Raw genomic sequence first — 72089 nt, 5'->3', positions numbered from 1 at the left:
TAGCCTAGTGGTAGGGAGGCCCGGTTCGATTCTCGTTCGCCGCGCCGCGTCAAACCTAAGACGTAAACATAGGTAGTGACTGTTCCTTCGCCAAGCGCCCGGCATTAGAAAAGTAGAAAGAACTAAAATACTGTACAAGCATAAAAAACATGCTATTTTCTCCAAATGCCTGGACACCTATATTTTTCTATCCTAAATTATATTGTTGATCAATTTTCAATTAGAAAATGCATAACTGGTGTTTTTATTCGCATTTCCTGAAAGTATATTTGAGATTTGTTAATTTTCCCTATAAAATATGATTAACTATAATGATGAACTTTGAAGAAATTCCATGGGTAAATTCACGTTACTATGTGAAATCAGAGACAGTTTTGTGAGCATTTTCAATTACTTAAAAGCTGATTTTCAGAACCTGATATTCGGACTACCGTAAGCAAATTTGTTTTAGGAGGTTTTTTATCTTATTTTTGGAGTGATTTTATATGATGGTGAAATTTAGATCGAACTTTACTTTCAACACATTGAGTTTTTATCATTGTCTTTGAAATGTTTTATTTTTCTTGGCAAGAAAAACATCCTTCTCATTCTATTGAGTATTTTTCATTCTGCAAATAATCATGTGCCAAACTGTACCAAAATGTGCTGTTGATTCAAATACTATATCTATTTTAAATTTTTGTAGGGTGGAATTTCCTTCAGTGCCTCTTATTCCTCTGACAGATCAACACTACTAGTTGTCGATCAAAAAGTATGTTTTCATTAATAAAACCATAATGTGTATTATTTTGCATGCATAAAGAGAAACTTTTCCAGTTTGCTTTTAAACATATAGAAGGGCAATAATGGTTGCCCGCTTAGATTCTTAAAAAAAAAACTTTAATTCATTTCTTATATATATTTTTTTGTATCAGGAGACAAGCTTCACAGAATTTGCTTACGGGAATGTAAAGGTTTAAGTATCTCTTTTGATATAATTGTTAGTTCTGGTTTGATTTTGTTTTAAATGAGAAAATAAACATTTTTTCATCATATCTTAGGAACGAGAGAAATTCATTGATTACTTTGCAACTTTTCTTCTTTTCTTTTCTTAAGAAAGAGTATCGAGCAGATCATTTTTCAAAAACACAGGGTGTGAGTAATGTTTTATACATTTAATCATGATTCCTAAATTTTTAATGCATGAAAAACTTTGTTTTCTTGGTTTCTCTTTCTCTTATATTCCTTCTAAAATAATTTTAAAAATTCAACGTACGAAACACAACGTACTTTAATAGCTTTGCTTGATGCAAATTTTTTTAATATGTAATTTTTCTTCTTTATTATCAGCAAACGTTTCCAGTAGATCAACATTTAAAAAGACGTATAGTGAGTAATCATATACATATATATGAGCAATATTTCAGGGACACATATACACACAATAGTGTTAATATATATATATATATATATATATATATATATATATATAGAAAGCACAAAGAAATTCACTTTTATAAGGATACCCACTTCCACCCCAGCCCGGGGTTGAACTCTCGACCTACGGAATCTGTCTCCTAGCAGTACAGGAACAGCGCGCTAGACCGCTCGGCTATCTAGGCAAGTCAAAAAACTTGCGTTCGATGCCGATGGAATTCTCGCGGCGCTGCCCTACACTACACGGTCATTGAGAATGGAAGTGAGATACAGTTATTTGGACATTAGTTTTATTAGAGGATCGTTACCAATACACGTTGTAATGAAATTAATTTTTATTTATAAAGCACATTTTACACCAAGTCTTAAACTAACATAACTGCCCTAAGTGAAGAAATATTAATATAGAAAGCACAAAGAAATTCACTTTTATAAGGATACCCACTTCCGCCCCAGCCCGGGGTTGAACTCTCGACCTACGGAATCTGTCTCCTAGCAGTACAGGAACAGCGATATATATATATATATATATATATATATATATATATATATATATATATATATATATATATATATATATATATATATATATATAATCTATTTATTATTATTCATCCGACATCGGATTGAAAATTGAAATTTGGTTTAACAAGCTCTGTCGTATAGTTTAGCGCTCTGTAAATAAATTATATTTCTCAGATATTTTTGTAGGTATACCCATTGTATATATATATCTTTAAAGCAAGATACAATGAATGAAAACGATAATACATACCTACAGCTTTTTAATAAATTTCAGAACAGTTTTTCGCCTTTTATTCCAAAACCGGATTATCCTGGAGCAGAAGTAAGTGCAATTGAATGCTGTCTAACTTATTAAGCATTAGATAATTAGATAAACCCAACAGCAAGTCAATTAATATGTTTCATTTAAAACTTATTGGCTTCTTTATAAAAAAAAAAAAAAAACATTGTCTATTGTTTTTGTCGACAAAAACACATTTTGTGAACTGAATGATATTTTTTTTTAAAAAAAATATCACATTTCAATTTACAATTTGTAAACACCAAGATTTACACTTAACTTTTAAAGATTAAAAATATTCATACAATTTGAAATATAAATGCATTCTATTGAAAAATCTCAACAGATGACAGATTTTATTTTTATCTTATGCCAGTGTCCATTTTTCAACTCACTGTCAATATTATATCCTTAAATACTTCTAATTAATAACAATTATTTTCTTTTACTTTTCCATAATGATTGAAGGAATTTTATGAAGTCCAAATCTGTGCAACACCAAGGGACAAACATATTGTAAGTTCATACATGTACCTCTTCTATGACTACATGGAATATGAAGATAACGAACAGTAATCAAGCTCAAATGTCCAGTGAAATAATACAATATATAAGGAGAGCAAACTCGGACATTAAAGAACATTAGAGGTGAGATCAGGTGCCATTGAGGAGTAAGTATCCCCCTGTCGACGGGTCACACCAGTTTTCTCCTTGTAATTCCTCTTGTATGGATTTTTATATCCTTTAAATTGATCTCACTGATAGTAAGTTTAATATTGCACACACATGTTTAACTTTTCCTACTATATTATTTACCTACTTTGGAAAATAAAAAAGGTTATTTTCATTTTTTTCAAACATTACATACAGACCATACTTTCTTCATGGGAGCCAGATCCTGATTATTCAGATATGGAAGTAAGTATATTTTTATATACAACCAGTATTATTAGTTTACGTCTTTGAATATGCACGTCAATTTTCCTGTAAAATTACCTAATCCTGCTGTGGTTTGGATATTTTATATCATTTGAAATAAATGAGTTTTAAAAATATATTTGATATTTTATTGAAGTGAATGTTAACAACTTGAAATGGCAAATACTGAAAATAAATTTAAAGAAATGATTTTATTTTCTTTCGTAGGATGACACAGAATATGTTAATCTCAGGGAATACCACAGTATAGACAACAAGTTTCGAGGTAATTGTATCGACTTATAATACAGAATATAAATTACATATAAAAGAAATGATTTTTTTTATGAATCAATTACCCTAGACCATAACCTTACAACGGATTAAAAGAAGATTGCTATTGACATGTTTAAGCAAGAATGAAAGAGAAGTCTGATATTTGTCATAATTCCAGTTATTATTATTTTATTATTACCAAAGAATAATAATTATCAAGCACAGCGTATTTTTTTTATAAATAGAACTTTACCATGTGTGCAGTCATTTGTTTTAATTTATTAGAGGAAAATAATACATTTTTGATGTTGCTACGCAGCATCAATCAAGAGATATTTACACGTATATCAAAGGAAACAATGTTTAAAATATAATGTTTATATGCTGTTTATAGAAACCTTTATCAACATATATTGCACACATACAGTGATCCTTTCTATGGATAAATACTTGCTGAATAAGTATATATGTTGTTCCGATTTCAATGTGTAAAAGAGTTTTTCAAAAACGTTATTTTTTACTTTGATTATCTATCATGATTTATCTATTTATTCTTTTTTTTAATCGTCGTTCTCAAACACATGCCACGAGTTTTTATTTCATTCTACTTTTTTTCAAGTTTTAAATGCACACAGTTGTTTGCCTCGGTATGGATACCACAAATGGCTTGTAGACTGGTGTTTAGAGGGACTGGACATGATATATGGTTTTACATTGGACCCATTAAAGAAATGCATTGTAGTAGTCGGAGGTGATTTTAGTGAGGAGAGCAAGTCACTTCTTTATTCAAAAAATGCAGACGGAAAGTGCTACTTAGAATTTAGTAAAGGTTAAGCATACTACAATTTTATTTCATTCAATCTCCTGTATATATTAGATGTACTCTAAATCATGTTTAATCCCATGGGCTTAAAATGTAAATTCATCATAATATTTTAACTGGGAGAGGCGTGTCTAAACAGGGCTCTAATTGGCGACTAATTTAGTCCCCATGGCGCCTAAAATTTTTGATTGGCGACTAAAATTTTTCCATAAGTCGCCAAATTGGCGCCCATTTTAAATTGACTTGGCGATCTAAAAGAAGAGGAAATTATTTTTAGCAATGGACATGTCATGTTTTCCTAGGCACGTTTGGGTCCCTATATTCTAATAACTTTTAAGATTGGCGCCTTCGAAAAATGCCTGGCGACTAAAAATTTGCATTGGCGACTAAATATTTTTGATTAGCCGCCAGCTGGCGCCTAAATTTTAGAGGCCACTTAGAGGCATGCGAGATACTTAGTGAACAATAAGTGGAAGCTAAAGAGTTATAAGGTAAAAATTTAGAATTATGCCGATGATAAACTACAAAAATTACAATGGAATCGAAAACCTGATTATCAGTTTTAATTAAATTTAGGTATTTATCGGATAGTAAATGAAAAGGTGACAAATATAAAGTTGAAAGTTTATTCTGTATTCGTGACCTACTTCAGTTCAATATACTAGTATTTCATACCTGCGTAAAATTTAAAGGATACAAATCTCATCAAACAATTTACATGCACATTTGTCAATGGATAGGCATACTTTAGTAGTCGAATATACGGCTTCAAAGTCATACATGAAAAATTTTGAAAGGAAAGTTATGATCTAAAAATGTTATTCCATAAGGATAACGCAATTTAATAGTTATCTATTCTACAGCTTATGCGTGAGTAGCACATGGCATTAAGATATGTACGGAAAATTATTGAGAGGGAAAATTCAACAAAATGTGTTTAATTTCACCTTTTCAAACAATTTCGTGTGTGATTTTTTGGATTTATTGGATGTCATTTTTTTCCGAATTCGAACAGCTGGAGGTCTTCCTGTTAATGGGTGAACACAGAATATTAAAATATAGAGAAGACTCTAAAAAAAATGAAGCTATTGTCCAAAAAAAAAAAAATTCTGGATACGTTTTAATAATAATGTTCAGAAATTTAAAATAATTTATTATCTTAAAAAGCTGGACAAAACTATTAACAAACCTAATAAGTGCAAAATACAAAGTGATTTGGGTTTTATTTACCAGAACATTGTCATCGAAAAAAATTCTTTATTTGATTTTTTTTTCAATTAATGAAAACTGGAAAGCTGTGAGATATCCTTTGAAGAATAACACCAGAAAATACATTTCAAGGCTTAAAAAACACACACACAATCTTCATAAATTTGAATTCAACGAGTTGTTTTTTTTTTTAATTTCACATACAAAAAGTTAACAGTTAACAGTATTCTTTTTCATCAAAATTTAAAAATATAAAAACATTAATTAGTTATTTGAACATATCATCTACTAAATGACTGATATTTCTAATTTTAATTCTCATATTTTTCTTTTATTTCAACAGGAATGGTTGTCGACGCAGAGATCATTTTTCTCTATTTTTTGACTCAAGATGAAAAAATAGAAAATCTTCTGTCGTTTTTAAATGCGGTAATTTTGTTGAAATACATGTACTATTGTGTAAAGAGTCAACAAAAGGGCTGACTTTCCTCGGGCATGCATATCTTTATTACTATAAATACTCCTAGACAAGGTTTCTAATTTACTAAACACATCTTCCTATGTTGTTTTAGACACATAATTCATGAAAGATAATCAGGTTAAGAAGGAAAATCACAAAATTTAATCTTTCACTAGAAAAAATAGAAATACTTTTCCTGGTTTAAAAAGTATAAACTTTTACAGGATAAAACATATTTGTACTTGTAAAGCACTGATACCTCTGTATGGCAGGTCAAGGCCAGGGTTATGGTTTTTCGAATGTAGGGCAAACTCAAAGGTCAAGGTTCTGTGGTTAAAAATTCTAGTATACCAAGGTCTTGTCACAAGAAATACATGTACATGTGACATTTGAAAGCCTTAGCACCAACCGTTTACAAGTTTTTCAAAAGTTGGTTAAATGCTAAGGTCAAGATCAAAAGGTCAAAGATGAAGGTAGCCAAAGAAATGAAATGTTAAAGCCCTAGCACTAACAAAAGTTATGGCCAAGGTAAATGTTTGGAAAAATTTTGCAAAAGTAGATCATACTCCAAGGAAAAGTTCAAGAGGCCTTAAATTTGATACAAAAATAAAGGTCTTGTCACAAGGAATATGAGAAATATGAAAGCGTAAAGCCTATGTCACATTTAAGTCGATGGTCCGAGACTAAATTTTTCCCGTACCGTCGACTGAAAAAAATAATCGGCCGACACTAGTACCGGGCGACGTAGAGTAGTCACATTATAATTCCTAGGAACACCAATGCCTTTTAAAAGTAAAAATATTTATGTGTTATTGTTCGCTGGTCCGCAGTTTAATTTTCACCGTCGGTCGATATTTACGAAAACCCAATTCCTAAAAGTCGAACGACCAACGACCGACTTTAAAAACTGTCTGCCGGTGGTCGGACGGTGATCGAAGGTTGGTCGACGGACTATTCAACGACTGTTTCAACTCAAGGAATCGGCCACCGACGCAGAAAAAATTATAATTTGGCTGGACTGACACAAAATTGGTCAGCAGACAAAAAAGAGGTAAAAATCGGGCAAGACAACGGCCGATGAACTGCCGATTGTCGCCCGAAAAATCCTATTTTTTCCTTAAAATACCGTCGGCCGTCGATCGCTTTTGGAAAAGTTTTTGCGGACAACAGATTAACAGGCAAACAGATTAACAGCTAGACACATACACTGTACAAGGACTGAAAAAAGCTAATAATATTTGCCCCCGAATATTCGATTACGGGGGTATAAAATAAAGATGGATGTAGGCTTAATACATTTGAAAACAATGTTTTTCTACATATCAAATTTTGAAACATTTTAACATTGGAAATTACTTTTTTTTTCTTGCAATATTGGCTTTCGGTTTTCAAAACAAGGCACATATTAAATTTGCATTGATTACTAAATACATTCATCATATCACTTGTTAAAATGTTGCATTTTTGTATTAAATTTGATTTAGATTTCCGAAGATTTGCAATATAAAGAAGCTGAATTACATCTTGTTATGCAAATGGATACCAAACCAGAATCAGCGAAAGATATTTCAACTATAATACAAAAAACAAAACAATTTAGAATTCCAAAAGTTGTTCCAATCGCCAAACATAGCATAGCAATTAAACACCATCTAACAATATCACTTGAATTGAAACTGAATGAATATCTTTGTGACATTGAAAGACAGTTATCTGCTTTGCCGTCGGTGGATGGTGTAGCAGAAAGTTTGAAGAAAATAAGGGCGGTACTTGAAAGGCTTAGAAAAGCACAATATTTTCCAGAACAACATGTGGTTGAAAGGCCATACAATAAAGAACAAGTAATGAAAATTATTGAACGGTACGTCTCTCTCTCTCTCTCTCTCTCTCTCTCTCTCTCATAGTAGACTCAAGCAGTATAATGTCAATTATATTTTTTTCGACGGATGGTAATAGAATACTTTCAAATATCTACTAGTTAATTGTATCAAAAGCACATTTATGCTCAGAGGTAAATGAACTTTTTCAAATTCCAGTTACCGAGAAAAGATTCTATATCATGGCTTTAATAAAAAAGGAGTCAGAATAGTCACTAATGATGAAACGGTGAAAGAAGATTTGCTAAAAAATTTCTCCAGTGTTGGAAATTTAGAGGTCAATATAACTGTGCAATCTGATTTGGAGATGACACCATTTGCTGACACAGGGATACCATTACATGGGGCAAAATGCGTATATAGACAACAAACTTCTGATTCTTTCTATTTTGATAACGATTATGCAACAACAGGTAGTCTAGTCAACATAAATGCTTCTAGAATGGCCGCATTAACCTGCCAACATGCCTTTTTTAACCGAGAAAACCAGAGTGTTTTTGTAAACATTAATGGATCGGTTGTTAAACTTGGCAGTAATATGTTTTATCTTCGACAAATGAGTTGCATTCATGACGACATCGCCCTTATAGACGTAAACGGACCAACAATTCATATTATTGATTCTAATTGTGAGAAACTTTTACTTGATGTGCAAAATGAACCAGCTCCAGCTGACATCTCTCGAAGAGATTTGGATGATTTGGTTGGGGAAATAGTTCACAAACGTGGTGCATGCACTGATTTAACTACAGGAATTGTTATTGAAACTGGCGAAATCCGACATCGAAACTTCCCAGAACGAGCTTCAGCAATTATTGTCGAACCTACTCGGCGACGAAGAGGGCAAGTTCGGTTGTTTGGAGCACCAGGAGATTCGGGTGCGCTTTTATTTCAGCCTTCTTTGTCTCTTGAAAATAAATTAGAGGTTGTCGGTATGTTGTACGGTAGAGCCCCAAAAGATATTTTCCAAGATCCTTGTACTGTAATATGCATTCCCCTGGGAGCAGCTGTGAACAGGTTGATGCGTAGAATCCCTGGACTTCATGAAATTGACTTTTACAAACAATGATATACAAGTGTTGTCGGAAAAATGTTTTTCCAACCCATTTTTCTTTTTGAATTTATAATGCATAAAGATAAAAACATTTTTTCAACTTTCTTTACCCAACTTTGTTTCTTTTATTACGTTATGATAAAGTTTATAATTATTGAGACTTTTCAAATAATCTCGAATTAAATGCGTTTACAAAAATTACTATTTTTCCTAAATGTTTTTATTTTAAACTTACAAGTATACCCATTTTCAAAATGAAGACAAAATGATTTGAATTCAGAATAATTATGTATTTATCAGTTATAGCCGTTGTTGTATACCATTATTTACGTATAAGTTCAAATCAAGAACCTAAAACTTTTCAGTGAATGTTTTGTAGAACATACAAGTTTAACTGCGTTTGAATTAATCTTAATTTCATATAGAATATGTTCGAGGACAAATTCTTATCTATTGATAATTTACTGTGCAGATGTGGTATAATAATCGGATCAAGAAATTATTTTTAAAAAATACCATTCAATTATTGGATATCTTTACCTCAATCATCTCAATTTAAAGCTATAAATGGCTCATCTGAGCTTGAAAAATAATAATACGAGATTGAGTGTAAATATACATAATATATGTTATTTACATTCAAATTAAAATTTTCACCGATTTTGAGCTTGAATAAACTCACGTTTCTATAGTTAAATTGACTTTAAATTTGTCTGTTATTTAAATGTGGAGTCGGTAAATAAATCGGTATTGTTTTAAATTTTTGATATCTTTGAAACGCGATTGATTTAAATTGTGTAATTTACAGGAAAGTCCTATCTTTATATAAAGTAATAAAACAAATAGAAAGATCTTTTTAATTTTGGTTACCTGAACTTATCAAAAATACGCCATATATGACTTTAAGTTTAAAATTAACACTATTTTAGTGTTATTCTAATTTTCTTTTCTGAATATATAAGATAATTTTAACCATTCTACTTAAATTCAGAAAAATGTCATTATTACTTTCAATTGATTTTATTGCTTGTTAAATTTTCAATGCCAGAAAAATGGCATTTTTTGAGTGCAGAAAGGACAAATGATTGAATTGATCAAGATGAATAAAGAATGTTTTTGTTCCTACAATTTATTTGGATAGAAAATATTAGAGAAAAAACTTGAAAAATTGATTTTAATTATATGTTAGACGTAATTACAGTGCAAAAAGATCATATTAAATGCTCCATAACGCCAAAAGAAGTGCATTGACCCCCATTTTTTGTTTTGATTTTTTTGTTAAGCTAGATGTGGGTAGATTCTAAAAATATACTTGATAAAAAATTCTCAATACTTTTGATAACAGGATCCAACCTCCTGAAAATAATGAGCCTTAGCTGATAACAACATAGTCTTTGTTTGTAAGGCTCATTATTTGAATTGTATTTTAGAGGAATTGGGATTTAATTCTACGGGTAGAAATCCAACTTACACCCATACTTCCCTTCCTAAGGAGGAAATTTTTCAAAATCATATGTCCGTGTTAGATAATTTTAATATCCCCAACAATCAAAATGAATTTGAATTACATTGTACCATACCTTTACTGGATTCCTAAACTTCATAAAAATCCTTACAAACAAATATACATAGCGGGTTCCAGTAAATGTTCTACCAAGCCTCTTTCTTTACTCCTCACTAAAATATTTACTGTAATGAAGGATAAACTTCAAGAGTACTGTTCAACAGTATATTCGAGAAGTGGTGTAAATCAGATGTGGATACTTAAAAACTCCAAAGAACTTTTGGAAAATTTGAAATCAAAATTTTTTACTAAAATCAATAGCATCAAAACGTACGACTTTTCAACGCTTTATACAACCATTCCTCACGATAATTTGAAGTCAAGGCTTTTTGACATCATAGACAGCTGCTTTTTCAATAAAAATGGAACTCGTAAATATACTTACCTTACCATTGGTCATTTACAAAATTACTTTGTTAAAAAGCACTCTGATTGTACACACAGGTATTCTGAAGTTGATATTAAACAGATGCTTGAGTTTCTGATTGACAATATCTATGTAGTTTTTGGAGATCAGGTCTTCCAACAATCTGTTGGAATTTCCATGGGTACCAATTGCGCCCCCTTATTAGCAGACCTATTTTTGCATTCATATGAAGCAGAATTTATTCAAAAACTTCTACATCAGAAGAAGAAAACACTTGCTGTGGCCTTCAACTCGACATTTCGATATATCGACGACGTATTATCAATTAACAATAGTTACTTTCATTCATATGTCGACTCGATATATCCCAGTGAGCTTGAAATAAAAGATACTACAGATTCCGACACATTTGTTTCATATTTAGAAATTTTACTAGAAAAGGACGTTAATGGTAACCTAACAACTAAGCTTTATGATAAACGTGATGACTTCAACTTTTCAATCGTCAACTTCCCTTACTTATGTAGCAATATACCCATTTCACCTGCATATGGGGTTTATATCTCTCAGTTGACTCGATACGCAAGAGCATGCTCTACGTATGAACAATTTTTAAAACGAGGCAAGCTATTGGCAAACAAGTTGACGAAATAAGAATTTCAACAGACTCGTCTGAAATCATCTTTTAGCAAGTTTTTCGGCCGATACAATGACCTTGTAAGCAAATACAGTACAACCTGTCATTGAGTCAAATGCTGACTGACGTTTTTCATACTGACTTTTAGGCCATTATTTATACACTGAACTGTCTACGGTTTTTTTCCGCTTTTTGTTTCCAGATCATGACAAGGAGCACACGGCGGGTGTGACCGGTCGGCAGGAGATGCTCACTCCTCCATGGCACCTGATCCCACCTCTAAATTTTGAGGTCCGTGTTTGCTCTGCTCCAAATTTGTATCGTTTTGGACTTTTGAGATTGAATACTGTTCGTTATCTTCATATTTCATTATAAACAGTTACAAAGCAGTTACAAACAAAGACAATGTTGTTACCTGCTTTGTCAACTGGGACACGTAAAACTGATCGTGTTATCTATGTAATTCTTTTTTCACTTAACAGAAGGATAGATGGTTCTCATATTTCCATTCAATCGCTTAGTGCGAGATTTTAACATCCGTCTGATACATTTAATCCATTCTGACAAAGTGCCAATGTCTTCTTTTTCATGTTTGGCTCATGGCCTGGTGTAATCTTCCACATGATTTATAACATTTACGAAATTATGACACCAGTTGAAAAATCGGGGTTCCCTAAATTTTGGCCCTTTTAAAATAAGTGATTTAAGTTCCTCATTTTTACTATATGTACGTCACCAGTAATGATGTGTCCAGCAGGACTATAGTTGTAGGGTGAAGAAGAGCATGAACACGTTGGAGGATTATGATTAAGATGTTCGATATCTAGGCCTTATAGAGTTTTCTTAGTAGAGTTTTCAATAGTCGATGTATATTTGTAAGAAATACAAGGTGTTGACTTCAACTTGAAATATGGTGGAATACAAGACTGGGCCTTTTTGTGATTTAGACTGGACCCTTTTGTGATTAAGAACATTACTTTTATTTACCGCGTCACTTCCATTGTTGGCATATTGAAGTTTAAGGAAAAAACGGGTTGTTTTAGCAGTATTTTCTTTCGCAAAACATGGCAGTTTAAATAGCCTATGATTTGCAAAATCCATAATCACAGATCCGAGCCTGTATTCTGGTGTCGAAGAATACAAATATGGACTTTCCTTGACTTTTTCAAATACACTATTTAAAAGTTTCAAAGGGATAGAGTAAAGTTTGGTGCGAATGTGATGAAGATCTAACTGTTTATTTACATAAAGTAGTAGTGAATCAAATGAGACATCGACTATAATAGATTTATTGTAAGACCGATGTCCATGACTACAAGTATGCTTACGTCTCTGTGAATTGAAATACTGTTTTAATATATGATAATAAATAATGCTTTAACACTATTTACATAGGTAACAGAGCTATTCTACAGACCTATACTCTATCATCCTCAATAACACTAGAGGAGTGGAGGATGATCGGGTTACCTCGTACACAGATTTAACTTTTTATGAGATATATCTACCAGAAAACAAGTGAAAGAATTCCACAGGCTACAAAATTGAGACCCGGATAAATTACGTCATTGCTACCCGAACGAATGTTGAAATCGCCAAAGCTATCGAGGAAATCTTCTTGTTTTACGAGGCGTTCCAACGGTAGGTGCTGAGCCTAGAAAGCATTGAAGTGTTTCAGGGAGCCAGATATGTACTGCATGAATACAGCCCCTCTATCTGGCAGTCACATGTACTTTAGTAGACCCACTGACCTGTTATTTTTAAGTTGCCGTTTTCAAATTTTATTTACCGTATGTTTCTAATGTATACTTGTATACTTCGACCACATGTTATTTTCGACAACCGGTTTTAAACGTTTTCCTGAGACTGAAAGTATGCCATCGAAAATTTCTCCTGTTAAATGATGTATTGAGAAATTTAAAAAAAAATGACCTTTGGGGGAGAACAATTTTCCGGAAAAGGTCACATGTAAAAATCAATATTCATTAGTTATTTTCTACCGTAATATATATCAACACTTTCCAAATTTGCATTTCGAACCAATCTGATTAAAATCAGATCTTTGTTACGCTCCGAAATTCTGATAGTCTTTGTACAGCAACTATCAGAATTTCGGAGCGTAACAAAGATCTGATTAAATCAGATTGCATTTTGAACCTAAAATTTATAAAGTAAATTTAAAATTTATTATCTGCAACTTTAAAATAAACCTTGGCTAAAATAGCATTTGTTCCATTAAAACACCGATTTTTACATGAATTTTGGTCTAGAAGTCCTTTAGGGCAGACCTGCCCCTAAATAAATCATACTTTAGTGCTGGTATTACTGTCTTATGACAGCATCTAGTTTACTTTTATCTATTTTTTTTTCGACTTTTCTGGAACAGTTAGGCAATGGTAAGAAAAGATTACACAAGGCTTTCTTGGACTAACAGACGTCAGGTTCGTTAATATTTGTATGCAATTGTTTTTTTTTTTTTTTTTTGGGGGGGGGGGGGGTTTGGCACAACTTTTCTCAACTATGAAAGAGGAAGAGGTAAAATTTGACTTTTACTCTGCTTCGGAGAATCAATGATTAGAAGCTGCATGAGTAGAAGAAAGAGAGACAGTTATTGTCGTTATTACATTGATTAGCCCTTTATCAGTTACGAGGGGTGATCAAAAAGTTCGCGAACTATCTCTATATTTACAAAACCACAATTCAGATCAAAATGAAATTTGGCACACATATAGTCATACACACGTTCTATAAATAGCACGTGATATGTAATGTTTTGCTCCATGTTTGTGACGTCAAAATGTGAAAATGACGTCAATATGTAGGTGACTTGTTCACGAAAAAAATGGTTGACTCAGTCGTACTCAAGCAACGAAGGTCTGTAAAGTTTAACGTATATCTTGGAAATCCCTTTGCAGTAGCATATAATAATCTGTACAAGGTTTATGAAGTCAAAAGACTTGCCAGAAGTTCAATCATTATTTGGATTGATTGTTTTAGTGAAGGAAGGGAGATGGTTAAAAATAATGTTTGTTATAAATAACGTTTATTGATAGTTTAAACATATCAAATATGATAAAAAGAAGGGGGCCATATTTTATCCACATTTAAAAAACGCTACGGAGCATGTCACGTAACTGTCTGGATCACGTGATTCGCGCATGGGCAGAACGGTGGCAGAAGTGCATTAAAATCGGAGAGGACTATTTTAAAAAGTAATGAACACTTAAACCTAATTTTATTTCTTTTATGGAAATAATTCAATTAGTTCGCGAACTTTTTGATCACACATCGTACATGAATGTAAGATGAAAGATTCATAACTTAATGTATACCAGTGGCCGCAATAACTGATATCATAAAAAATATAACCTTTTCATAGCGAAATATACCCAAGTGTTTGAGAAAATTACTGTGTCCATTCATCCAAATACTGAGCATACTGACATAATTTTAAATTACAAGGGTTACCAAAATACTAGTTAATTATTAGATAGGTTGAAATAAAAATGATGAATATATCACATTCATTAAGAAAATTGCTTGATTATTTACTTTGATATTTCGTCTCACAATGACATTATTTTAATTTTTTCATTGTATCATGATTTGTATGAATACTACATGGTAGAAGGCATTTATTGATTTCAGCGTTATTAATTCAACTGAAATATAACAGTCTTGATACATATCAAGCAGGCTATAATATGCAATTATTCATTATGTTTGGTATGAAAATGAGGGATAATAACGATACACGGGTAACCCTACACTTTCGCATTCCATTCAAAGACATGCACAAGTGCAGGTCTATTTAAACATTAAGAATGACATGCATTCAGGTATTCCTCTTTCCCTAAGAGACACAGTGTGCTTATTGGAGTATGTTCTTATAAAGGAAGTAAGTGAAAATTTCTTTATATTTAATATCGTATGAAGTAATCAAAAAGAGAAAAAATTACGATCGAGACTTATTAATTTAATATTTCTTTCTTCATCATATAATTAGATGTACATAGAGAACTTAAGAGGGAAATATTCTTTTGATATTTTCGTTTTGCAAGAAATTCGAAGAAAATGAAAAAAAAATCTTCTGGGACCTATTTGGATAGTTTGAGCATAAAATGAACTTATTCTGCAAAATTGTTTAACAGCATAGAGCAAGAAACAAATTACAAAATTGCAACTTACGTGTTTATACATGTTCATACGAAGGACATGTATTCAGGTATTCCTCTCTCCCTATATTTTTTTCTACCATTAGCAGTAAAAGTATTACAATGTGTTATTCAACAGATCATAATAGCAATTGCTGTTTGGATCGATAGAGTCTAATAATAAATAAAATCAATCAGAGAGAGAAAGTCGGTCAGATGTCTGCAAAATTTTTCTGCTCCGTTTTCTCTTTGCGTGCATTTTTTAAATAAGGAATGCAAACATACAGCTATGTACAAATAATCTCGATGTTAAAAAACAAATATACTCTGGATCTATTGCACTATTTTTTTTTCCAGATACTCCTGTAATGTGTTTTCAAATTTTGACGGCTTTTGTATTGCGAATCAATCGACCAAAGTAAAGTTTAAAGTCAATGAATATCTTCCGCAGCACTTTAAAAATCCCATTACGTAATCGGAATTTTCTTCAAGTGCAGCGAGGCGTAGTCTCAACTCAAAGAACCAAAATATAGACCTTGATTATATCAACAACAATTGAATACCTGACATATAAAAAACACCACTCCATTTAATATCAAATACGTACTTGCCTGTTATACAGGTAAAATATCTCAAATTTCATTTAAAATGTTGTCAACGAGGAAGAGGAAGAGTCAAAAAGTAGGTAATAGAGATATATAGAGAATATAATTTAGGTGTCATTTTATTCCACCCGAAGGGGTTTCACTATAATAGATGTTTAAGCTATGTTTCCACACAAGGACACCTTTGTTTGCTTGCAAGTCCAAACCACCAGCTACATGTAAGGATATTTAAAAAAAAAAATGTGCAAATCTTTGTAGTCACACGGTGTAAGAAATGTATGTAGTGTTAATAAGAACATACTAGTATGATTTTTATCGGACGTTGCAATTTTCCACAGCAACCCCCGATTTAAGATGCATCAATACACCATGTTGTCTTTCACAAGTATGTACACGGCAACGGAACGAAATGTTAAGGTAACGAACAGTGATCAAGCTTAAAAGTCCATTTAAACAATACAAATTGTGAGTAGAACCAACACGGGTCTCTGAAAACAGAGGTGCGGTCAGGTGCCATGGAAGAGTCTCAAGAGTCCTTTAAACAATACAAGTTTTTAGCAGAGCCAACAACTGGCACAAGAGGTTGGGTCAGGTGTCATAGAGGAGTGAGCTTCCCTTGTCGTCCGGTTATACCCGCCGTGTGGCCCCTTAGCATGATCGGGCAATCGGAAAAAGCTGTAGGCAATTTAGTTTGAACATCATCACCAAGCAATTGACATGTATATGAAAAATATCAGTCGACATTTCGAGACAAGTAGAGCAAAAGAGACGAAAATGAGACAGGGGCGAAAAAATCCCTATTTGCAGTTTTTTTTTCACGAAGGAAGCTGTGAAAGATTTAAATGTTGATTGACTTAACTAGAATTTTGCTTTTGTATTAAAATTAATTCAAAGGCGTTACATTTGTAGAAAAATGCTGTATACACACTGTTTCCTTTTCATTAACATTTTCAAAGAATTTTTATGTTTATATTTTGTTAAATGTTTAAAAAAATAAATCTGGGTTCCTCCAGAATTCAACTGAATTTTTTATTTTGTCGATTTTGAAACCATGGTAGTCCGATAAAATATAATAGTTCTTCTGATATTGTGCTTCAAACACAATGCAAATCAGAATACAATGTAAGAAAAACATGGATGATATATTTAATATAGCCTTAAAAGCTTATAGATCCCTTCTTAATTAAAATCCTTAAATTCCTTGTATTTATGATATGGTTATGAAACAAGCAGTTCCAGACTGTTTTGTTTTATTCCGCCTTGTCTCACAGTCTAACCCTGATCGAATACTGGTTTTTGGTAGAATTTTCATTGTCTGTCTGGTGTTTCAAACTTCCAATTAATGAATGATGTATTATTACAAATAGGAGGAAACCGAATTCAGCAAAAGATCCTTCTTGGAGAAAGACGCCAGAATCGGAACCTTGTTAGAAGACGCACCTTAAAAACTCCTTGATCTATAGAAAGAAGTACATATAATTTTCATTTTTTTTTTTTTTTAATTTTGAAAAATAACATTCAAGAATTTCCTACCCATTGATATGTGTACTTTTTCCCTAATGATTTAAAAACTCTATATTACAGGTTGTCTTCAAGGCTGAGTAATTCAGTCAATGTTTCTTCAACTATGAGCGTAAGAATACTTTGACAATCAAAAGCTTTTTTGACAATAAAACATAGCAACCAAAAAAAGTACTCTCATACCTTGTCATCGAGGCATTTTTTCAATGACTCTAACATCTTTAGAATATAAAATTGAAATTTGCCTTCAAATAAACATTATTTATTTAATTGTTCATTATGCTTTTGGGCATTTGAAAAAAAAAGACAAATCTTCTGTATATAAATAGCTGTAAAAAGAAACAAAGTTAAATGATAATTTTTATTTTATTTTGGTAAAATGATTGAAAACATGTGTCGTTATTGGAACCATTTTGTCGTGGTCTGAGATAAAAATTTCAAAGATACTGTTTCTACATGTATGGAATTATTAAATTCTCAATTTATTCAGTCAATAATTTGCACGACAAAATATCAAAAATTTAATTTTTTACTTAAATTTTTTTTTTACTTATATTTACAATAAGTATTTTACCTCAACAAAATGCTAGACATGAAGCAGATTGATTTTTAACGAAATGATATGAACTTTTGATTCGTAGATATCTACGAAATTATATTCATTCTAGAAGACCTATGCTTTTTTGCCTGAACTGAAAAAAGTTGTGAAAGGTAGAATCAACCTGGACGAAGGCGTATGTATATAATTTTATGTTTAATAAGGTTATATTTTATAATTGTATTTACTTATGTATTCAGTCAATAACCATTGATTAAAATACATTTCTTACAAAGTAGAAAGATTTTTTTTCATATCAGATATGCGTGTTGTTGCTATTAAATGAGTTTTTTTTTTTATTTTAATAAAAAAAATACATCTAATATTACACAGTGTTGATCCTTTGGTGCCTTTAAAAACTCAAAAGAAATTTGCTGTTTTTCTTTCTTTCTTTGACATTCTGAGTTCGTTTCAACACACCTTGAATAATACATTTCTCGGTTATTTCAAGAAATTGAGAAAGTGATTCTATTATCCAAATAGTCTTTACAGAAAAAAGATGCCATCAGTGCCTCTGATGCCTCTCATGAATCAACACATAAAACGGACGGTCAAAAAGTTAGTATATATATATATATATATATATATATATATATATATATACTTTTTGGAGCATTAAAAGAATTTAGACATCAGGCATAAGATCTCGTGAGCTACATGTATCTTTGGTAAGAAATTTCTAATATGGAACTGGAATTTTATTTTTAGCCAACAGTGTCAGCAAATCCAAATTTTAAAGCAACTAATGTAAGTAGTGATATATTATACATCGATACTCAGTGTTCGAAATTTAATACATCCCAGCAAAATGTGTTCATACAAATCATGACACTATCAGTGAATTATTTTTTGAACATTCTTGGAAGGAGTGTTGTTTATTGTGCCAGCACCTATACTTTGGTGCAGACTCCTTGCACTTATCGTAGATTCTCATCCAAAAGATTCAAGGCATGTAAATCTAATGTGATGTATTTATTTGGGCAAATAAAAATGGCGTCAAGGACTTATCTCTAAGTCTACTGCCCGTCCTAACTTTAGGCTAAATCTCCTCCATTGAATCTATACGTACAGGTCTGTCAAAACCATAAAATTTCTTGGAAGTCGCTACTTGCTTGGATATTTAAATGGAATTTGTTTAGATTATCTAGAGGATTCTGGATGTGCAGGTACACTCTCATTTGGCATTCCATTGTTCCTTTTAGTAGGCGAAGGCAACTAACACCCAAAATTTATTATAAGATAGTCCTAAAATACCATGTGATTTGACCTTAATTTCATATAATACTTAAAATATGTCCTAATGTTCGATCAGTTAATTAAATTGAATGCCTTAGGATTAGATGTCAAAAAGAGTAGTTTGATAGATTAGTCCTTAGAGCTCTTCGTATGCATCTCAAACTTTCCTGACTATTCACAGATTTTTTAAAGCAAGTTGTATAATGAATTACAAAGATAAATCAAAGTATTAAAGATATACAAGTGTATCTAAAAAAGAGTATTTTATTATTTTAGATCAGTTACGAGCCTTACGTTCCAGATCCGGATTATCCTGGAGCTAGAGTGAGTAAAATTAATCATTCTTCTTATTTAACATAAAATTAAAGATTGGAATTCATATAACAAACGTCTTATAATTAGTATGCTGACATGCGCAGATTACTGTATTCTGCAAAAAGAAAAATCAGAATTCAAATTTCTCAGCTAATACATTTATTGTATTTATTAATTAACATTCTTGACTATAAAAATATTTCATTCAACTTTTAAAATTCGTTGTAGGAATTTTATAAAAAAGATCAATTACGTGAAAAATCAAGGGCCATCGGAAGAAATAAAAACTTTGTAAGTTTATATCGATTTGACTTTTTTGGTATTTATATTCTTTAAATGGAGTTTGCAGATAAACATTTGCAAACAGAGCATGACAAACTTTTCCCATAATCAATATTGACATTATGAAAAATAATGTGATTTCATCCTTTATATGCATTTTGTTTTTTTCACATTAGACCAGAATTCCTTCCTCTGAATCGCCGGAGCCAGATCCAGATTATTAAGGTATGGAAGCAAGATTGCATGATAGTTTTCAAGAAAAATAAAAATATGCTATCTATATTGTAACGTTGATGTCACAAAATATAAAATTACCTTATTTTGCCATTCTTCATCAGTTGATAGAAAAAAAGAATATTAGTTAGAAATATTTAAAAAATTTAAACAACGCAAGTGACTCAAATTGAAAATTTCCTATTATTTATGGCAAATCTGTATAAATGCTCTTATTTGGTCAACTTAAAAATTCGAGGAATAATTGCATAAAACAGAATATAAAGTAATTATTAGCAGTTGATCAGTTAAAAAAAATATTTTGTTTAAAAAAAACTGAACCAAATACATCAAAACCTGCAAAATCAATGTAACTAGAGACGATTTAAATTATTAAATTATATTAGTCGTAGTCGTTTTAATAACTTGTAGATTTATTGGGTTGCTTTAGGCTACAATTTTTCTACAGACTTCCCATTCAGAGTAATGGTGTTGTCAATGTAGAACTAGTTTTTACGTCACCTGAGTCACTCAGGTGACCTATATTGCTATCTGATTTTCTCCGTCGTCATCCGTCGTAAACTTTTGAACATTTTCAGCTTCTTCTCTTGAACTGCTGAACCAATTTCAACCAATTTTGGCATATAGCATCAGTTGGTGAAGGGGTACAGAAATTGTGAGTTTCATGGTCACTGCCCCCTAGGACCTGACGGGAGGGTGGATAAAACCATCAAAATTAGTGTCATCTTTAAAAATCTTCTTGTTTAGTCCCGGACATCAAGAAATAAGAATGTTAGTATGATGTAATTAGCAATAAGCCTTTACCAAAATGTTGAATTCATGGCCCCAGGGTCAGGGGTTCTGAAATTAGAGCGGGGCTCTATTGATCGTATAGCGAAAGTGCATAAATTCTTTAAAAATCTCCTCTCCCCCTGAATATTTGGCAGATATATTACATGTGTGTGCATGGTTATGATAAGCAAGGGTACCTCTTCCAAACTTGTGAAATTTGTGGCCCCAGAGTCAGGAGTTCTGGAGTTAGGGTGAGGTTCTTATGATCATATTGTGAAAATTCAAATTTTTTTAAAAAGATCTTCTTCTCTCCCCCTGTATATTTAGAAGATAAACTAGGTGCCTTGTTATGATGAGCAAGGATGCCTCTTCCAAAATTGTGAAATCTGTGACCACAGGGTCGTAAGGGCGGGCTCTAATGATTATATAGTGAAAATGCATAAATTCTTTAGCAATATTCTTATTTAGAAGATAAACTAGGTGCCTTGTTATGATGAGCAAGAATGCCTCTTCCAAAATTGTGAAATCTGTGGCCCCAGGCTCTGGCGTAATGATCATATAGTGAAACTGTATAAATTCTTTGAAAATCTTCTGTTCCTGGGTATTAGGCAAACAATCAAACTAAATGTGCCTCTTCAAAAATTGAGAGATCAATTTGAGAGGGAATGCAATTGGTATTCTAACAGTGTTGAAGCATTTTTGTTAATTTAAGTCAGGATGGTGATAGTGATAAATGGGGGGGGGGGGGTAAATAAAGTAAAATAGATCCGTTTTAACATGTGCTACTGAGTAATAGACGAATTATTTTGTTGATACCTGATCATCTGATTTCTCTTCCTTTTTGGTAATATAGCTTCGATCATCTATCAGTTTATTTTTGTTTTATTTTATACTTCTGTAGATCCTTAACAATGTTGTATTATACTCAGGTGACTGTTAAGGCCCTTGGGCCTGTTATTTTTCGTTGAAATATAACCTTAGGAAATCATTTGTATTTTTTTAGCGCAATTTTGCTAATAAACCAAATTAGTATATATTTTTAAGGACAAAAAAATGCTCGGAAGCTATTACCAGGCAAAATAATCTATTTTTTCTTTCAAACACCCAAACTAAAATACTCTAAAATAAAATGGAGTGATTATCATAATGATAGCATAGCAATAAAGCATTATCTAACTACAGCAATTGAATTAAAACTTAACTCTCTCTCTCTCTCTCTCTCTCTCTCTCTCTCTCTCTCGTTTTGTAAAATATAAAGACTAGGCTATCCATCTAACCGACCTGAAAATATCTTTATTTCCAACACTAACATGTACATATTCTTTAATCACATTTCATTTATATCGTTTCGATCAATTTCACCCACTAAGACTAGATTTATGGTAGGAATTAATTTTTTTTAAAGGGACTTCTGATAATTACTACAGACACAATGGTGAAATGGTGAAAAAAAAGACACCAGATCGCTTTGTACCTTCAGAAAATTGCTGATGGCAATGGTAGATAGTGGACAGAAATTAACTTGTGATTCTTTTGTTTCTGATGCTAATTAAACAACAAATATCTAGTCGAGATATTTCATTGAACGTGCCAACATACTCTCTCTCTCTCTAATATAGAGAAAAACCAGTGTTTCGTTAACGTGTAAGACATCGTAGTCACGTGCTAAATGACGATTAATCAGGGTGACATCACCCTTGTTGACATGTACATGTAAATATACTCACCAGTCGTATTATTGAGTTCAATTGTTAGAAGCTTTTATTAAAAGCACACGACTCAAACTTACGTCTCCTGTAAAAATTCAGTTGATTTAGTTGGATAAAATGGTTCACAAAAAAGGTATTCATGCACTGATTCAGCCACAGGAATTTTTATTTCAACTGCGTGGAGAAATCCGTCATCGAAACTTCCCAGAACGAGATTCAACAATTATAGCTATGGAACCTACTCCACGACGAATAAGGCAAACTGTCTTGTTTGAAGCTCAGGTGATTCAGATTTTGCAACCTTTTCTGTCACTGAAAAAATAAATCATGGGTTATGTTGTACAATAGAGCAAGAAAAGAAACCTTCCAAGAATCGTGTACTGTGATGTACTTTACATTGGGAGGAGCAGTGGACAAGTTGATACAAATAATATCTAGTCTTATGAGAAATATAATGGCAAAATGATTTGTAAAACTTTCAGTTTTGCTGTTAAAATTTTGCGATAATAAATATCGTGTTTTCTTCGCTTTCATGAACTTCATGACCTCTGTCATTAACTTTGTTTTTGTTTGATTTTTGAAATTTACAGAGTAGTTTTGAGGTATTCATAATTAAATGTGTTTGTATTGTTTTTAATTTATATGATCTTTTTTTATGTTTTAACGTTAAAGTTTTCCTTTTTTCAAATTTAAGACAAATAAATTAAGATTTTTAACACGTTCAAATCAGCCCTGTATTATATGTGGTTAATAGACGTAATCATGAGCTTTTTTTGACGCGGAAAATCAGATAGAGGAAATGAATATTGTGAGGGGAAGAAATCAATTTTAACTGTACAATTATGTTATATATATATTTTTACAAAATTATAAAGGGTAATTGTTTTTAGTGAAATTGAGCCAAAACAATTTACATTTTGGTGTTCCTAGTGTATTGCAAATGTATGTACATGTAGTATCTATTGTGTAATCTAACACGCCGTGATAAGGTTTCGTGTATGTTAATGGGATATGAATGTTGTAGATTTCCAATAGATTTCATAAAGAAAAATACATTGAATGTAAATATTGATATTTGACTTTGAAATTTTTATATGCAATTATTTTTAGCTGTCTATTTTTTTAATATAAAATATTGAATTAATTTGTTTGTGTGTGTATGTGTTTTTTTTTTTTTACTTGATATATTATCTAACAACACTGTAAAAGAGAGATTTCATCGAATAAATTGAAAGTGATGGATGTAGAAATTAATGGACTGATGTTTCCATGTCACCAAAACAAATTACAGAATCTATACATTTCTTAACCAAACTTGGCACAAAACCTATATGGGTTAAGGTTCAAATATCTCTTAAAGAAGGCCCATGACTTCTTCAGAGAGATGATAATTACTACTGTATATGCTACAAGAAGTCCGTGGGCCTTAACGGTCACCTCGGTATCATCAGTCATTAGGTTATGCCCACTTTAGGCCCAAAGGGAACTAATCTAGACTCGTATGTGACATAAATTGAAAGTTTCGTGGGGACTCTATTATCATAATTCACATTCATCAGCTTGTCTCCATGAAGTTCAGAAGTAAAATTTAGAGGACTAGTTGTTCATTATAATCTTGCAGTTTGCCTGCTAAATGTCCATAATTGATGAAGAAGATTTTCAAAGACATTAATTATTTTCTAAGCCCCACCCTTGGACCTGAACTATGGGCCATGGATTCTACAATTTTATATAGAGGGAAAGCAGCTCATAATAATAACGCAAACATCTTATCTGTTATATGCCCATGCGTAGATAAGAAGAACTTCAAAGGTGACCAAGTTGCATATTATAGCTCCACTCTGGAGTCTAAAAGCTGGATCCTTGGGCATTAATTGTATACATGAGTAATTCACTGATGGAGTTCAGTATATACCCCTTGTTATACTTGCATACAGTTTTATTTATATGCTGTATGTCAGTGAGTATAAGGAGGATTTTCAAAGTTGTAATGTATATGTTCTATATATGAACAACGTAGCCTCACTTTGGGATCTGAAAAATGGATGGTGGGACATGAATTTTATAGTTGTGTTCATTGTAATCATATTTCTATAAACAGTTTGTCTGCTAAATGTTCAAGAGTTGAGAAAAACATTTTCAAAGATGTAATGTATTTTCAAAATATGACAAACTAACCTCCTCCCTAGCAGACCCGTAAAACGCAAGGGGTGCACCCCCTTTTTTCTGTGTATCGTCTTTTGCTGTAGTTTTAATGTGTAATTTTTTATAAAGATGCTGTCCCCACTCCACCCCCAGTTTTTCCACCATTTGGGGGAAAAATGTACCAAAAAGTTAGAGAAATGTCCAACCATCTTCCCAACTCCCGAAATTTTAATAGTATTTTCGAGTTTAGGCAGTTTACGGATTTTTGCGGGTCCCCCCCCCCTCCCCCTAACTTTTAAAACGGTTGCTACTGGCCTGTCTAGGGTCTGAAGATCGACGCAGGGCATATGAATTTAACAATTTTGGTAAAAGGTTGAGTTCTCATCATAATCATGCAAACTATTCCATAAGGATATCATCAAAGTTTTAATGAATTTTTCAATGAACCATATTTTTGTAAATATCACATGATTATAGGAAGTAAAATGGACTTTGACTGACCAAGTTCGTAAACAATCATCCAATGCGGTTGGTCACTATTACTGTATATAAATCAGTGGTATTGTTGGTTCTGTGTAACATATTGCATATTATTGAAACCGTACATCCAATCAGTAATAAACTTCACCGACGCTTGACCAAAAACTGACACGCTAAAATTGGAATGATTAGTGGGCGTTTACCATGAAGCATTTTAGTATTTTCAAGCTATTTTCTGATGTCTGCTTTCAAATATTCGATTGCCTAATATTAAAGAATCCTTTTCAGAAATAACAAGATTTATTTTTTTTTATCAGAAAGAGGGATTTGTGATAGCAAATATTCTATTTTACATCAGAAAAACATTTTTGTATGTATAATTCGAATTCCTAATATCATAAAAAAATCTTTTTGTGGGATCAGAAATTCAGAATTATTTTTGATTACAGTACTTCTTGAGTAATTTTCAAAATTTCTACCAAAGATAATCCTCATCTTTTTTAAGTGAACTAGGTTGAAGTTTTCAAAAAGACTCTTACTGAATGCATTGTAGGAACCCAATTTTCCTCAAGTGGTAATGAATCTCGTCTCATGATTTTTAATGAAACCCAAGAAGGCCTCAAGACTTACTTGGAAATAGGAGGCTTTAGTTAATTGTCAGTTTGTAAATGCACATATGTGACTATGCATATCTTTATATGTCCTGGCCATGAAATGGCCTGACATAATAGTATTCATGAATAATAGTATTCATCCAATCTTACATCTTTCTATCCATCATTCTCACATTCCATTATTCCTTCATTCTGTCATTCGTTATGTCTAAGTTTTGGATTTGTTTTTTGATAAACATGCTAATAGGTAAATAATGAGCTTTTTAATATATCGTTATTATTCCTTTATAAATTTGTAAAGTTGAAATGTCTTTTTGTCCATTTTTGCCCCGCCATCTATGCTATTATTGTTTGTATTTTACTTATAAAATACATTTCTTTCGGAAAATCATAAATTTTATATGAGTGAGGGTTTATGAACTTTTAAATGATTTAAGAGATTTTTCTTTAAGGACTAATGACCCTCTGCTCTAAATTTCACACTTTTTTTTTAAACTTCCAACATTGATTTTCATCAAGAACTATAGCATCAGCTTCAAATGGAAAACAGTATGATGTTTGAAGCGCTGCTTATTTTTTCAGAAATGATTTTTATGTCGGATCTTGATATGAAGAAAGAGTAATGATTTAATATCACAACATACAACATAAAATTAAAAATATGAGGTGTATATGAAAATAATATTTAGTATCATACCTATTAAATTCATATTAGAAAACTATGGCATGTCAAACGTTGCAATATTCGATCTTTTCCATTTGTATTGTATAACTTTCCATTTGTATTGTATAAGTTTTATTTGTATTGTATAATTTTTCATTTGTATTGTATAATTTTTCATTTGTATTGTAATTTTCAATTTGTATTGTATAATTTTTATTTGTATTCTATAATTTTCCATTTGGATTTTATAATTTTCCATTTGGATTGTATAATGTTTATTTGTATTCTATATTTTCCATTTGTGTTGTAAAAAAAATCATTTGTATTGTATAATTTTTCATTTGTATTCTATATTTTCCATTTGCATTGTATAATTTCTTATTTGTATTGTATAATTTCTTATTTGTATGCGATAATTTTTCATTTGTATTGTATCCGAGGATTGTTTATTTATTTCGTTACGAAGGATGTCATTGGTCATAAAATTTAGTCTGTATAAAGGTGCCCATCACAAACTTAGTCTGGTACCCTTCCCACAATTCCGATCGCGCACTCTCTACAAACACAAACTCGGCTCCTCTATTTTTCGGTGCATGCTAAGGGACGACCATTTGATTCTCGGGGGGTGTCGAATCCGATTATTTATTTTCATTCTCTCGCAGGAGAGAATATTTATTTCCAATATGACCAGAGACAAGGAGAAAAACAAAAAGAAGAAAATCCGCCCAAACCCGAAAACTCAGTTTTTTGGGGGTGGGGGTAGTTACCACCACTCAAGGTCAATTTATTTATTTTCTCAATCAGCATTCCTAAGGACAGATTATTTATTTGCCATCTACCAGCGCTCCCTTTTAAGAATCCAATAACCGTCTAACATGCACGCAAATACATATGCCGCCGAAATATGGCTGAAATATTGCCGACTCGGCGTTAAACAATAATCAAGCAAGCAAGCAAGCAAATACATATGAGCCCAGTTTGCTTTGAGCATCCGGAACATCTTCAACCCGATACAGGCTGAAACTTGACCAATGAAATCCTTCGTAACGAAACAAATAAACAGTCCGCGGATACAATACAAATGAAAAATTATCGCATACAAATAAGAAATTTTACAATACAAATAAGAAATTATACAATGCAAATGGAAAATTATACAATACAAATAAAAATTATACAATACAAATGAAAATTATACAATACAAATAGAAAATTATAGAATACAAATAAAAATTATATAATACAAATGAAAAATTATACAATACAAATAGAAAATTATACAATACAAATAAAAATTATACAATGCAAATGGAAAATTATACAATGCAAATGCAAAAGATCGAATATTGCAACGTTTGACATGCCATAGAAAACATAAAAAAGCGCTGATTTTTTTTTTTTTTTTTTTTTTTTTTTTTTTTTTTTTTTGTTAAATATAACAAAACAATTTGAAAAGTATAGGCAAAGGAAATAGAAGGTAATGTTTCCACCATAGGTCAGGTTTGATCGAATTGACTACTCCAAGGTCTCGATAATGAAACTCTGATAATGAAAACTATGAGTAGCATTCGTATTTTTTACTTGGAAAGTTATCTCTCTTATCAGGGGGTCGGTCCCCTTAAGGGACCACCATTACAGATACATTTCTTAATACGTCTATAGGGTAAGAAAGACAACTCTTTTTCTCTCTAACTCCTATTGAATGATGACGTGACTTACAGAATGATACTCATATAAAGAATTGACGTATACAGTATATGTTATTCCAGATGAATTAATACTGAGAATGGAATGTAGAACAAACATAATAATTGTTCAGATACAGTCTTATAATATCTCAGATCAGATCCTTTAAAAACAAACAAATCTTTTAGTGCCAAAACATCAAAATTAATGGGGAAGTATCATCGAAAAATTGCTACACAATTCTCTAGATTTCTTTCTCCTTTTTTACAGAAAAAAATTACTGTAGCGGAATGACTTTTAAAAAATAAAGTTTATTTCCCTGATTGATAGACTGAGAATCCATGTTGAGAAAATATCTATCTAGTTATTGCAGGGTGTTTACATATTTCTATAATGTTCTTCTGATGATGCTGTTAATTGACATCACAATAGGTAAATTTTGCATGTTCTTATATGGTATTTAAGGTAGGTAAGGGGTTTTAGAAATTTCTGTCGATCAAGTTTTTTTTTAAAATTTAAACAACTAAAACAACTCATAAGCTAACGAAAAAAGCCCATACAAGACATATTTTTTCAAATAGATAGTTTTCCTATGACATATTTTTCCTAGGGGTTATTCTCCTTGGCCGCCATCTTGTAGGTCAATGAAGTGAATTTTCCTCTTTGAGCAACTAATTTTAAAGATGCATGCCAAAAATATATTGGAAAAAATATTAACAATATTGAAATTATGAATTAAAAGAAACTTTAAGAAACATATATTCATAAGAAAAACAGTGTTACCTTCACCTCAGTGCCCAGTATAACAAATTGAACTTGGTTGAATAATGAAGGGATCTGGGGATGTTGACCTACAATATGGCGGCCATGGGAAATAACTCTTGCTTAAATCACCTTAATGGAAAACCATCTTATGTTCAGAGTTTATACCTCTCAAAATTCAACAGATGGTCGAACAATTAAGGCGAGAAAAATGTCTAAGATTCGACACTTACGAAAATAAAAAATTACACATTTCTATTATGACACAATTTTCGTTGATATTTCAGTTAATGTATACTTTATGAAAACTGAGTTTCCAGAATTTGCAGAAATGTGTTAAAATTAACCGTCTATATGAAATAGTATGCACACACCAAAGAGGGCAAAAATGATCATTTCTTCACACTATATCATAATTTTTCTTTATAAGTGGGTCTTAAATTCGCTCCAATATTTTTAAAATACATGTATATCTTCAAAGTATGTTTAAAAACATCCTTTTTCTGTTTAACAAATGCATGGAGCAATGACCCACTCTACCTAGAAATACACTTCTGACACTTGTACCTTTCCGAAATGGACCTACCTGCCTGATTAGCTGGTTAGCCTGTCAGTATCTAAGACCCCCCCCCCCCCCGATACTCAGGATTTTTATCGCTTGGGTTCAAATTAAAAAAAAATTCTCATTTGTTTTTAACCATAGAATAATTTTGGCCGAGAGAATTTTCCACAGAAAAGTTTTGTTTGTCATAATTTCATATTGTATACGTAATGTTATGGACCAAATGGCCGACAATATTTTAAAAATTTCGACAAGCAGAGGACAGAAATTACAGATCACATATATTTGCACGCTAAATTCACTTAAATGAGCTTAGCATAGTTTTCCAGTTGATAAACTAGGTTTATTAATAATTCACATTTGTTAACATTTGATGATCATAGTTTCACTTATATATTTTACACATTTTTTTTTTTATATCTGCAGTTTAGAGTTGTTAACCATAGTTTCTGTAATTATCTGAAGAAGAAAAAACAAAGTAATAATTGTTTTCACTGTTAAGTATAGTTTATATTCGTGAAACAAAGATTGAAGCGTATACTGTGGTTTACAGATGTAAAATCGAAATTAATGCCGTTAAAAAATATTTACTCTTCATAAATTATAGTTTACAATTGATAAACTTAGTTTTTCGACTAGTAAACCATGTTTCGCTCATTTTTGTGAATTTAGCTTGCCATACACATCACGTTATGCAACCGCACGAACATGTTTATTAAACACCATTCACTACCCATGAATATTTCCTTTACATGTAATTGTAGCTAATACTTTCTTTTACCCAGCTATAAACCATAATAGACAAGATGCAACAAAAAACAAATAAAAGTTGTTTATTTTTCGGTATAAAAAAAAAAAAAAACTTTGCAAGTTTCTACAATCATATAATACAACACGCTCTTCTTATTTGATTTCTTATTTATAGTTTAGGTTTAAATATACGTTGCTGTTGGTAAATTTTTCTTAATCATTGCTCTAATCAAGTTTAAATCCGGAATGAAATGGCGAACTCTTTACAATAGAAGTTGATTTTTGTTACAGATCACCCCGTGTTTGCCGAATGATGTTGATGCCAGTTACTCTTACTTCTCAATCAAGCAAACCGATACATCCAATTCTCAAAAAAGACAAGGGCGGCATGGCCTTTTCGTGAACAGGAATGGACGATATAGACCTTCTCGATAAAGAGAGCAACTCCATGACAGCTCGTCATTTCTGACTGTCAACGGATGCTCCCTTCATCGTACGATCTCACTTCTGTTGTCTACGTCATCAAAACCGTGTATTTCCATCTCAACCTGTAAAAGACACGGGTACTTATATTGATATTCATTATCTTTATTTTACTGTCTAACTTTATAAATTCCCGCTTATATTAGGAGAAAATTGTGCAGTTTCATTAAAATGTAAGCTTTCATTTTCATTTTGCGGACAAATTGTTTATATCACTGGGAATTATACTAAGTACTGGTATTAAATTAACACAAGAATCAGCATCAAAGAATGCAGATCGAGCACGCCCCTTTCCAGAGTGAGACAAACCACACAGTCTGGGCTATCTAGCACAATTAGCCTGCGTTGTTTATCACGCATTGTTCTAGTCAAGCCTTATCAAATTCCCACTAAACAGCGCATATTTTAATCGAAATGCAATTTACCAGGCGTACCTAATACACTACAACCTATTACGAGTGTTTCGGTGATCAATCGACGGGTTTCGTTTAGCATTAAATTGAGAAATGAGTTTGATCTGCACAAAATGACATTACTGGAGAGGCGTAGCCAAAACGCTCTAACCTAGTCAAATCAAAGACATTTTGGTCCTGTGAGCATGAAATAATGAAATATTTAATACAACTTTAAGATTACATCCCGATCGGCTCTTTTTACTAAAATTTCACATCTTGATTAATTGTCCACCACCCCTGACCACCGCCGGGAGAATGTTTTATCAGAAACTAAAATAATTAACTAAAATAATTTGGTGAGTGATATCTTAAATTCCCCTCCCCCAAACTCATCGTCCCAGAGGAGTATAGTAGTATATGCTAAATGAAACTAAAATGACCCCCTGTTACATGTACTTGCCCTGATTTGCAGGGATATGGAAACCTCTTTACTGTAGAAGTACGCTATATCAAGAAAAGCAAATATTTGCCCACAACGCTATAAATTTTATTAGGCATGTGCAAATGTTGTAAAACATTTTATTTCTTATTTATTTCAAGATTTTCAGATTCGTCAGTGTGTAAAAGAAATGTGGAGTATGAATTACGAAGAGGACGTTGACCAGGGACATTTTTTATCATTTCCCCTGTAATAATTATAGAATCCGGAATTAGCTTGTAAATACGTTTCCAAATGAAATTTTTGCCAGTATTGAAAATAGAATTACTTTCTTTTGAAAAAATTAAATTCCTCATTTTTGTACAAAGTTTGTCAACATTGACGTTGTAAATTCTGTACAAATTTGAAGTTGAAATTGTGTACATACACATGTATATTTCATTTTTATTACTCTCTAGATAACAATATAAATATAAGACTTTTAAACCGTATTTTTCATCAATACTTTTTTCATCCACAGGCCATTAAATATGCATTTATTTTACGTAAAAAAAAAATAGTAAAATTAATAATCAACTTACCAAGAATTTTAAATAGCTTATCCCTAGGACCACCTTTTGCATGAATCACTTCTCAGGGACAGGGAGGCATACTGGGGAGAACTTTGAGGACACCGCCTTATATTCCCCCAATGCGTCTGAACATTAATCCTGATGTCTTGCTTCAGTAATGGGAAGGGAATGCTGAGGAATAGTTTATCGTACCTAATTTGTATGTATCGTCCTAGGCCTGAATAATTCGTCCATATAATTAAACTGACCTTTAAATCACGAGAAAGGGGGGAATCATTCACAAGATTACGTCACAACGTCTTTCCATTAAAAGAACCAATTTTACGATATGTAAAGATTAGGAAACTGAAAATTTTACAACGAAACCCATATCGTATCTTTCAAGTGCAATAAAAGTTGGAGTTTGTAAATTAAACAAGGCCATTGTGACGGCAATTTTACTCCGTCTCGCGTGTGACATTAAACAAAGGGGCGTGTTGATGAGTCGTTTGGAAAAATAGCCATTCCTAATATAATGTACAGGAACTGCTGATAATCGAGTCATTGATGCAGGCTTTCCCCTTAACAACAGGGGTTTTATTTACGTTTCTCATTATACGCATAGAAGAACATGTATACTTACATAGATATAAAACTTTAAAAGTCATGCGACTTTTAACTACTCCAAATGAGGTTACATGGGGTGTCTGTGAAGTATCTGGGAGGATTTTCTAGATCTGACATGTTTTATGGAAGGCTAAGGAGGAAATATATTTATCTTTTTTGATAACAAGTCAACTTTACCAGAAATCTTTGCAAATTTCTTTACATAAGCTTTTTTTTTTTTTTTTTTTTTTTTTTTTAGGTAATTCTAACCTGATTTTACATTGAAGAAGTCCTAACTCTGTTTTTGAAAGCTTATTACTGATTAAAAAATGACTTTGAATAAGAGCTTATTTCTCAGTATCTTAATTTTTGTAAACTATGAAATATACAAACAAAATAAAATGGATAGATAAAAATGAAAATACATCTACAAAACAATAAAATCTGTCCATTCGTCCAACACAATTAAAATTGTCCTTCTTAAATATATGCTTTGTTCTATTTTTTTCTGTAAGATATTTTACTTGGACAAAGTAATCATTAAATTCTTAATTTTTTTTAGTCGAATCATTAGCGCTAAATGCTTGTATATAATAATTGTTTGTCATCGTATACTCCTTTATTGTTCGATTTTTAACTATTTTTCAGACTTTTTATATATATTTTTTTCTTTAATTAATTAAAAAGATAGATTCCATGAGATATCTATTGATTTAATGGGAATTAAATGTTAAAAACTACTGTTATCGTTTTTTTTTCAATGAAAATAAACATTATATTAAGCACCTTTTTTAGTAAAGTTATGAGTATATGTTCATGTAAATGGCGGGTTTGAAAAGAAGGTTGCCCACACACCCTATATTTGTCAAAGTAAATGTTGCTAGAAAATTTGTATATTCACGTGAACAGTTAAATAAAATGGATTTTTTTAAAATAAACAATGCAGCATTTTATTAACAACCACAACATTTCTTTGTCATAACCTCATGACTTTGTCCCCTTCTCTGGCGTTTTTAATCTGAGTTTCAATGTGTTCTATTACATGTATATTGCTTTTAACTATTTCGTTCAAAAGTTCAATACTATGCTTCAATCCTTCAACAGGAGTACATGTTATCAGTGTTCAATTGGAGGCAATTTGCACTAAAACTTTTCAGAAATGTCTGCCCAGCAATATCTTAAACCTTAATTTTTTTTTCATACGGAAAGAAATTTTTAAATAATAAATATAAATTAATTCAAACAAAGTGGAGACATAACTGAATTTTAAACTGACTTATTTCGTTGCATGTAACCTGCATTTGCGGATTTAGAGGGGGCAGGTGGCCCACCCACCCCCACCCCCTAATCTGTGTATCATGTTGTGATTTTTGAATTTACTATGGGGGAGGTAAATGCAAAATTTACAACAAAATATACACGAGATTTAATAATATATCATTTTTTGTGAGAAATTGTATTACTTATACATAAGGTATAGCTAAAATAAATCAAAAACTGTTCCATAAAACTTCTTAAACCCGAGAGCTCCGGAGGGCTTGGACCCCTTCCCCCACCCCCAACTGGTTGCCCCAACCCTCTTCAAGGATTCTGGATCTGCTACTGAGTTCATATTGTGTATGTGATTATTAGATGTTTTTCGTTTGTAAAAAAACGTACAAGAGAAAGAATTCTCTAATGAACAATCCATTATCATTCAATAATCTGTACATTATGATTCAGGCGCGGATCCAGAAATTTTTTTCCAGTCCAAAAAATTTCCAATCCAAAAAAAGAAACCTTAACCCCATTCCCAAACGTAAAAAAAACCTATTTCGTGGTGATGGTATTGTGGTCCACGTTTTCTAGGGGGAGGGGGGTCCAAAATCATTCTTAATTTGCTTCAGTATATACTTTTAATAACTCTGCAAATTCCGGGGGGGGGGGATCCGGACCCCCGCCCCCCGATCAGGTCATTCTGGTCATTTTACTCACTTACATAGAAAAATGAAAGCAAGTGAATAATGAACATATACGTATGTATTTGTTTCTATTTGTTTGCTTTTTCTATTTTTACTTTATTTTGTTCCTATTTAAGGACATTATTTTATCACTATATAATATGCTATCATGATATCAGTACTCATGTCCTTGCATTATTATTCCTTATCTGTTACTATTAGGCCATTCGTTTCAGTCACCAACTGAATCTGCGACTTTCCATTATGAACAAAGCATGGTTTAAATGTTTATTGTTGAGTATCAGCCTTGTGTTTGCAGTTGATCCCCCGCTTGGTGTGTACATATAATTATATTTTACTGAACAAAAGGCTCGAAATGCCCATGTTCTTTGCTCTTTTATTTTGATTTTTACAAGAGGCGTTCGAAAACAATCTTTTTTCTTTATATTCATTTTGAATTCAATTGAATGGTCTTCAACAATTTTTCTGAATTTGAAAAAAATCTAAACGATTAATTAGAAGATCTTGAAATATGAATTTTTGATTTGCCGTTTCTCCCAGAAACCTACAATGTAGACCGTTCCAGTCTCTCTGTGTCCGGGGTGTCGTCTGGAGCCATCATGGCGTCACAACTTCACGTCATCTACTCCAGTAGGATAATGGGAGTTGGCATAGTAGCGGGAGGTCAGTATAGTGAAAATATATGTATTGTCATGAAAGATTTAGAAATGGTATATGGTGCACAACAGTTTGCTATGATGTGCGACTATGTGGCATTGATGCGATTTGCAGTGTAAAGGATTTTTTCGAATAGAATTGCCATAAATTCTAGATTTCTTACTGCATTGTATTTCTCTGGGGTTTTTTTTCTTCTCTTTGGTGCTTTTGAAGTGTTCCAATGGTTTATTATTATTTTTGGACACACCGCATGCTATTCAATATTGATTTACTCCAGTGCCTTTTGCGTGTTCGGGTGGTACTCTGGCTGGATTGGCAACCTGTATGAAGACGCCGTCCCTAGAATCCGTGTACACATTTGAAGCTCTGGTCTCATCCGGGGCACTGTTTGGTAATGTGGACGCCACGTACCATATGCGCCATGACAAAGTATTCATCTTTAACGGAATAGAGGACTCAGTTGTACATCCAGGTATGGAAAAGAAACAAACATGGATCGTTCTACGTCATTTCCGTTGTGACTCCATGTTAAAATTCTTTTTTTTCCCACGCGCACAAGTATAACAGAGACTTACATGTAATATTGTGATATAGAATATACAAATCAGGTGAACAAACATTCGACATAAATATGGAGAATGCAGTGTATTTTTTTTTAAATTACAATCTTACATTTCCACCCAAAACTGGCATCTACAGTGTATAACATAAGTATCTTGATAACTTTTAAATATTTACATGTACTTAAGATTGAAGAAGTGTACATACTAATAAAACGCATATTGTTGTTGAAAAATTTAAGACGGAATTGTAATCTTGCATTTATAAAATTTATTAGGCAACGGTCCAAACATCGCACGTTTTTACGAGCATTTCATCCATGACAGCCACAATATCAAGAAGGTCTTTAATATGCACACTGAACATTGCATGGTATGGATTCTTTTTTAAGTTTTTGTTGTATTACAGAATGTCATTGTTATAAGATAAAGAAGATGGGTGAACAAGGCTGGCAAAATGCCTATAGCTTCAAAATGTATGAAAGTCATATTCAATGTGTGAATTTAGTATTTAGAGTAAAGTACTTAATATTGAAAGGTATGAAATTATAACAAACAAAACTTTTCTGCGGAAAATTCTTTAAGCAAAAATCATTCTATGATTCAAAAAAATATATCTTATTCTTGAGGTTAGAACCCAAGCAATAAAATTCTGAGTACCTTTTTTTTCTTTGAGACTAACAAGCTACCACTATGCTTACACATCTCATGACAAACAGCGGCATTTAAATCACGTTTGTGAAATGACCCTTGACTAAATGGACTCTATATAAATATTTCTCGGAAAGATACAAATGTTGTGTAATAAAAGTGCAATTTTTTAGGGGATAGTGGGTCTTTGCTTCTTGTTTTTTTTTTGTTTGTTTTTTTTTAAATCAAAATATGAATAGTTTTACGCATACTTTGAGTATTAACTTTTATTTAAAAAAAAACCCAAAACAAATGGAGCGAAGACCCACTCATATGGAAAAATTATGATATTATATAGTAGGAAAAATGATCATTTTTGCCCTGTTTGGTGTGTATATGCGATTTCATTGACGAATAATTTCAATCTTTGTTGCAAATTGTGGAGATTTTAGGTAAAGTATATGTTACTGTTAAATGAAATTTCAAAGAAAATTTTGTCATACTTAAGATATAATTTTTCACTTTCTTGTTTGACACACAATAGGCATTTTGCTCTCCTGTTCGCCCATCTTCTTTATCAAACAGTACACCCTGTAAATTTGCTTTACATACACAGATATCGGTAAATGACCAAAGCTGTGCGGTCGTGTAGGGCGGGGTAAGCGGCTTTAAAATAGAGCACTGGGAATTTCTTATTCGACAGTTTTGTTTAAAAAAAAAAAAACAAACAAAACAAAACCAAGATGCTTATACAGCGGAACCTAACACAGAGTTCTAAAGGTCCTGAACTCTCTTAAGCATTTTAATTACTAAAGTCAACTTCTCTGTTTAAACTCATAAATGACTTGTTATCAAATAATTGTGGGTATATCTAACCTCTTGCGCTCAGAAAAAGATTAATTATTCTTTTTAGCACCGAGTCCACATGGAGCTTGAAGATTAAGTAGAGCAAGACATCGATCCTATTTAGATCCTAATTTCCTACATTTCTTCATCCATTGTCAATAATTTGCGAATTTGACTCGGCCTCGTTAAAAGTCTCGCAGTGAGATACTTGGTTGTTTTATCAAATTATATATGAAACATGTTTTGTAGCCAACGGATAAAATAGGTGGACCCTGCACAGTTCTGTCAAAAACCAACTTCCTGAACAACTGTGGATATAACGGAGCGTTCGAAATCCTAAACTTTATCTATGGGGGCCACTTAAGAGTGAGTACATTTCATCTTATGTATTTTGGCAAACGTGTATATATACTATATTCCTTTTTTAAGAATAAGTAATATAAATTTCAGAGGCCATCGCAAAATACGACTGCGGCTGGAGAGGTAAGCATTTTTTGCTGAAATTATTTTTACTTTCTTTTTTTTTAAACATTTTTTCCTCACACTAGTGTTTAAAATCATATGTTTAACTTTGTTTAAGGATTCTAAAATCAGACTTCACGTGAAGGGTATTATAATGATTCTAAACAATTAATTTGGGAACGTAAATCTAAAGTATTTGATTGCTTGAAGGACTCTTTAATACATGTCGTTCTTTTCCTATACAGCTGAGGAAGTTTGACCAGGCTGCATTTTTTGCTGCGCCTCCAATAACATACAGCTTAGATAACACGGGATATATTTATATACCATCAAGATGTCTGGACAAGTCCCACAGTCAGTTGTCGTATATTACTCTACATAATTACTCTACATAATTAATGCTAATGAATAGGAGGTGTACTTCCAAAAATACATCCATAACCCCACCTCAATAAATGCGTATGCACGTAGTATCCCAAATATATAATTTGATGCCATATAATGAAGAATTTGAAGGGAAGAAAGATATTTTAACATGATTGTAGAAGTAAACCTTTTCACATCAAGATACTTAAGTAAACTATATGAACAGAATTGCAGTTAATGTAAGCACTGGAACCCATGGGCTTTAATTCGTTTTATTATAACTGAACTGATCAAGTACACATCTACATAAAATCTTATATTTTTACATGTGTACATTTTATATATCTGTATAAGAGCTTCATGTTTCTATTTCAGAATGTAAACTCCATGTCGCTTTGCATGGTTGTGCAATGGGCAGGTATTGTGGATTTAAATAATTAGAATTCTGGTCATGTCCAATGTATGTAGAGAGAAGATTATTAACGGCCAATGCATTGATCATTATTCATAGACATGCTAAAATGGATAAATATTTATCTTTAAAAATCTTATTTGAAAAATTACCGAATTATTGTAACTTTAATTCTATCTGACAGACATTACATTAATGAGGACTATGTCAAGCATGGGGGTTATAATGAGGTAGGGGAGATAAATGACATCATCATCCTGTACCCCCAGGTTAGTCCTATCACCCTCAACCCCTACGGCTGCTGGGACGGTTACGGATACACAGGAGCATTGTTTGGCAAGTTTTTATCTTCAAAGATTCTGTTTTCTTTTTTTTAAATGAGGAGTTGATTGTTCAAATAACTCTGGTCGCAAAAGGGATTTCAAAAATTACAAAATGATCAGACGAACTAATTTTTTCAGTCAGTTTTTTAAAATAATTTCATCTGTAAGCAAAAAATTAAATAAACTATTTCCTGTATTAAACTCACACTCTCCTGAAAACCTTTAATATTTATTTAAATACACTTTATAATTAATGGATCAGTGGTTTTATGTTTCAGCTACAAACAAGGGCTTCCAGGAGGAGGGCCTCAGACGTATGATGAAGCAGGTCATGGGGGGATGGTGAGGGTCACGTGACAGTTAAATAAGATGGTCTACAAAAGGGATGACACTTTATTTTTGAATAGATAATTTCATTTCATCGACAGGCACAGAATGTAGCTTTATACACCAAATGTACCTTTGGCTATATTATTTTCTTGAAGAGGTTTGAATTAATAGAAAAAGCAAAACAGAAAACAGGCCTACAGCATTCAGTTAGGCAAAAAAGTTAGCTAAAAAACTGTACTTCGGTGCAATTTAAGGGGACATTTCTCTTGAATTGCTTTTGTATAAAGGAGATAATTTCATGATCAGACATCTTATGAAAGCATCACCTACATTTCAATATTTGTTGAGGTTATACATTCCAGGGTAAGGGCTACCAACAATCTGATTAAAATCAGATCCTCGATGCTCCTTTTTTAACGATATGTTGCTTACGACCGTAACCGACATATCGTTAAAAAAGGAGCATCGAGGATCTGATTTTAATCAGATTGGGGCTACTAACAAACTTAAAGCAAATTGACCCCCCCCCCCCCAAAAAAAAAAAAAAAATTAGGGATTCAACAGTAATTTGACAAAGGAGTTACTGCAATAAAACAGAATGGACTTTACTTTTACTTGAACAGTACTGAAATTTAGAAAATATGTGTAGCTAATATTGTGAAGTCTTTTCTTACCATGCAATTTACTTGGCTTACTTTAATAATAAAGCTTTCTTGCAATGTATCCCTCAATTTCATGTTATTTTCTTTTTGAGATATCAACTGACTAATCTGCATACATGTACGTATATACACTAGACTGTTGCAAGAATGTCTGTTAATGATACTTCTGGTAATTGTATTTTTGACCTTAATATTGATCTTAAGATTAATTTGGAGACAAGTCAAGTTAATTCCACATCTTTGTGTTACTGGATCCTTATGATAGTCAAACCTGTATTCTTCAAAAGCAAGTTCAGCTTTAAGACATGCTTCCTTCTATTAAATGTTTTCTATCAAAATAATTGTAAAAAATATGTTCTTATAGATTGTATATAAAAAAAAATTAAATGGTTTAACATACAATATGTATTTGAGCATTCTCATTAACAGTGAACTCCATTCAGATGATAAATAAAAGCACTGGAAATTCATGTCAATTTTCCTTAAAATGATTTATCTTAATATAACAAAATTGCAGTTAATAAATTCAAACAAAACAGTTTCACTAACAAACATCACGATGCTGCACGATTATGACATCTAGAAGTCCCATTCACCGACTAAATTCACTTGCTCCATGTCTTCAACCAAAGAATCTGCTGCTTCATCTGCAAGAAAAGATGCTAATGAATTTCATTTTTTTTCATTTTAAAGGGGGAGGAGGGACATAATTGATTAACCTATAAATCTGGAGAGCATCCCCCCCTCCAAACACCCACACACCAGCCCTTTTTCATTCTGAACTCAGAACTCAACGATTTTTTACAAGGAGAATTGAAAGCATTTTCTGTGAATTTGCTTATCCTCTGTAACAATGGTTTTAAGTTGGCCAGTTTGATTTGCCTACCCTCTGTACACTGTCTAAATCAGCCAGTTTGATTTGCTTACCCTCTGTACACTGTCTAATTTAGCCAGTTTCATTTGGCTCCCCTTTGTACACTGTCTAAATCAGCCAGTTTGATTTGCCTATCCTCTGTACACTGTCTAAATTAGAAAATTTGATTTGCGTACCCTCTGTACACTGTCTAAATCAACCAGTTTGATTTGCTTACCCTCTGTACACTGTCTAAATCAGCCAGTTTGATTTGCTTACCCTCTGTACACTGTCTAATTTAGCCAGTTTCATTTGGCTCCCCTTTGTACACTGTCTAAATTAGCCAGTTTGATTTGCCTATCCTCTGTACACTGTCTAAATTAGAAAATTTGATTTGCCTACCCTCTGCACACTGTCTAAATCAGCCAGTTTGATTTGCTTACCCTCTGTACACTGTCTAAATTAGCAAGTTTGATTTGCTTGCCCTCTGTACACTGTCTAAATCAGCCAGTTTGATTTGCTTGCCCTCTGTACACTGTCAAAATTAGAAAATTTGATTTGCTTACCCTCTGTACACTGTCTAAATCAGCCAGTTTGATTTGCCTATCCTCTGTACACTGTCTAAATTAGAAAATTTGATTTGCTTACCCTTTGTACACTGTCTAAATTGGCCAGTTTGATTTGCTTGCCCTTTGCACACTATCTAATTTAGCCAGTTTCATTTGGCTCCCCTTTGTACACTGTCTAAATTAGCCAGTTTGATTTGCCTATCCTCTGTACACTGTCTAAATTAGAAAATTTGATTTGCTTACCCTTTGTACACTGTCTAAATTGGCCAGTTTGATTTGCTTGCCCTCTGCACACTATCTAATTTAGCCAGTTTCATTTGGCTCCCCTTTGTACACTGTCTAAATTAGCCAGTTTGATTTGCCTATCCTCTGTACACTGTCTAAATTAGAAAATTTGATTTGCCTACCCTCTGCACTAGGGCTGTCATGAGTACCCGAAATAACCGAGAACCGCGGTCCAAGTTGTTCGGTTCGGTTCCGGTTCCATTTTTCCGGATTTCGGTTCGGGTCTGGTTTATATATTAGAGTCTGTTTAATACAAAAAATGGCGTCGAAATCAAAGGAATGATGACGATAACAGTGATAAATAAACATCACAACTGAAATCTACTTCATTCCATGACAAAACACTTGTCACGGAAGTATTAGATAATTATCAAAACAAGCAGGAATGGTCAGGTTGTGGCTAATAGTAGGCCAAATCACCGATGTCTAGACGTTCGCATGGTTAAGACTAGTTTTCAATGTAAATTTATTGTTACAAATAAAGATTTTTCACGTTAAATTCATGAAATTAAGGTTTAAAATAGATGTAAATACCCGACCCGAAAAACCCGAAACCGAACCGAAAATTTACAGAACCGACCTGACCCGAAAAATTTTGGAACCAGTACAGCCCTACTCTGCACACTGTCTAAATCAGCCAGTTTGATTTGCTTACCCTCTGTACACTGTCTAATTTAGCCAGTTTCATTTGGCTCCCCTTTGTACACTGTCTAAATTAGCCAGTTTGATTTGCCTATCCTCTGTACACTGTCTAAATTAGAAAATTTGATTTGCCTACCCTCTGCACACTGTCTAAATCAGCCAGTTTGATTTGCTTACCCTCTGTACACTGTCTAAATTAGCAAGTTTGATTTGCTTGCCCTCTGTACACTGTCTAAATCAGCCAGTTTGATTTGCTTACCCTTTGTACACTGTCTAAATTAGCCAGTTTGATTTGCTTACCCTCTGTACACTGTCTAATTTAGCCAGTTTCATTTGGCTCCCCTTTGTACACTGTCTAAATCAGCCAGTTTGATTTGCCTATCCTCTGTACACTGTCTAAATTAGAAAATTTGATTTGCGTACCCTCTGTACACTGTCTAAATCAACCAGTTTGATTTGCTTACCCTCTGTACACTGTCTAAATCAGCCAGTTTGATTTGCTTACCCTCTGTACGCTGTCTAATTTAGCCAGTTTCATTTGGCTCCCCTTTGTACACTGTCTAAATTAGCCAGTTTGATTTGCCTATCCTCTGTACACTGTCTAAATTAGAAAATTTGATTTGCCTACCCTCTGCACACTGTCTAAATCAGCCAGTTTGATTTGCTTACCCTCTGTACACTGTCTAAATTAGCAAGTTTGATTTGCTTGCCCTCTGTACACTGTCTAAATCAGCCAGTTTGATTTGCTTGCCCTCTGTACACTGTCTAAATTAGAAAATTTGATTTGCTTATCCTCTGTACACTGTCTAAATCAGCCAGTTTGATTTGCCTATCCTCTTTACACTGTCTAAATTAGAAAATTTGATTTGCTTACCCTTTGTACACTGTCTAAATTGGCCAGTTTGATTTGCTTGCCCTCTGCACACTATCTAATTTAGCCAGTTTCATTTGGCTCCCCTTTGTACACTGTCTAAATTAGCCAGTTTGATTTGCCTATCCTCTGTACACTGTCTAAATTAGAAAATTTGATTTGCTTACCCTTTGTACACTGTCTAAATTGGCCAGTTTGATTTGCTTGCCCTCTGCACACTATCTAATTTAGCCAGTTTCATTTGGCTCCCCTTTGTACACTGTCTAAATTAGCCAGTTTGATTTGCCTATCCTCTGTACACTGTCTAAATTAGAAAATTTGATTTGCCTACCCTCTGCACTAGGGCTGTCATGAGTACCCGAAATAACCGAGAACCGCGGTCCAAGTTGTTCGGTTCGGTTCCGGTTCCATTTTTCCGGATTTCGGTTCGGGTCTGGTTTATATATTAGAGTCTGTTTAATACAAAAAATGGCGTCGAAATCAAAGGAATGATGACGATAACAGTGATAAATAAACATCACAACTGAAATCTACTTCATTCCATGACAAAACACTTGTCACGGAAGTATTAGATAATTATCAAAACAAGCAGGAATGGTCAGGTTGTGGCTAATAGTAGGCCAAATCACCGATGTCTAGACGTTCGCATGGTTAAGACTAGTTTTCAATGTAAATTTATTGTTACAAATAAAGATTTTTCACGTTAAATTCATGAAATTAAGGTTTAAAATAGATGTAAATACCCGACCCGAAAAACCTGAAACCGAACCGAAAATTTACAGAACCGACCTGACCCGAAAAATTTTGGAACCAGTACAGCCCTACTCTGCACACTGTCTAAATCAGCCAGTTTGATTTGCTTACCCTCTGTACACTGTCTAATTTAGCCAGTTTCATTTGGCTCCCCTTTGTACACTGTCTAAATTAGCCAGTTTGATTTGCCTATCCTCTGTACACTGTCTAAATTAGAAAATTTGATTTGCCTACCCTCTGCACACTGTCTAAATCAGCCAGTTTGATTTGCTTACCCTCTGTACACTGTCTAAATTAGCAAGTTTGATTTGCTTGCCCTCTGTACACTGTCTAAATCAGCCAGTTTGATTTGCTTACCCTTTGTACACTGTCTAAATTAGCCAGTTTGATTTGCTTACCCTCTGTACACTGTCTAATTTAGCCAGTTTCATTTGGCTCCCCTTTGTACACTGTCTAAATCAGCCAGTTTGATTTGCCTATCCTCTGTACACTGTCTAAATTAGAAAATTTGATTTGCGTACCCTCTGTACACTGTCTAAATCAACCAGTTTGATTTGCTTACCCTCTGTACACTGTCTAAATCAGCCAGTTTGATTTGCTTACCCTCTGTACACTGTCTAATTTAGCCAGTTTCATTTGGCTCCCCTTTGTACACTGTCTAAATTAGCCAGTTTGATTTGCCTATCCTCTGTACACTGTCTAAATTAGAAAATTTGATTTGCCTACCCTCTGCACACTGTCTAAATCAGCCAGTTTGATTTGCTTACCCTCTGTACACTGTCTAAATTAGCAAGTTTGATTTGCTTGCCCTCTGTACACTGTCTAAATCAGCCAGTTTGATTTGCTTGCCCTCTGTACACTGTCTAAATTAGAAAATTTGATTTGCTTACCCTCTGTACACTGTCTAAATCAGCCAGTTTGATTTGCCTATCCTCTTTACACTGTCTAAATTAGAAAATTTGATTTGCTTACCCTTTGTACACTGTCTAAATTGGCCAGTTTGATTTGCTTGCCCTCTGCACACTATCTAATTTAGCCAGTTTCATTTGGCTCCCCTTTGTACACTGTCTAAATTAGCCAGTTTGATTTGCCTATCCTCTGTACACTGTCTAAATTAGAAAATTTGATTTGCTTACCCTTTGTACACTGTCTAAATTGGCCAGTTTGATTTGCTTGCCCTCTGCACACTATCTAATTTAGCCAGTTTCATTTGGCTCCCCTTTGTACACTGTCTAAATTAGCCAGTTTGATTTGCCTATCCTCTGTACACTGTCTAAATTAGAAAAGGACTATATTCTGTAGTGGCCAGTATCTGCCCCCAAAATAAAACTTTGATGGAGAAATCTTTAATTATGTTCTAAACCAGGTGGATATTTGCAGTCTTCAAAGCATTAAATATTTTTATCAACTATGACATCATTAGTTAGATATGACGTCAATAAAATGACGAAAATTCCAAATTGCAATGATTTTGAGAGAAAATAGCGTATTTTACGTCGGTATTTTGATTGGAAATTATCGAGCGCAGGTCTGCTCAGACTAGATCTTTTGATATAATGTGTAGAATGATAATATCAATGAAATATGTGAATATGATACCTGAGCAAGCTTGCGCTCTATAAATGCTATAGTCAAAATTGAACAAACTCTGTGCATTTTGGCCTCTATTTTAAAAATAACGGAAATCCAAATAGTTTGTGACGTCACAGAGACAAGAAAAGCCAGCTAATTTTTCCAATTTCATAATATATTGTCTTAATTTTGATTATTAATACAATATATGCACTTTTTCTCATTTCAAGAGATTTTCAAAATTTGACTATTATGGGGGCAGGAATACGCCCTTACCATATATAGTTCTTTGATTTGCCTACCCTCTGCACTAGGGCTGTCATGAGTACCCGAAATAACCGAGAACCGCTGTCCAAGTTGTTCGGTTCGGTTCCGGTTCCATTTTTCCGGATTTCGGTTGGGGTCTGGTTTATATATTAGAGTCTGTTTAATACAAAAAATGGCGTCGAAATCAAAGGAATGATGACGATAACAGTGATAAATAAACATCACAACTGAAATCTACTTCATTCCATGACAAAACACTTGTCACGGAAGTATTAGATAATTATCAAAACAAGCAGGAATGGTCAGGTTGTGGCTAATAGTAGGCCAAATCACCGATGTCTAGATGTTCGCATGGTTAAGACTAGTTTTCAATGTAAATTTATTGCTACAAATAAAGATTTTTCACGTTAAATTCATGAAATTAAGGTTTAAAATAGATGTAAATACCCGACCCGAAAAACCCGAAACCGAACCGAAAATTTACAGAACCGACCTGACCCGAAAAATTTTGGAACCGTTACAGCCCTACTCTGCACACTGTCTAAATCAGCCAGTTTGATTTGCTTACCCTCTGTACACTGTCTAATTTAGCCAGTTTCATTTGGCTCCCCTTTGTACACTGTCTAAATTAGCCAGTTTGATTTGCCTATCCTCTGTACACTGTCTAAATTAGAAAATTTGATTTGCCTACCCTCTGCACACTGTCTAAATCAGCCAGTTTGATTTGCTTACCCTCTGTACACTGTCTAAATTAGCAAGTTTGATTTGCTTGCCCTCTGTACACTGTCTAAATCAGCCAGTTTGATTTGCTTACCCTTTGTACACTGTCTAAATTAGCCAGTTTGATTTGCTTACCCTCTGTACACTGTCTAAATTAGCCAGTTTGATTTGCCTATCCTCTGTACACTTTCTAAATTAGCAAGTTTGATTTGCTTGCCCTCTGTACACTGTCTAAATTAGCCAGTTTGATTTGCTATCCTCTGTACACTGCCTAAATTAGAAAATTTGATTTGCTTACCCTTTGTACACTGTCTAAATTGGCCAGTTTGATTTGCTTGCCCTCTGTACGCTGTCTAAATTAGCCAGTTTGATAGGAGTGAGGGGTTGTTAGCCAGTTTGAATTGCTTACCCTCTATAACACTTGTAAAATTAACCATTTTGATATGCCTACCCTCTGCATGCCAATTTAGTGAGTTGGATTTGCTAATCATTTGTAACACTGGCTAAGTTTGCTAGTTTGATTTGCTTAACTTTCTGTAATACTGGCTTAATTAGCCAGTTTGATTTGCTTACCCTCTGTAACGCTGGCTAAATTAGCCAGTCTGATAGGAGTGAGGGGTTGTTAGCCAGTTGATTTGCTTACCCTCTGTTGTAACGCTGGTTAAATTAGCCAGTTTGATAGGAGTGAGGGGTTGTAAGAGGTTTGGCAGGGCCTCTGTTGATTTCCTCTTCAATTGTTTAAACATGGAGTCCGTCAGAAGACCCTCAGCTGTAGGTCTATTTAACAAGAAAAAAATCACCTACATACATAGGTATAGTACAAATATAGACAAATACAGAAGCATTTGTCCTACTTTTCATTCCATTTTATCTGGGGTTTGTCCTACTACACGATAAATATTTAACTTTATTCAAGTAGCATCAGGTAAGCCTGTACTATTTCATTAATGAAATGACAATTATTCATAATCATGAATGTAACCATAAAGAAATAATCAAAGGGTAAAGGCTATGTAAATTTCTTCAATCAAATATTCTGTAGTTGAAGAGTTACTGTCAGGTAACTTTCTTACCGACATTGAGGGTTTTTCTCTAAACACCTGTCCAACAAACTGTGAAAATAGGATGAAAACTTGCGAGCCTTTGCAATGGCCACAATATCAATACCTCCATTCTCCATGTTGGCATTGTGCTGATCTGCATAAACCAAAGAGATCATCAAACATTAAGGTTCATAAACCCTCTGCTCACTCATATAAAATGTTTCTTTAACTCTTATGATTTACCAAAAGAAATTTATTTGTTAAGTAAAATACAAACAATTATAGCATAGCTTGCTGGGCAAAATTGGACAAAAAAGACATTTCAACTTGTCTTTATAAAGGAATAATAGATATTTATGTCATTAAGAGTTATCTCTCTTATGAGAGTATCGATGAACCTTAAGATTGTACTTCATTTCTCTAAGCAAGGAGCAAAAAGATTTGAATATAATTCAATCTACAAGTGAAGGAATTCATCATACAAGAAGTCGTAAAAATCCAATTGAAATGTGACTTATTCACATTGACCACTATTATTTGCATAGAGATCTATATGAGCAGATCAAAGAATTTCAATCGAATAGAGAGGGAACATTTATAGAATTAAGTAAAGAATGGGTGGGTTAAAGCATCAATTTCTGACCTTCCTCCTCCCCTGTAAGCTCCCCTATTGTGGTACAGTCTGGTAACATAGGTTTTGTACCATTCACCTTTTCCAACAACATCTGTAAAATATGTGCATACATTAGGAAAGTCTTAGAATCGTCCTCAAAATATTCCCACTCCATATCAAATTTTTATTTAGCTAATACAACAGTACAAAGTGTAGAGACAAAATCATGCATCTGGACGTTTGCAGTTCTTTAGAGCTCAATTTTTCAAGTTGGTGTCCACTGGCAGATTTAGGAGGGATGCACATATGATATATCCACTCCTAAATTGCCCCAAAAATTTTTGGACTAAAAAAAAATGTGCAATCTGTAAATAAAATATTTGAAATGAATGCATTTTGAACCAATTTTAAAAGTGATATTTAATATCAAAATCCAAGAAAACACTCAATATTTTTTCCACATATATGTACCATTTTTCTTCTCTTTTCTCCTTTACAAAAAAAAAATGTTTGCACCATCCTCTTTAGGTGGAAATCCAGGACACCTCTAATTTCAATGATAAAAGACTTTACTTATATTTACCTGAGTGACAGGCATATCCTCAAAAGGAGGATAACCATTGGCCAGTTCCCAACTGGTGATCCCAAAACTGTATATATCAGATTTCGTATCATATCCTGACAAATTCTACAAGAATAAGGTAACTCATGGTAATTCATATAGCTTAAATTTGCAAATGAATATTCAGCATTAATTTGTTTACCAATGTTCAATATAAATTCATGTCATTTAAATAAATATATACAAAAGTTTGTTATGTTAGTTTATCTATGGGATAACATTTCTTAAATGAAAGTAGCATATTTTTGCCATGTCTTAATTACCTCCCTTTAAAGAAGGCATGGTCTTTAACTTTTTTTTTAATTTTACAAATTTAATTCTCATTTGCCAAGAATAATGCATGACAAAACTGGTTCAGTGGCTCTGGGGCAGAGGATAAAAATGTGAAAAAATATTCATAACACAAGACAGATAGTCAGAAAATTAGACACTAAACACCTATGCCTTTCGCTCAGGTAAGCTAAAAGTATAATAATTATGATTCTTTTCAAAATTCACCTGTTCTAGAATTTCTGGGCTAAGCCATTGTAGATCACCATTACAGGCATTAGGGTAGTCATAGACACGAGACCATTTCTTGCCATGGTAAATTAAGTGATAAGCACTGCGTAGTCCTGCTAAACACACGTTACCGTTACCTCCAATCAAAATATGACTAGCTCTTACACTCCTGAAAATAGGCAAATGAAAATTCAAATTTAGAAAAACTTTTCCTCTTTCAATCTCAAATTAATAACCAATTTCTTTTCAATTATCTGTTTTACAAAGAACATGTTAGATTGTGATAGACATATGAGCAAATTATTCAATGCAAAATATGTGTATTAGCAAATTACATAATTTTGTACATGAGATGAAAGCATTGAATTAAATCAATACTTCTATAGGAAAACTGAGGTTTTTAATTCCAAATTTTAAGTTAATTACAAATAAAATCAAAATACAATCCAACCTTGATTTCCCAAACATATTAGACCTACGGAATACCTACGATGAGATGTTAAACACATCAATCTGAATCTCAAATAAGGTCAGGACAATCCACTTACTTTCACACATCCCATAAATTCAATATATCATGGTTGGGAGGTATCAATGTTTAACTGTATAGTTTATATTTCCATATCAGTTACCTGTGAATTATTCCTCGATTGTGAAGATAGTCTAAAGCACTCACTACATCTCTTAGTATGTAGGCAATGGCTGTCTCGGGTAGACCTGTCTTAAAGTAGGCATGCAGGACATCTCTAGCAGACCCTGTCAAAACAGCAATTAAACTTAACCTAAATATCTCAATACAAAGTATCACATAACTTGTATAACAGGCAATTACTACAGCCCAAAATTTTCATGATTCTACATTTACAATTTTTGCAATTCCAATCCATCTGCCATACCAAAGAAATGGATTTGAATGATTTGTGCTATCTTTACAAAACTTGGAACAACTGTAGAAATTGACCATTACATGTACCAGTATATGTGTCTTTGTTTTATTTAAATGGCTTATGGATAATCTGTGAATTTCATTGTACATATTAATTTGACAACAAGGTACAGTTTTAGAGGGAATAGTTTGACAGGTCCTCTTTAACATGAAAATATTTGTAGCCCTCTCACCATATCCCAGTAAAGGTAATACAATCCATAGTTCTTTATCATTAACAAATGTAGAGTGGTACTTCACTATGTTTTCATGGTTCATCTGTCTACAGAGAATCACTTCATCCTGAAAAAGAGAAACGACATTAAATCAACATGATGAATCACAGCCAAATACAGTAAAACACGACTTCCCGGGGATGGACGATTTGTAAACATATTTTGTTAAATCCGTTTAGTTTATATTTTAAAGCCAGGAGAATGAAAATAACTTCGCTATATGCATCAATTCATTATAAGCGTGTTTGCTATAAGCGTGTTTTAATGTACATATTTTTGCTGATAAATTGTCCTTTGTAATATACTGCTCCCAAGAAATTCATGGTTTCTTCCATTATTTTATGTGGAACCTGTATGAAACTGCAAATCTTCTTGATGTAATAAATACATGTACAAAGTTCCAATACCAGTACATTAATCTTAAACAGACGACTTACAGAAAATCTTAACATGCAAAAAAAAAAGGGTCAACATTATTTTTGAGGGTGCACAATCAAAAATAAGCTTAGTTTTCTATTGTATAGAATATTTTATTGCACATTTACTCCTTTATACAGTGGATATACTGTGGAATCATTAGATTTCATGGTGGCTCAATTTTCTTGGAATTCTTGGGTAACTCTCATCTATGAATTAACATCCTCCACGATTTCAAAATTTATGGTTACAAAGTCATATTTCCTTCTGTAGGTATAAGAGAATACAAAAATAATATATGTCCCAACGAACCTGTCAAATTTAAGAAATCCACAATAACTGGCCCCCACTAATTTTAATGATTCCACAGTAGCTCATAGGATATTGTTTTCATATCCACGGTTGTGATATCACAGTGGTTTTTGCATGAATTTGATCAATTCAAATATTGTGGATTTACATTTATAAAACAGTGTAAAACATGTAATAGGTTTGTGTAACATGTGATAAAAAGAATCTTCCATAGTTTGTGGTTAGATATGATATTTTATTGAACTCCGTACATGTATGTGTTTTTATACCCTTGCCAAGGCTAAATCTCAGTATATATGGGATCTCCATTGTTTTGTGGTTGGATATTATTAGTTTTCCAGGTTCAGTCAAGGGTGAATGGGGATTTAGCCTGGGTTTTGTTCCATATACCCTTCGGCCTCAGAATACAACCTGTGATAAATCCCCGTAAAACCTTGACTGGACCTGGATAACAAATTTATTTCCTATGTACCCAAATAAATTCTTTGTAAACTCAAGTCCAAACAATGGTGTTTCAAACTATTGATTTACTACATGCGACAATGCATCGTGACATCATTTCATTTGCTTTTTGTGATAGAGAAACTATGCATTGTGACGTCATGTTATTTACCACTGGCTCAAGTCAGGTGTACAGAAATTTACACCCAGCTTACAAACCAATCAAATCTCTTGTTACAAGCTACATAGGAAGTAAGATTTTTTATTCGAGTTGTGTGTTTTTCTTCCATTTGAGGAGGCACAACTATAAATTAGCCTTGTTTTCTATTTTAAAATATATAGTGGCAAAATAATTGTGGGGAGAGGGGGCTCCCCCATTTCCTATGGGCCTTATAGCTAACAAAAATACTTGTTTTGAAATCTACGTTTTTATTGCACGACTTCTCAAAAGACGCAGTTAGTGGCCATTACTGCCTATTCTTCTTTTAGTTCAAAAGATAATGCTGTAAACCATGATGATTTTACTCTGCATGAATATATAATTTTGCTATTTTTTTCACCCCTTTACCTGAAAAACTTTGAATTCCACAGGACTCTTTTCAATATTGATCCGTTTGATAGCCACACTTTTCCCGCTCAGGAGGTGTTGGGCAAGATGAACCGTAATAGAGCCAAATGTTCCTCTACCTGTTTTCATGTAAATAAACATACAGTCAAACCTTGTTATCTGAATTCAATGGGGCTAAAGAAAAACTGAGGGATATTGAAGGATTTAATATTCTGAGGTGAAAATTCATAAACGAAAAAAGGTTGGAAATTCCAATTCACTTCAACACATCCATGGTATTTGAGATGATACATGTATTCCAGATGCCAAAATTCAACTATATATATATATATATATATATATATATATATATATATATATATATATATATATATATATATATATATATATATATATATATAGCTCTTTACTTTGAACATTATGCATTTTTTAAAAATAGCTCGAAAAAGGTACTGTAAAAGTGAAACTGACGATGTGAACATGATGATGAAATTGACAAATTTCTAATAATCATCAAAGATGCCACTCATTTTCACAATCCTGTTAAAGAGCATTGTTAAATTACTAATAGATCGTCAAATTACCATTACCCATTTTTCTAAAATACCAAAATCGTCAAACTTTCAACCTTTCAATTTAATCACTTTTACAGTAAGTTGACACTTAAGCAGACACACCTATGACATTGTGGAGTTGATACTGTGTGACGTCTGGCTGCCATGTTATTGGTACTCTTAAATTATCACTGTCCTGACTGCCAAAGCTTTGTGAGCCTTGCTTTGATGCCTGAAAAAAAAGATGCATACTTTCCAAATTTCAACCAGTTTAGCCCCTCACACCCTTAAGCATTATAAAATAGACATTTGGAAAACTGATATATAATTCATCAAAATTTTCCTCAAATTTTGTGATTTTTTCACCAAATGTGTGACTTTATTTAACAAACTACAATCTTTATTTTCAATAGTATACAGAGATTTCTTTTTTAAAAATATCAAATAATATGAAATCAACTATTTAACTTGGATGGCTCTGGACATGTAAATTAATAAAAAGTGCAAATTATTCTTTTCTTCAGGGAAGAAATGGGTGTGCTTCTATATGAACAGAAACAAAATAAAAAAAATTTAAAAGTAAAATTGTCCCTCAAACAACATAACTATGAATGGAAACAATATAAAATTTTTCCGATGAAACAAAAACGAAAAAAAAAAAAATGAAAAACAGAAGTGTCAGCGGGGGATTTTTCAAAAGATGAATTTTCCTTTTCATTATATCAGAAAAAAAGTTGTAAAACCAAAATCATATGCTTACCATTATGAATTTCAAGAGCCTGATCAAAATTCTAAAATATAGTTACCAAAATAAATTCTTACTGGACTCATTTTTTAAAGAACTATTTTAAAAATTCCAGCATCAACACCTACAGTTCTACCACCACATTATCTGCTGACAAAGAAAGCAAAATTAACAACAAGGTAAAAAGATACTTCCTGCAATATTCTATTTGTTAATGTGAAATAGCTATTACCTAGGTAGTGGTACATTGTATATCGATCAAAATGACACTATAAGTATTACTAATACTAAAACAATTTTCAACTACTTATTCTAATTAGTATTTAGATTGTATACATGTACTACGAAAGAAACTGAGTAAGAGTTCATTACTCTTGATCCATAGCTGCTTCCAATGCAATTCCTCTTCATAAAGTTTACTATATGTACCGGTACTTATTTTAACAATCTATGAGAGCATGAAGAAGAGAAATGTAAAGCCTTTGAAGATTCAGAACTTGTATGATGAGATGGGGAAATTGACTTGGTTGCAGATCAATAATATTGTTTGATGAAAAGAGTAAAATGCAGTACATTTGCAGCAGGACTGAGGAGTTGTCCCCCTTACTGGAGTCTATATTACCAGAACATGACCAACGATTTAATTAATCATTTAAGAGACAATAAAAGCTTACAAAGACTGAGAAAGTACACCACATTTATTGACACTTTCCAGCAAGATACAGAAAGCAAAGAGACTCCCTTATAAAACAGAAAATTTACGGCTGACAAATATAGATGTCATGCAAACAATATCCTCAAAAACAGACAGACAGACAGACAGACAGACAGACAGACATACTCTGATTTATAAAGTGAATACCACTGATCATTCTTATAACCAAATTGAGAAAAATGGAATAAACATAATTTTAACAACAAATAAAAAGATATTCGATTGTTAAGAAAGAATGATTCTGTCTGATGAGACACAACAAGCATTAGAACAAAATATGGATGAAGTTAGATGTGACTGAATTTACAAACATAGATTGAAATTAATATGCTACTATTAAGAGGAGTGAAACATTAGCACATGTTGACAATATTACTACAGAATCATGCATTGTTTATCCTTATATTACCTTATACATGTTCGCCCTTTACTAAGGGATGTTTTTGCTAATTATATTAGTAGATTATCTGAAATATTAACAAATTATTATTTGAATTATAAGTATTAATTAAAAAGATGTCTGAATTGATTTGTTAGACTCACAAACAGATCTCAGATGACATTGAAAATACACAGAGGAACTAATAGCTAAATATTTTTTTTAAAAACTCTTTCGGACTTAAAAAAAGGGGTTTGTGAGAGAGAAAATGAGAATGAGATGAATAAAGATTAGGCCTATTCATCAACTTTCAAAGACAAAAACTTTTTTATAGGGAAACATTCTAGTAGAATTTTGGAAGGATTTATTCTGAATATATAACATCATCAAATTTTGTAAACATTGCAATTATTGCTACAGGGGATAGAACGTAATCTTGAGTATAATTCTGCAGGAATCAAAGACTATTTAGCTCAGAAAATTTCCTTCCACTGTATTTGTAAATTCTGGTGTTATAATAATAAAGTGGATTAATGATTGTCATTTCTAAAGTAAACATTATTTATTAGCAAGATGATTGGTTAAATGTGTGCAATATACACTTACCACATTCATTGGTTTGTAATAGGGAGCATTTCCACCAGAGTCGAGTGTCCTAGGCTTAGTGCAGGAGGCACAGTTCTGTAACATTACAAAGCAATGTTAGTGTAAATAGATTTCACTATTAAATGTGATATCTATGCTTATTCTGACAAAAAAATTCTTTTTCAACTTATTACAATTGAATGTAATTTACAATGCTATTTTTCAGTCATCCTCACACCATCAGGAGTCTCAAGTCCACTCATGGCAATGGGACCCCTGACAAACTTAATTCAGTTTTATTCAAATGGCTTCCCTTATTGAGAAGCACCAATCAAATTGAGGCTTTCATAAGTTGCCATCAAAAGTAAACAGAAATGCACCTGTCACAGGTTGTTTGTCACTGAAAGGCTTCATTTGATTGTTCGAGATATAAGAAAAACAATTATGACTTGTAATTTCCCTAAAGGAATGGCTGCAGTCAGCCTATAAAAAATCAGATGAAGTTTTTCAGGGGTCCCACAGCCACAAGTGGACTCAGCACTCTGACATTGTGAGGATATTTGTCAGTGTAATTTAGCTTCATCATAAATATCTATGTTTATTTACTATTCTAACAAAGGCTTAATTTTCAACTTATTTTATATCAAAATTCAAGTGTAATCAGCTTTTAGCATAGATGGACAAATTTGGGATATATGTTAAACTAGATCTTAAACTAGAATTCTGCAATTGTAACCTACCAGTGACATTAGGGATCAGCACATTATAACACCTGTAACAACAAAAATCAGATTTAGAACAAGTACAGTCAAGAATTGTTATTCTGGACACCATTTATAGCGAGCAGCGCAAAGTGCCGCTCGTCACTGCGAGCTCTAACGACAACGCCTGGGTGAAGAGAAAATTCGGACTACTGCACATTCATTCAATAGAATTTTTTCCGCAGTAATTCTGTACCCACAATGCATCGCTTGTTGTTCTCACTGCTAACTTCGTTCGCGCGGTAAGAACAACTAAAAATTCACAAAAAAATAAACTCACCTTAATTTAATAGATAATGCATACAGATAGTAGATTAAACGTTCTTTGTTAAAATGTTTGCACTTCAAACTTCCTTTATGGAAATGCAGCTAACATACAACGTCATGTGACATCACAGTCTAGACGTTCCAAATGTCTCGTGCGGTTTGAATGATCTTAAAATTAAGTGAACAATGCGCTCGCCCCAAGGGTCGCACCGTCAACATATTAGTGATAGGGCTGTGTATTGAGCAAAATATTTCGATACGATACGATATTTTTTAAAGCGATATGCGATATATTGGATTATTTATTAAGTCTTTCACAAATGTCTTGTAAATGACATTTAATGCATAAATTTCATAAAAACTGGGTGAGTCTAACATAACATGTTAAAATATAGTTGTCTATGTATTTTGTAATAGTTATTTAAGATATGCTATCTCCTTAATGTTTATTTCATTATTGACCAGTTTTAATTCAAAACAGTTAAAAATAATCTTTGGTAACTGAAATTCCCAACTTTTTAACAGCATTATAAGGAAAACTGCCTGTCCGATACGTATTGGAAGTTATTTTTTCGATATGATACATTCCTGAAAATCGATACGTATTGAATATTCGATATATTGACACAGCCCTAATTAGTGATGCTTCACTTTATGGACAAAATTTGTGGGGAGCAGAATTATTTATATCTACCAATCATAAAAAGTAGGTTTCAAGTAATGTAGGTGCACCATTAATCAGGAACAAATGAATTAGAAACAAAAGCATGTAGTATGATCAGGCTAGACTTTACATTGCAATGCCCGAGTTTTGGAAATTAGCTTAATACTGTTAGACATTCAAGACATTGTTAGTCCACAGGGGTTTTTTTTAAGTCTTAAAATCAAGGGCCTGGGCCTTTCCATTTGGGAAAAATTAGCAACATTTAGTTAAAATTGGGAAAAATATCATAATTCACATTTTTCTAGAAAAAATTCAAATAATAGCCATTTCCTTACTTGCAAGGCATTTATTGACTTATTTACATTCAATAAATCTTATTGAAAATCAGTTAACTTGTAATTGCTATTCTTTCTATATTATTTAGAATTATTTGACTTTAATGACATGCTTCAAATCATCTTTTGGGAATTTTCTTTCATGAAATTGGGAAAAACACACACTTTTTACCATTGGGAACACAGGCGCTAGACGTTTTTAACCTTTCTTTCCATAAATAAAAAATCCCCCATACTATAATAATAACTATAGTATGGGGGATTTTTTATTTATGGAAAGAAAGGTTAAAAACGTTAAGTGCCTGTGATTAGGAATGGGGCCTATTACAGGCCCCCTACAACCCCTAAAAAAACCCTGGTCCAAACAAAGATCTATAAGTACAGAATGTTCTATGTTCAGAATTATGAATCATCTCAATGGGCATGTCCAATCAATAAATTGTTCAAATGGTTTGTTGTTAATGTGAAATGTTTTGAATCAAATGCACTGGAAGTTATTGTAAATATTGAGTATATCGCTGTATTTAAAATGGTTATATACATGTAAATTCACGTATTCAATATTTAAACTATAACAGGTCCAGCACAATCTCTTGATTTAGATATATAGCTTGAAATAGCTATATAGCTTTATTAAGCTATTCAAAATAGCTTGATAAAGCTATTTCTATGCAGTTTTTCACAAAAACTTTTTTTGTAAAAAATAAACAAAAAGTCGCAAATATTTGACTATGCATATATGTACTATGGGCTATGAAAACACCAACCGAAATCAAAGATAGTTCTAACATTGCAACTTTTGAATACTTTTAAGCAAAAGATGAATTTCCATTGTTTCAGTAACTGTACCCTACCTTGTGTGCGTTGAGGCGGAATAAGTATGATTGCTTCTCATCGTACTGAATTATTACCAATCAATTATTTTGTTGACCATAATTGGCCTCCTTTATCATTTCACTGAAGAAGTAACCGTTTCACTTGCTTTATATAGCCCAAATACATTTAGAACTTTGAGTACAAAGTCTCTTTAGGAGATGCAATTTGAAGAGTGATTTTTACATGCATTATTTTCAGTAGAGTTCAAGGTTGAATATTATCACTGCACCGAGGTGCGACTTTTTGTACATGCTGAGAAAATAACACATTTAAGAAAAAAGTATGGTAAAATAGCTAAATCAAGCTATTCCGAATAGTTTAATAAAGCTACATAGCTAAATCAAGAGATTGTGCTGGACCTGTATAACTTCTAGTGCCTGTCTTATGAATCACATACCAATTTTCTTTATGTCCTCTACTTTTCTACACTTTTTTTTTTTTTTGGGGGGGGGGGGGGGGGGGTATTTGATATTTGCTTTTTTTCTAGGGAATTCAATTTTACATAGTAATATACTCAGCTGTATTATTCTGTCAGATACATATAAAGCATGCATAGTGACAAAGAAATGAATTTAAGAAAACATATTTTTTGCAATGATTTTCTCAAGTGTCTAACATTATATGAAAATTTCCCTTTGAAAAATTATTCAATAGGCCTAATTGTCATTTTCCTGACACTAGTCACAGGTACTTGGGTCTTGGTTTATAAATATGTATGTACCTTATTGATATGTAAAAAAAGTACTTTTTTTTACATATCAATAAGGTACATACATATTTATAACAGTGATTTTTCTACACCAAATTTAGGTCCGAATATCGACCCTTTCCCCTGTCAAAAATTACCAAGTTTTTCCCAATTTAATTTGCTTTTTTCCCAAAATAAAACCATGATGAAAAATAAAGACAATCATTGACAAATTCAAAGATTAAAAAAAAGAAAGTTATAAAATTTAATGTACATGTAGAACTGTGTCTAATTTGTTATTTTATCAGCAATAAATTGAATAAATGGTGTTAAAATTACTTGTATATGTCATTTTACCTGTAAATTAAAGTTAACTACAATCTTATTGATTTTTCCCAAGTTGGCACAAATGTCGATGATATTTCCCAATTGTAAAGGCCCAGGCCCCTTTTAAAAAATGTAGAAAAATCACTGTATAAACCAAGACCCAAGTACCTGTGACACTAGTGACAGTCTCAGTCTGTCTGTCAAACCTGTCGAACTGACAGTTTCAAGAAATATGTTTAACAAACTTAAATTAACTTGCCTTAAAATTTGGATGTATCTTGGAGTTCTTTGTTATCGATTATTCCCTTCAGTGTAAATCTATATTTTCTGTATCTTCTCTAATCCTATTCCTAGTCAGGCTACTGGCTAGTGTAATTTTAATTAGAATTTTCTCTGTGTACTTTCATAACTTCTTTCAACCAAAGAGTTACCTTACACACGCGTACGTAAAAAATTCGGCTTCTCAAATTCATCCGCTCAAGATTGAACACACTGTTTTCTAAGCTCCTTATAATCTTTTCTTTCCTTTTTTTTCTTCCCACAACCGAAAATCTTTCTAAACTATCAATGTTAAGGAATACATGTAAATATCATGCATGTGATCCGGTGTTAGTTTTGACTGAATTTGAAATCAATTTCACAATAGGACCATTGAATGCGGCACAGTCTATACACAGGCACTTGGGGTATGGAACCCCCCCCCCTTTCCATTTATTTTTCTTTTTAAATCTGGGGTCGAGTAACCTTTTTCCTATTTTTGTATTCTAATATGCACTATATGTTATCAGTAATATAACCCTTTTGTCTCTATAAGCTGTTTTTAAATATATCGTTTTCGACTGATACATAAAAAGAGAGTGTATCAGTCGAAAACGATATATTTAAAAACAGCTTATAGAAACAAAAGGGTTATATTATTGATAACATATAGTGCATATTAGAATACAAAAATAGGAAAAAGGTGACTTGATCCCAGATTAAAAAAGATAAAAATGGAAAAGGGAGGATCCATACCCCAAGTGCCTGTGAGTCTATACACACTCACACAGTATTTATACATATACGTAAATGTAAAAATAGAATTTTGCATATTCATGATTTCTATTTGAACGTCGGAAGAAAATGTAATTAGAATAAAACCAGAAATCACAGAAAAACACAAGGAATATGTCATAAAAACTTCATTCAAATCATTTGATTTCTAAATTCTATTTTCATAAAAACATCATTCAAATCATTTGATTTCTAAATTCTATTTTCTCGGAGAACGTTATTTCAATATATTACATGTATAATTGCGAAGAATATACTCTACCTAATTCAATTGACAGATTCTTGAAAGAAATCAAGTGGACAAAATTAAAATTGAAAGGATTCCAACCCCCCAAAATATTAATTTCTTGACTTCTTGATTGTGTGTATGTGTGTTTTCCTCTGATCTTGGTGTCAGAAACCAAGACAAACGCGGGCGCTTTTAAAAACCCAGTAAAATCTTTGAATGGCCTTAAATGTGTTGAAGACAATATTAATTCAATATTTCGCCGGTAGCCGGTATATATATCCAGTGCAATTCCTAGAAACTCAGGGCATTTAGATATTATATTGCTAGGCTTCAATGTTTATATTTTTTATTTAATTTCTTAAAAATAAAACTTTACTTTTTTTATTAGTGTAAATTGCTTATATTTCCATACGTTATCGAGGATTTACAGTTAAGGAGGGGGGGGGGGTCAAAAGATTATCAGGAAGAATAACAAGTTAGCTGTTCTGATCGCTTTCTTTTGCTCAAGACAACTGGCTTCCTTATTATTCTTAAATCTTTACATTGAGATTACTAATCGATCAGCATACATCTTGACCTACTTCAAGGGGGGAGGGGTCCTTCAAATCCGCCACAGAGTATACATCCAGAGACACAATCTAATTAAAATTAGCTCCTCTACTATACGCTTCAAATACAAGCAGAGCAGCAAAAATACGAACAAGTCTAATTTTAATTAGATTTCCAGAGACATCAATTTGAATATTTGTCTATTATGGCACTTTTGATTACGCGGGGTCAACCTTCTCTGCATTGTATGTTGATTAAATCCAAACATTCCTTTGAACAACAAGAACAGTGTAGATTTTGCCGGAATTAAATATTGATAAAGTGTCATGTTCATTAGTAAAGTATTTTTCAGCACATGTACATTGTGTACGTATGGAGATTAATACCAGAAATGACTTTTGCCATTTAAATCATTTGCAGAACATCCTAGATCAATACGACTTTATATTACTGAACTTCTGTGCAACTTGAAGCGGAAAACTAATTGAATAGAATGCATGCGTTTTCCAAAAATCAAACTTCTGATTCAAAGACGCATGTGATAAACCTATTCAAGTAGACGTTTGGGGGATATCTAAGTTCAGAACAACTTGAACATGGAATTTAAACCTTCATAAATAAACAGAACAAGAGATTGTATGTTTAGGTTTTATAGACAAAGCAAGTCGAAACACCTCTGAAAATCAAACCGCCGAGTTCTATCAAGCACGCTTTGCCCTAATTAAACAAAAAAGAACATAATGACGAAGGACTTTAATTAGATCAAGTTATAATTCTGCAATCATGGATACTCTCTATTGCATTGGAGTTTATAAACTTGGAGAAAGCAATGCAGCAAGGATTTTTATTTTCCGTATGTGGATAGGCTACGGGTTCGATGCCGCTGAGATTGCCATGGCTTGGATTAACACAGGATTCAGCTTCATGAGTGATCACTGGAGAAATGTTTTCTTTGCTTATTTGGCTTTGATTTTTGTAGCAGCTTTAGTTCTAACAGTCCTGATCTCACGATACGAAAGCAAAGCAGACAGAGTTGTGTATTTAATAGGATACTTCAAAATGACAGCTACTGTCACGGCTTGTTTTATTTTCTTTCAATTATATTTTCAAGACAAGAGAGACCCTCTGACATTATTTCTTATGGTGGTGACGGGTGCCGATATAGGGATGAATTTCATAGAAATGGCGGCTGGATTTGCTGGTTTAGATCAAAACAGAATTGCTCCTATTATAGGATCAGATACAGCAAGGTGAAGGTTTCTTCAACCTTGAAATTTTTAGTGCCAAACAGAAATTAATTTGTATTTAATACTAATTATTGTCTGTGATATTTCATTTTCTAAACTTTAAACTACGCAATGGATTTTTCGGACAGGAACTCGGAATAGGATTGTCCAAATACAATCAAATATTTTTTATATAGTTTGTGTATTGGTTAATACAAATACACAGATACTTAATGTAGATATATTTTATAGGAATAAAATAACTTAAAAAGAAAGGTAAACAAAATTGTTATGTTTTTAGTGGAATATATGTATACTGTACATCTCAGTTAAGTTTAAAGCCCATAATAAAGATACGAAATCTTTAAATCCTTGGTAAATGTATCGTATTTCATTTAAAACAGACAGTGATTCCCTTATATCTGGATAAGAGTTCTATATCATGTAAATGTTTCCTTTTAAATTTTCCGTATTTTATGATCCCAATTTACCTGGAATTTAGAGTTCTGAACACAACCCTGAATTCGTTGTTAGAAGATTTACGATATCATAGCATGACAATTGTATTCGGGAGAAGGGGGGGGGGGGGGTGGCAAAAATTGTTGAGTCGGATTATTTATTTTCATACCAGTCAAGGACAAAATATTTATTTTCAAGATGATCAAGGACAGATTATTAATTTTCTTCTTCACTGAAAAAAGTTTGATAAGAAAGAAAACTCCAAAACTCTTTTTTCGGGGGGGGGGGGGGGGGGGTAGTAGGACTAGAGCCAAGGACAGATTATTTATTTTCATGCTAGTTAAGGACAGATTATTTTATTTCAACATTTTCAAGGACAGATTATTTATTTCCAAGATCTATCAGCCCCCCCCCCCCCCCCCCGAAATCAATGGTTGTTCCCCCTAGGCAAATTAATTTTTCATGTCCTTGAAACATTAAATTTCATTTGATTGAACAAATCTCTGAACCACGAAAATAGTAAGTCATTTCAGTTTTACTGCTTGAGAACACTATACAACATTTGAGTACATAATGTACGTCTTTTTTTTTTAAAGAAAAAAAAATGGAATAACTTTCTGTCTCAGTACACAATTTATAAGAACAATATGTTATGTAAAATACTTTAGAATTGATTAGCAGTTACTGCCTACTAGTATATAATTAAACCCCTTTTCATGCTCAATTCCACCTTATAGCTGCCAGGAACATTTCCCCTTGGTTTGTTGCTACCCTCCTTGGAATGCTCATACAATCAATCATGGTTGCTGCACTCAGATATCTTTGAATGGTCATTTTGTTGTTATGTTGGTTTACACAGCAGTTGTTTACTAAGCTCCACATATCAATCTGATTAAATATCTTGAGGTGTTAGAGACATGTTACATAACTACAGGTGAACATACCTGTACTAGATTCTGGAACTAATGCAATGATTGACTGATTCGATTCTAAATAGAATCTGTATGCATTGTCTGAAAGTATTTCAATGCATATAACATCAATGTTTCTTTATATATTTACATGAAAAATATGTCATTAACTAGTGAATTTAAGATTTACTCTATTCCACATTAATTGCTTTAGAGAAGCTCTAACCACTGCTTTAAGGAAGCTCTAACCACTACACACATGCCCAGTGGTCATAGGTGTTGGCAGAGGTTGCTGGTTCAACCCCACTGTGGACACTTGATGTTGTGTCTTTAGACAAGGCACTTTATCAGCATCGTCTCAGTCCACCCTGTTGCAGTGGGTACTGACTTATGCTGGGGGTTAACCTGCAATGGACTGGTGCCCCATCTGTGGGTAGTCGATGACTCTCATCTGTTCAGCACCACAGTGCTTAGCACTCACATTATGAGCATCATGACTTGTCAAAGGATTTAACTTTTTTTAAAGCCACTGCATTTATGCAGTTAGAGTGATGTGCCCTTTCATGTAAAATAGAATAATGAAAAATCCATTGTAAATGACACAATTTGAGATGCAATAAAGTACTCTTACCATTATATTAGACCGTGAGTAAGTAATTACATACACAGTACATTATTTGCACATATTTTCACATTGTAAGTTAACAGCAATGATTTCTATTGACTACTACTGTATTGTTTGAAAATATTTTTCCTGGATAAATATTGAAGGTACCCTATGTTGAAAATGAACTTCATGTAGATATATTTACATCTATTGAATATTATTTCCTTTATTTCTTATGAAAACCATTGCTGTTTATCAGTCGGTAAACGACACTAAGCAACGGAAGCCACCTGCATAGATTTCTTGAACAATGCCTGTTCCATCAATTATGCAAACAATGACATACACAACTATAATACAATATTTAACATATTTAATTTTTTGAAACAGATATAAATATAAACAATAAAATGTCTTTCTTTTTTAGTACGAGAATTAACGTCGCAGCTATTGCAGAAAAAAATTACATAACCCGCTTACGCGGGTTATGTATTTTTTCTGTAACAGCTGCGACATTAATTCCCATACTAACAACCAAAGAAAGCATTTTATTGTTTAAATGTGTACACCTTTTTATGTACCGTAATAATTTTCTCAAGTCCAAAACACAATTTTCATTAGTATATATATAGAGCTTCCTTTCAGAGAAATGATATTTTTTTTAAATGAAGCTTCATAAATTATTTATTTGTGTACTGAAAGTTGTACATCATTCCAAAAACTGCTCCACTGACTAAAACAATACAGCAGAATTTCAGTTTGTTATTGTTCAGAAACAGTAGCTAAAAATCAATAACTGATAGATGATGTCTTAAGCCACTGAAAGAGAGGTCATGTCAACAACAAACTGATACATTAAACTCCTTTCTCTTGATATTCAGTTATTTTAGTTCACTTTTCAGTGTTTAATGGTCCAGAGTGCACATGCACTGCCTCCTCTGACTCTACACCTTTGACACATGTCTCTTGATTTCACACATCATCCCATTCCTACACCTGTCTTTTTTCGATACTTTGCCATTTTGACAGGACGAAGGTATGGATTGTCTATAGCCTCTGGGTCTGGAGTATCCCCCTCCTGCTCAGTTGTTTCCCCCTCTTTGGTCCCTCCCTGTGAGGACTTTGATGAGGAATTCTCTTTGGTGGCCGGAGTGTCCTCTTCCTGAGCCAGAAGGTCTTGGTCTTTGGGGAGGAGAGCATTGAGATAGGGTAAAGGGTGAGGCTTGATGGCTATTACTGTTCAAGATAGAAAATCCAAGGTCAATTAATGGATCAGAGTGAAACAGAGTAATTATTTTCATTCATAAAAATTTAAAATAATCATTTGAAGAAATACTGAAAGTGTACTTATTTGATGGAGGGGGAGGGGTTTGGTGTTAATATTTTAGAGATTAAAATGCTATCTTTAGTGCAAAAATTCTCAATGGACATCAGAATATGATTTCGCATGAATGTGATGTGAAAACAGACATTGCTACATTACCATAACATTTGTGCTTATCAGTTCATAACCTACGGGTCATGTTAAAATAAGTATATTTACAGTTTGTCTAGAATCTTAGTTTTTCTTTGTGACATTTATTGTGTTTTGTGTCTGAAATATGAGAACTTTCTGAATAACTCCACAACAGAAAAGAATCTTGAAACAGTTCAATTCATACATTCTCTAAAATAAAAAAGAAATCAATAATTTACAATTTCTTACATGGAAATAGATTGGCATCATCCCTAATGAGTGACTGTGTCTCCCCAGTTTTGGCGATGAAGCGTGTCAATGCTCGTTCTACGTCCCGTTTCTGTGAGGCTGCTTTCTCTCTGATTATCTGATATTCATTCACTGGGGGCTTTTGTGTCTGAAAGTCATGCAGAAAATATTAAGACTAAGACTACTAAATACGTATAAAATATCATTTAAGAAGCGCTTAATATAATTTATGATGTGTAAAGATTTTAACTTTATACAGGTGATTTTCACTATTACCCATTCACTCTTTCAACAATTTATTTGTTTTAAATTCACCCAAACATAGTTGTGTTAAAAAGATAATTTTGTTTTCTTTCAATCCACCCCTTTTAAATTCATCCACCTGCAATGAGGGCAAAAGGGGAAAAAATAAAAATAAAACCCCAATTCCACAGTTTTCTTGCTACTCCTTTGAAGAAGACACCCTCAAGATGTCACAGACTATTGCACATGATTTCTCTCTTGAAATATACATATTGTGAGATTTACAGACCTTAAGAAGTGCACTAAATTGCCACTAATTTATCATTTTCAAAGTATTTCCTATTACATCTCATCAGAAGGAATGGATTAATGTTAAAAACTAAAAACTTTTATTTTTTGATACGAAGTCTTTTAACTTTATCAGAGTCCTGATGTAGGTATGAGGGTCAGGGAAGGCAGGCATGTGCTCTGGGATGTGGGAGGGATGTGGCATCTTGTCCCCAGCCTGAAGAGTTCTAGGGTTGGGGGTAGGAGTACTGTGGGCAGCTGGTGATAAAAAAAATAAATTACAAGAGTTTCTCAGAGTACATTTACATTCACAACAGTGCTTTTAAGACACTGAAGCACATTAATTGATGCATAAATTATGTAAATTACAAAAAAAAGGAATCATTTGTGTATTTAACACCACAAATTCAATGCAGATTTACATAGATGATGTAAACCAGGGTTGGCTGGGAAATACCAGTGGTGAGAATTACCAGTGGTAAATACCGGTATTTCCCGTCCCGGGAAATACTACAAATTTTCTCTAAACTGGAAAATATTGGAAAATACTGGGAAATACAAAGTTAAAGTTTTTTATTTCTTCAATTCATTCAATCTTAAAATTCAAAAATAAAATAAACATAAAAACAGAAGATGAATAATATGGAATTTGTCTTAAATTGCAATTTAACATATTCAGAATGTATCACTACTCCAGGTCCCATACCCATAAGCATTAATTCTGAAACATTTCCCTGGCTGTATAAAACTGAAGTTTTCCAAATCAAGTTTCTTTTCAGTTTTGTAAAATTATTAAGTTTATTAATTATAAATCCAAGAACCAAAAAATTGTTTTAATCCTTCTATAAACACTGTAGTTATTACAAACAATCATGTTTTAACAAATTGCTCTGGACAGTTTTGTGCCCCTGTTTTGAGAGATAATTACCTTGAGTAGAACTGAAAGGCTTCTTCTTAGGTTTGATATTTATACCATACTCTACATTGAAGAATTTTCTTAGATCCTTCTTTAGCTACATAAAAAAACCCAATTGGGATCTTTGCGTTCATTTCATTGACCTTTATAGACTACATCTGACTCAAGCATGAAACAAATGACATTCCTGACTGGTATATGAGTACGCTGTGTTATGATTTCATAAAATGAATTACTTGGAAACAAGAATTTTTTAAACCCAGGGACAGTGATACCAGTTAGATATCTTAGCCAATAAGGTGTACTACATGTCAATATGAATGAAATGTGTAGCTATTTCTTATTTCCCAGTATTTCCCGGGAAAATACCAGCAATTCCCGGTAATTATCAGTATTTCCCACCGTCCTGATGTAAACCTAACTTTGTTACATAATCTTACCATAGAATCATTGTGTTTACTTACGCGGTAGGAAGACAGATTTATTAGCTCTTTTAGCATGTGCTGGTAAGCTACTGAGATTCTGACCTGAAGGAAAGAAAAAAAAAAACCATCATTTTAATGTTCAGTAAATCACTCTTGCAGAAAAAAGCACTGTATTGCACAAGATAGAAAATTTAGATTTTGATAAGATTTGCCACATTTTCTTTTACTGACTGACATTGAAAAAAAGGCATTTTATTAACAATGTTGTCACTGGTCACTCACCCATTTCCATCAGAGCCATAACCACATCTGTCATCATTCCTTCTGTTCTGCCTGCCAACTCTGCATAGGCCTGTGAACTCCGCCCAAGTTCAGTTATAACTAAATATCAAGTTTGAATGTTTTAGATATTGAATGTTGATCAACCCCAATGTCAAACATCATATTTTGATTATTTTTTGTCTGAAATGAGTATTGTAAAGGTTCCAAGGGGATAATTCAAGCATCATGTCTTAATTAGGAGAATTATTACTTAAAAGATCTGAGGTGGTGAGTCAGTAGAATATGTTGAAATGGTGAAATAAATTGAAAACAGAGGTTGAAGCAAGGAAAGGGTCAAAGAAGGCCTCCTCCCTTGTATAGTTTTAGTAGTCTGTATATGATATTTCTATACACCCTGGGTGCAGGTCTGTGGTTATTCTAACTACACACAGGTCCAGCACAATTTCTTGAATTAGCTATATAGCTTGAAATAGCTACATAGTTTTATTAATTAAGCTATTCAAAATAGCCCGATAAAGCTATTTATATACAGGTTTTCATATAAATGATTTTTTTAAGAAATAGGCAAAAAGTCACAAGTATTTGACTGTTCATATATGTACTATGGGCTACCAAAAAGGCAACCCAAATCAAACATAGTTCTAACATTACAGCTTTTGAATACTTATAAGCAGAAGACATATTTCCATTGTTTTGATAAATGTGGACCACCATGTGTGGTTGAGGTGTGGATAAGTATGACTGCTTCACATTGTGCTGAATTATTACCAATCAATTATCTTGTTGACCATAATTGACCTCCATATTAATTTCTTTCAAGAAGTAACCGTGTGGTCACAAATCAATTGCTTTATATAGCCCCAAATAGATTTCAGTACAAAGTCTCTCAAGGAGACGCAGTTTGATGAGCAATTTTTACATGCTTTGTTTTCAGCAGACTTCGAGGGTCAATACTATCACTGCACCAAGGTGCAACTTTTTGTACATGCTGAAAAAAAAACACATTTAAGAAAAATGTGTGATAAAATAGCTCAATCAAGCTATTCTGAATAGCTTCATAAAGTACAGTGACTACATAGCTAAATCATAAGATTGTGCTGGACCTGACACAGAATAAACATTCTTTTGATTAAAATCACACATTGATAAAAAAGGAATTTTCTAAAAGTGTTTCCGAATAACACATAAAAGTACTATATGTCTGATTATGAAAAAAATTATAGGCTTACAACTTTGCAGCATTTCTGTCAGCGTCTCAACGGCAGCTTCCTCTGCTCTCTCGAAACCCACCTCAGATGTTAAGGCACTGACTGCCACCTTTAAGGCCTTTCTACATGATTCTGCTCTTGCATCAGACTCCAAAGACATTGTAGAAGGGTTGTTGTTTCAATATTTTTTTTTCCTCAGGACGCCGCCATCTTTGACTTGTAATAAAATGCCGATCCCGATGTTATTTGGAAAAATATATACATGTGTGATTTTTTCCACATCGAATATGATAACAGGGATAAATAATTATCTGGGTTTTCAATCTACAATATACAAAGCAAAATGATATAGTTTTGCAATAAAAATATAGGTACAAATGCATTACTATACAATGTATTCTTTGTACGAGTTAACTTTACAGAGACTTTGCGCGGGAAAAAAATGAACGGGAGCTGTAGACATGTCTAGTACGTAGCTATAGATCTATGTGAATATTTCAGCCACCTATTACAGTATAATTGATATTCTTATGAAACCTGTATTTCTCCAGACATAGAAATATCAGTCTAGATGCAAATAAGGTTACACTGATGGATGGGATGGACGACCAGAGAGCTCAGTGCCACCCAAAAAAGCGTATATTTATTGCGCACAAAAAAAGTGTTGTTTTCTCGATTTATTTCTCAGATTAATTATACTGCCATATCAAATTTTACTATTAAACCGTGTGTTCCTAGCGTATTCTTTTAGTACTCCCACAACGAAACATTTCCCAAAACCATTGTTTGTAGCCGTCCTGGGCCAGAAATTGAGACCATGGAAAATTTCACCTATTTATACTGCCATATTAGATTGCTAAAATTCAGTCAAATGCACTTGTGCACGACTTGTACATGCAGTTTTGTGGTAGAAGTAGTAAAAGATTGTGTTAGAAACAAATGGTTGGTAATATTTTGAAATACACATGATATATACAGTGAAATAAATTGAGAAGCAGTGCACTTTTTCCAACCTGTGAGCTACAGGGCTGCAGCTAGGCTGGGGGTGAGGGGGCACTTTTTTCTGAGTATAGTATTTTGCTATAATAAATTTTCCTTTAGGTGCTGATTGCCCCCCCCCCCCCTTCCACTTACCACTGGAGTACCATTTTTATGGTATAGATGCATATTATGTGCAGTTGCAAATGATTGTAGGAGCAATAGAAATGAATGTTACAATTTTTTTTCAAGCTCTCAAGGGTAAACAATTTTGAATTTCAGTTTCATTAGTTACACATTATTTAAACTTTAACTTTTTATGTCCAGTTCTTTTTATGATCCTTGGGTCAAGTCAAGGCAAATGGCCCCAGAGGTAAACAATGATTGCCAAAATTAGATCCTTTACAGCTTCTGTATTTTGTTATATACAGTTACGGGTGTGTCACTGTACAGTGACATAACTAACTAGGGGAGCATCAAGGATCTGATTAGATTGTTTGTTTCCATAATATCTTTATTTTTAGGCTCATCAAACATTGCTAATGTCAGGGGTGGTATTCATTATGACTGTTCAGAAGATTTGTACAGAGAAAGTGTAATTTTAATACTTTACAATTCTTTTAATAAAAAGTTTTGAAACATTTTAACCATTTACTAAGTACTATAAAAGCATATGATTGTTTGTACTATGCTTTTACCATTAGCATTAATTTACACATAATGCACTCAAAAGTAATTTACAAATCATAATGCATTCAAAAGAAAGGTTATCAGTATTGTTAAGTACTAGATAATACCCATGTATTTATGCATTTGGATTTCTTGATGATAACAGACTCCCAGCCTAACAGCATCCAATTAGTATTGGGGACAAATCTGGCATGTGTCCCATCAACCCCACACACAATTAGTCTGGAAGTCTCCATACACTCAGATAAATTCTGCTGCAAGAGAATTTTATAATTCATGTATGCAGATAAAATGCTATAATTATTTTTATATCTACAGTCAACTAACCTTGGAGACATTAAAAGAAACCTGCAAGGACATGGGATCTATAAATTATCCCATCAGAGTAGAGATTTTGTATGATGACAAGTACTAGTGATTTGTATGGTTGACTCTCTCTGTATTGGAGATGGACCACTACCCCACTTAGAGATGTCCAGGGATAGAAGGTGTGGATTTCCCAAGACTGTAAGGTGGAGGGACTTCATTCCAGTTGATCTTGTAATCACACCCATTGAACGAGGCAAGTCTCGTTTTCTTCTATATTGCAGATGATGTAACTTAATATATTGGTTGCGTTTGTACTTGGTAAAACATGGTAAATTAATTTGATGGCATGTGTGACCATGATAAATGGAGCATGTTTTTGCATTTTTAGGAATTATTTTGATACTGTGATTAATTTTCTGGAATGATGCTATTTTTCTTGGTATGAATTGAGAATTAACAGGTGGTGAAAGCAACCCATTCTCATTTTTTAGCAATAATGGACATAGTTTAAATGTTCAATGGGAGATAAATAAATCATGGTGGGTATACTTATATCAAGGTGAAAATATTTTTTCTTGGGTTTTAATGGATTAGTATTGATATCGATGACTAAATATGTGATAGCATCTAAGAGAGGTAACTCTGGCAAAACCTAAGTACTACCCAGAAACATTATTTCTAACATTTTGACTAGTGATTCTTATGGTTGACTTTGTACTGGAAGTGGG

General features: G+C 32.9%; 5 protein-coding genes across 7 annotated transcripts; 3 read left to right on the top strand and 2 right to left on the bottom strand.

Moving 5' to 3' along the window:
* Positions 1–5827: 5827 nt before the first annotated feature.
* Positions 5828–8991, top strand: LOC133187159 (uncharacterized). Its single transcript, XM_061322523.1, has 3 exons — positions 5828–5876; positions 7392–7768; positions 7944–8991. Exons 2-3 carry the CDS (start codon positions 7437–7439, stop codon positions 8851–8853), a joined length of 1242 nt encoding a protein of 413 aa, XP_061178507.1. The 5' UTR covers positions 5828–5876; positions 7392–7436; the 3' UTR covers positions 8854–8991.
* Positions 8992–15245: 6254 nt separating this feature from the next.
* On the top strand, positions 15246–23002 carry LOC133187158 (uncharacterized). 2 transcript variants are annotated; one of them, XM_061322522.1, is made up of 10 exons: positions 15246–15304; positions 17533–17634; positions 17750–17798; positions 18355–18420; positions 18777–18842; positions 18993–19031; positions 19797–19844; positions 20064–20126; positions 20294–20342; positions 22528–23002. In XM_061322522.1, the coding sequence occupies exons 3-9, from the start codon at positions 17793–17795 to the stop codon at positions 20339–20341; spliced, it is 336 nt and encodes a 111-aa protein (XP_061178506.1). In that variant the 5' UTR covers positions 15246–15304; positions 17533–17634; positions 17750–17792; the 3' UTR covers position 20342; positions 22528–23002. The 2 variants fall into 2 exon arrangements, with proteins under 2 accessions (XP_061178506.1, XP_061178505.1); XM_061322521.1 differs by having other exon boundaries at positions 18768–18842.
* Positions 23003–35200: 12198 nt separating this feature from the next.
* LOC133187036 (poly(3-hydroxybutyrate) depolymerase-like) lies at positions 35201–38479 on the top strand. Its single transcript, XM_061322407.1, has 7 exons — positions 35201–35242; positions 35470–35592; positions 35864–36058; positions 36425–36519; positions 37872–37988; positions 38073–38105; positions 38330–38479. Exons 2-7 carry the CDS (start codon positions 35529–35531, stop codon positions 38477–38479), a joined length of 654 nt encoding a protein of 217 aa, XP_061178391.1. The 5' UTR covers positions 35201–35242; positions 35470–35528.
* A 2170-nt stretch (positions 38480–40649) lies between these two features.
* LOC133186678 (STE20-related kinase adapter protein alpha-like) lies at positions 40650–59596 on the bottom strand. 2 transcript variants are annotated; one of them, XM_061321928.1, is made up of 13 exons: positions 59543–59596; positions 56106–56137; positions 55387–55461; positions 53065–53173; positions 52388–52506; positions 50608–50716; positions 50121–50244; positions 49486–49657; positions 48949–49053; positions 48396–48477; positions 47783–47906; positions 47353–47486; positions 40650–40824 (listed from the first exon to the last, which is right to left on the bottom strand). In XM_061321928.1, the coding sequence occupies exons 2-13, from the start codon at positions 56112–56114 to the stop codon at positions 40757–40759; spliced, it is 1230 nt and encodes a 409-aa protein (XP_061177912.1). In that variant the 5' UTR covers positions 56115–56137; positions 59543–59596; the 3' UTR covers positions 40650–40756. The 2 variants fall into 2 exon arrangements, with proteins under 2 accessions (XP_061177912.1, XP_061177913.1); XM_061321929.1 differs by lacking the exon at positions 59543–59596 and adding an exon at positions 54811–54868 and having other exon boundaries at positions 56106–56138.
* Positions 59597–64899: 5303 nt separating this feature from the next.
* Positions 64900–69592, bottom strand: LOC133187157 (transcription initiation factor TFIID subunit 8-like). Its single transcript, XM_061322520.1, has 6 exons — positions 69406–69592; positions 68177–68275; positions 67934–67996; positions 66669–66811; positions 66023–66170; positions 64900–65553 (listed from the first exon to the last, which is right to left on the bottom strand). Exons 1-6 carry the CDS (start codon positions 69542–69544, stop codon positions 65297–65299), a joined length of 849 nt encoding a protein of 282 aa, XP_061178504.1. The 5' UTR covers positions 69545–69592; the 3' UTR covers positions 64900–65296.
* Between the last annotated feature and the right edge of the window lie 2497 nt (positions 69593–72089).

The sequence above is a fragment of the Saccostrea echinata genome, unplaced genomic scaffold (genome assembly GCF_033153115.1).
Source record: "Saccostrea echinata isolate AGI-Se365-2 ecotype Australia unplaced genomic scaffold, CSIRO_AGI_Sech_v1 ptg000014l, whole genome shotgun sequence".
Classification (NCBI taxonomy): Eukaryota; Metazoa; Mollusca; class Bivalvia; order Ostreida; family Ostreidae; genus Saccostrea; species Saccostrea echinata.
This window is presented reverse-complemented; position numbering and strand designations above follow the sequence as displayed.

Bases quoted from the DNA above. Each gene is read 5' to 3' on its own strand.
- LOC133187157 (XM_061322520.1), bottom strand. From the start codon at position 69,544: ATGTCTTTGGAGTCTGATGCAAGAGCAGAATCATGTAGAAAGGCCTTA. The intron at 68,276-69,405 runs GTAAGCCTATAA...CTTGATATTTAG, and splicing joins GACAGAAATGCTGCAAAGTT to TTATAACTGAACTTGGGCGG. The intron at 67,997-68,176 runs GTGAGTGACCAG...TCTTTCCTTCAG, and splicing joins TATGGCTCTGATGGAAATGG to GTCAGAATCTCAGTAGCTTA.
- LOC133186678 (XM_061321928.1), bottom strand. The intron at 48,478-48,948 runs GTAAATATAAGT...CATATTTTACAG, and splicing joins AGGATATGCCTGTCACTCAG to ATGTTGTTGGAAAAGGTGAA. The intron at 40,825-47,352 runs GTAAGCAAATCA...CTTTTCTTGCAG, and splicing joins AACCAGCGTTACAACAGAGG to ATGAAGCAGCAGATTCTTTG.
- LOC133187036 (XM_061322407.1), top strand. From the start codon at position 35,529: ATGGCGTCACAACTTCACGTCATCTACTCCAGTAGGATAATGGGAGTT. The intron at 35,593-35,863 runs GTCAGTATAGTG...GATTTACTCCAG, and splicing joins AGTTGGCATAGTAGCGGGAG to TGCCTTTTGCGTGTTCGGGT. The intron at 36,520-37,871 runs GTATGGATTCTT...CATGTTTTGTAG, and splicing joins TGCACACTGAACATTGCATG to CCAACGGATAAAATAGGTGG.
- LOC133187158 (XM_061322521.1), top strand. The intron at 18,421-18,767 runs GTATGTATATAA...TTATCCAAATAG, and splicing joins GAATCAACCTGGACGAAGGC to TCTTTACAGAAAAAAGATGC. The intron at 19,845-20,063 runs GTGAGTAAAATT...AATTCGTTGTAG, and splicing joins CGGATTATCCTGGAGCTAGA to GAATTTTATAAAAAAGATCA.
- LOC133187159 (XM_061322523.1), top strand. From the start codon at position 7,437: ATGCAAATGGATACCAAACCAGAATCAGCGAAAGATATTTCAACTATA. The intron at 7,769-7,943 runs GTACGTCTCTCT...TTCAAATTCCAG, and splicing joins GTAATGAAAATTATTGAACG to TTACCGAGAAAAGATTCTAT.